Source organism: Gossypium raimondii, chromosome 3, assembly GCF_025698545.1.
Source record: "Gossypium raimondii isolate GPD5lz chromosome 3, ASM2569854v1, whole genome shotgun sequence".
In the NCBI taxonomy this organism is placed as follows: Eukaryota; Viridiplantae; Streptophyta; class Magnoliopsida; order Malvales; family Malvaceae; genus Gossypium; species Gossypium raimondii.
Window position 1 is genome coordinate 9878275 of NC_068567.1, and position 72089 is coordinate 9950363.

Consider the following 72089-nt stretch of genomic DNA (forward strand, 5'->3'; position numbering starts at 1 on the left):
CACTATTTTTAGGCAGAATAATAATATCTTAAAGTTGTGTGTAACTTATTGTCTTTTTTAGCCTTACCAGTGCTATCTATTTATATGGAGAGGAACTGAAACCCTAATTGAATTAGTAGAATGCATTTAATGCCTATTTGATAGAAAAACAATCCCTTAGTTGAACTAGGAGAGAGAGGGACTAATAGGGTGTGATTCCCCTCATATGTATTATGATGGGGATTTGGGCCTCTCTTGTTGATCGCCTCCCTCTCGAGCAACAAGAGAAAGATAAATCAACACTGGGACTAAAACGAATATAAATATCGCAGCTTACTACAAGTGTGAGAGGTTAGTTGTAATATTTTTAGTGTTACAATGGAACACAAGAGTATTTCAAGGATAAATTCAACTTTTTGTTAAGGGGAAATTTCAAGGATAAATTCAATGTTTAAAATTCTTCAAAGTTAGAAATTTCGAGGATGAAATTTTGTTAAGGGGAGAAGATTTGTAACACCCCAGATCTGGAAATATTACAATTGACTTGTCACACTACAAATTCTGGAATTTGATAAATCCAACCTTTTTAACACTTAGTGATCTTGTTTTCTAGCAATTTACTATTATTTTATTTAATTTTTAATTTTAGTAATTAATTAATAAAATGAGAAATTTTTAGTGTTTTATGATCTTTTAGGCCAATCCAGGCCTAAGGGAAGACTAACATGCTGATTAAGTGTGCAGGACACCAATTCAGGTCAAGGGGACAGTGGATTGCCCTCGATGTTGCAAAACCTAGCTTGGATGTCACAACACCACCTCCATACCACCTAAGGAGAATACTGCCCTCGATGTAGCCACACCAACCATGCTATGTCGCAACACCCAACCTAGACGTGTAAAGGAGCATACTACCTTCGATGTCGCGACATCGCTGCGACGAGGCCACATAAATTGTCAAGGGTGTTTTTGTTTGTATAAATTCAATCAGTTATGATTAGTCATTTGTATTAGGTCTAAATGACTCATCTAACATGAATATTATAAATACTATTGCGCTGGACCTTATTAAGGATGGTCTTAACAGCCCGATTTTCAGTGGTGTCGGAAACAGTGGTTCAAGACCACCAAATCCAGCGACTAAGCTCGTAAATTTTATTATTTAAAATTTACGAGTCAAATATGGTTTTAAAAAAAATTTTGCATCAGTAATTTATGTCTTATAATGAATTATTAGTTCGAGTGATAAAACCGTAGTTCAATTGGTTTTAGAAAATGAGGTATTGAGACCTCGTTTCTATAAACCGAGCCATAAATATTTTTATAAATATTTACGGAGTACCATTAAGGTAGTATTAAAGTTTCGTTGAAACATTTTAACGTTTTGATAGTTAATTAATTAAAAAGACTAAATTGAAAAAGATGCAAAACTTGATAATTATAATATTTAAGTGATTAAATGGTTTGATTAATAAATGAGGGAGGACTTAAGAAATAAATAAAACTAAATCTAAAGGATGAGACGGCATAAGAAAAAAAACCATTTAATGGCAATTTTGTAATTAAGTGGAAATTAATATAAATTAAAGCGAAATTAAAACATTTTTATTTCATTTCTTCTCCATCATTCCACGAACACCATAGCCATGGGGAAGGTTTTTATTTTGGCTTTATTCCTTTACATGTAAGTATAATCGATCCTATTTCTTGTAAATTTTATGTTTTTGAGATTGTTACAACTAGGTCTAACTAAACTTTACATTAGTTTTTGATTTTATTGAAAATTTTGAAAGTTGCTATTGATGAACCTTGTGATTTTTATATTAAATGATGAATTTGAGATATCAATTATTATTTAAAATTATTTTATTAAGTGATTTTGATAAATTTTCTGATCAAGGACAAAATTGTTGAAATAGTAAAAATACAAAACTTTGTTGTGAAATTATTGCAAAAATGGGCTGTACTGAATGCCATGAATATTCAGCTAGCATGGGTTTGCATTAAAAATGGTTAATTTACATGTTTTGGGTTCATGGACTAAATTGAATAAAAGTAAACCTTTAGGGGTAATTTTGTAAAATGTCAAAAATGACCAAATTGCATGAAATGAATTTTTTTTATTGTCTAAATTAATATATTGAATGAAATTATTAATTTAGATCAATGCCGAGTGGAAAATCGAGGAAAATGAAGAATTTCCAAAATGCCCCTGAATATTGGTATTTCTACAATTTAAGCAGGTAAGTTCGTATGAATTGTATTCTGTATAATTTTGATTAAAGCGAATATTAATTGGTGATTGGTAATATATATATATATATATATATATATATATATATCTATATATATATATGTTCTGTTGTTGGAATTGAATTATTGTTGGAAAAATTATTATTGAAATTAATGCTCAGTTTAGATGGAACGCAGCATATGAGTATATTCAGCAATCGATGAATTGATGGCATTGGAAGAAAGTGACAGCGAATTACCCAAGTAAACAAGGTTCAGCATTTTTTGCGAATTTTCGTGTTTACTTTTTGTTTAGCTCTCACGAGCATCTGTTTAACTCATATGAGTTTCCGTTCAGCTTTATTGAGCTTCTGCTTAACCCTTATGGGTTTCCGTTCAGCTCTTACGAGCTTCCGTTCAACCCGTATGAGTTTCTGTTTAGCTCTCATGAGTTTCTATTCAGCTTTTGAGCTTCTATTAACGATATACTCAAATCCGTAAGTCGTTCTTCGAAAGGTAAAATATTGGAAGTTGTCTTGAATAATATATGTATATGAAGAAATGGAAAGAGAATGATATGTATTATGATGTATATATATCAATATCTTGATATGTTGATACATGGAAATTATGTAAGTTGAGACAAGTAATAAACTCAAGTGAAACATGTTGAAATAGTAAGGTTATCGATGTTGAAATTATATGAAATATGTTCAAGTACGCTAACAAGTGTTGTTGTTTGATGCTCAGGCAAGTGCCAAGCTATTGGTTGAATGGTAATATGTTTAATTATAAGATGCATTGAAATGGTAAGTGCTCAAATTAAAATATGCTTGTGTTCATGAAAGAGTGGTAAGTTTAAAGTTATGTAATTTCTTATGAAATGACTTATTATATGATTAATTTGAAAAAGACTATTTAAATGCATTAGCTTGTGGCTATGGTTGAATGATATGTTTATGACTAGTGTGTTATACACATGGAATGAGTGTAGAAAGTAAAGAAATGCAAATGAAAATAAAAAAATCGGAAGAGTTAAAGGTTGTTTAAAATCCTACTATGCTAGGGATAATATGTACAAGTGATGTTGTGGATTTATTTACCTTGTGAGTTGATGAATATAGCCACATGAGTATTGTGGTATCAATATTGTATTATTCTTGATATTTATAAATTTCATTTTTGAAATGAATGGATATGATTAAATTTTATTTGAGCTTACTAAGCATTTATTGCTTACGCATTTTTTTCTTTACTTTTCAGATTATCAGAAGCTCGATTGGGTTGGAAGCTTCTCGGATTTATATCACGCTATCCATCGGTTCTATTGGTACTTTCAAATGTTTTGATTTTGGTTATAATGGCATGTATAGGTAACTTGTTCAATGTTGGCCTATATGTAAATTGTTGAGATTAGCCACTTATTTTGGCTTGTTTTGGATGCGTAATTATGGCTTGTTGATATGTATAAGGTCCATTGTAGGTTGACACAAAATTGGGTGAGAAATATGGCTTGTAAAATGGCCTATTTTCGTCCACATAGGCAGAGACACGAGCGTGTGTCTGAACCGTGTGTGACACATGGCCAGGTGACACGGTCGTGTGTCCCTTGTATCTTAAATTTGCATAAAACAGAATGCTCACACGGCTTAGTACACGGGCGTGTGGCTTGGCCGTGTGACTCAAGTTAGTATGCTCAAATTGTTCACACAGCTTGAGACACGGGTGTGTGTCCCCTACAACTTAGACATTTTTTTGATGTTTTCTGAAAAATTATTTGAGTTCCTGATTTAGTCCCGACTTATTTCCAATATGAATTTTGAGCCTCGATTGCTCACCTAAGGGACAATCTAATTGATTTGACTGGTTTTTTATATGAATGCTAGATTAAATGAATGTCTATTATTTAATTTGTAATCTCTGGTAATGCTCCGTAACCTTGTTTCGGCGATGGATACATGTTAAGGGTGTTACAGTCTTTTCTTATTTTAGTTTGATTTTCTCATATTAGGTTTTTTATTTAGGTTATTCCTTGTACGACTTTCTTAATTTCAATTCCAATTCTAGTTTTAATATTAGCACTTCAATTGTTCGTGTTTCTTGCATCCAATCCTCAATCACTCAACATCTGTTAAGGGATTTACGTTGCTATGTATAATCAACATCTTCGAATCCAAAATTCTCTCTTCCCTCTTTTTTTTTATATTTCTTTGAATGTTTAAAATAAATTTAGGGATGTTGGTATTTAGATCTATGGATAAATAAATCCTATAGAAGATTAACGAGTGGATGCAAGATTAATTAACGAATGTTATAAGGTTTCTTCGAGAATTAGTCGGATCAAGTTGAGTAAAATTAAACCTTAGGATTGATGACCATAGGATGTCATTTAGGTATATAACTTGGGAGAATAAGCCTATATTGCATCTCTCAACTTGTCCCAGTTTGAATTGTGAGGTTGGGAGATAAGTAGTTCCTATTGACTAGTTAATTTAGTTAGAGGTCAAGAGGTAAAAACTAGATTAATTAAGGGCTAATTAGTAAAACCCTAAATTGGTAGTTAATTATGAACACTAAAATGAGTGAGTCTTCTGTTTGTGTATTCGAGTGATTTTCGATCATTTATTTTGTTTTCGTATTTTGCATGTTATTTCCTAACTTATCTCTAGCTTTGTTTGTTCGTACTAGAATTTTATCTTAGTACTATTTAGACTTGTAGTGTAGGAATTAATTGTTGTTTAATCAGGCCTCCATTGGGTACAATCCTCAAAATACTCTGTGTTCCGTTGTAAAAACAATATTACAATTTGAATCATAGATTTGCGGACATCGCCTCATTCTAGATATTTTGTTACCCTATTTACATTCTCGACATTCGCACGTCGATAGGCGATCAAGTTGTTGGTGCTGTTGTTGGGGAGGCTTTGGCAGTAAATTAGTTTTTAATTTCTACAATTAGTAACCTAAATAGGAAAATTTTAAGTTATAGATACGAATTTTATTTTTTATTTATAATTTTTATTATTTACCAACTTCTTCAATTTTTTCTAATTTCAGTGCATGACCTGAAGTAGGGGCGGCCTATCGAGCCAATCACTGATCTAGAGAGAATAATTAAACGTAATCGAAGGTAGCAACAAAAACAGATGCAAAATAATCCGCCAGCTGTAGCAGGTCCACCACACGAGAATTCATTATTTGAAGAGCCACCACAACCAATAACATCGGTACAAATAGAGCCACCCATGGCACAACAGTAAACAACTTAACGCAATTATGCGCTACCCATTCTAGATACAGTGCAAGGCGTCATTGATATGCTGTAAATTAATTCCAATAATTTTGAAATCAAGACAACCATTATCCAAATGATACAAAAGAAACTGCAGTTTTGAGTTAACATCACTGAGGACCTGAATCAACAGTTGAAACATTTCTTTCAATTATGCGATACTTTTAAGTTTAATGGGGTTACTGATAACGCTATTCATCTGAGGTTGTTCCCCTTTTCATTATGTGATAAAGCATTTATTTGGCTAGATTCGCAGGTTCCGAGTTCAATTACTACATGGGAGGAGATTGTCAGATGGTTTCTGCACCAATTCTTTCTAATTAATGATACCATCCAGCCGAGATGCGATATTGCTAACTTTTGTCAATTAGAGGGTAAGAATTTATATGAGGCGTGGGAACATTTTAAACTATTGTTGAGGAAGTTTCCCTATCAAGGTATGCAGGAGTGGTTGCACATGCAAATATTTTATAATGGGTTGGATGGAAATTTGACGTATGGGCTAGATGAAGCATTAGGGGGGCTTTAATGAATAAAACATACGAAGATACTTATTAGTTGATCGAAAACATGGCCATGATTTCATGTATTTGACCAAACAAAAAGTTTACCTATATTTCGAGACCACCAATGGTTAAAGCTGTCCAAGAAGAGGACAAATACCAGCAAATTTTAGTCAAGGTAAACCATTTGGAAACCTATGCCACCAAACCTTTATTGCAAAAACTAGCTTGAACGAATGGGCAGTACTCAAAAAGCCAACCTAAAGAGGTGAATTATTTGGGAAATAAGGGTGGAAACCCCTATTCCAATACATACAATGTGGGTTAAAAGGATCAACCCAATTTAAAGTGGGGAGGTGATCAAGGAGGGGGAACTACATGCAAAACTGAAAGAATCCTCCTTATCAATCTCCATACATGCAGAGAGCTCAAGAGAGGCCCATGATAAATGATCATACTGCATGTGGCCATAGAATGGAAAAAATAGAATTGGAGATGTAATCATTGAGAACTGAAATCTGACATGTGCAGTATGATTGCACCCAAACCTACACTCAATTGGCTGACATCAGTGACCAACTTAACCAGATGATGACTATGATTAGTATTATGCAGAGACAAATTCCTTCTGGCATCCTTAGCAACATAGAGAACAACCCTAGAAGGGATGGGAAGGATTACGTGAAAGCAATTGCGCTCTCATCGAGTAATGTGCTTGAAAATCTTAGTGAAAACATCCAAAAGGAGATAAAAGAGGGATTCCTCAAATCATGATGATATTGAGAAAATTGAAAAGGTGGCTGAATTGGTAACTTAGCAGAAATCAAGCAAAATTATGAACCTTGCACGAAAAGCATACCATTCCCATCTAGACTAGAAGACGGATGAAGAAGGGACGAAGCGAAGATTGTAAGTTTTTTAAACATTTTTTAAGTCCGTTAATGTTAATTTAACCTTAATTGAACTAATAAAGAAAATTTCATGATATGCTAAGTACTTTAAACAAATAATGGCTAGGTATGGGAAAATTAAGAAAGGGAAAAGACTAACATAGATGATTCATGTAGTGTGATAATGTAACGCACCAAACCCGACCTGATTTATCGGGTTCGGATTTCGAGTGTTACTTCACAAAAGTGAAGCCAGTAACTAAAATAGTTTACAATTTTCCATTTTTTAAATGTTTTCTTTGACATATTATTTAAAAAATTATTGTTTGAAATCAAGAGAAGTAACTTAAAATAATATTATAACAACATACTCAATACAAATCCTTACAAAATGAAAGTTTATTTAATACAGACTCAAAAGGCGTATTCCTAGACTATACCACAACTTCACTTTATGCAAAATAGCCCACTCCGCCACCACCTTGGCCTACTCCAAGCGTCGTCCCTCCAAAAAAAGTCTCTTATTAGATACCTGAAAAGTAAACACAAATCTTGTAAGTATAGGAGTACTTAGTGTGTTTATTATAATAATACATTGATGGATACTTTGCAATCTTGTATGAACTACTATGTGCCAAATATTCTGCATCATTTATTTTTGTGGATACCACCATAGTTTACCATTCTTTTACACACCAGCTATCATATTCTTATCATACTCAATCCTCATTGTCTAACTAACTGAGGAATTCTTCCCAACATTTCATAATTCTCTTGTACCACAAAAAAATTCTTAACAGAACATACCTCCAGAAACCACTTCCAACAATCCATGGCTTAACCCATTCTCTTATTTCAAACAGTTGTTCACTAAGATTTATCACAAGTAGATACATATATTTTTGGCGAATACTTGTACAGAATTTACTACCATCAATTTATACTCAAACATACCCTGATTCAGTACCACACACATCCATACTGATAAATCATTTCTTAGACTATTTTGACGAATTCCATATCATTTTATACCAGAATCCCATAACACAAGATAACACTAATCCAGATTCAAAATAATTCTAGAAAAAGATACAATACCCCTCACTTCCCATAATTATAGATCATCATAATGAATATCCTTTTAACATACAAATACATATTTATTTCTTATGGAAACTATTAAGACTTATTCACCCTAACTCGAACATATCAATACCTCATTTTAACCATACTTATTATAGAACTAAAAGAACTTACTCATATCTTACCATAGAAACAAACATTCAGAGTCAAATCATACCAGACACTCCTAACAGTTCATGCCACGTAGACGAAACAAAGCACGTCATACAGGCAATTATACAGAATCTCTTATTTATTGTCCCAACAGGCTTCACAGAACACATCAGAGGAAAATAAATGATATACCGAATGCGCTATAAGTCCTTATTACAGAATACACTCTAAAGCAATCTAATCAAAGTATTTCATAAAGGTGATCCATACAGGAATGCCACAAAGCGATTCCCACAGCACGCCACAAAGGCGATTCATTTAGAAATACGCCTCAAAGGTGACTTGATATCACGCAGAGAACCCTATTAGATAAAATGTCATTCAACAGTTCTTTTTCAGAGTATGCCATGGTCAAGGACTTTTTTTACTTTAGAGTTCATATCAGAGTTCGTGTTTACAATCTCAACAGACTTCCTTATTTACCACCGCGGTGACTCGACTCAATTTACAAACTTTATGAACCAGACACATCCCAGATCCAAGCTTTCATAATTTCATAACACTTTTCATACATCGTATAGAAATTATTTTCAAGCAAGTTAACTTATCTCTTAATCTAATCATAACTTTATTCCTAATGTTGTATAAGTATCATATTTATTCTATACTATCCATGATTTCCAATTCATAGTTGGATCACTTTCGAGTAGATATACTTACGTATGAACAAGATACATGCAAGAGTCGAGTAGAAACTCACATGATCCTCACCTATTGTAGTTCAAAGCTCTAGATCCGGATATTCATCTCGAACTAGCAACAACCAACGCTTAGGAACATAATTTCACTACCACTACTCCTGTACATACAAATTATTCATCATCTAAATGACCGACAATCCCATGTAGAAACCTTATACTTACAGTCTCCTTTGTTCAATTATCACATCTGATTTACTCATTCGAACTTAACATGCAGAAATGAAACACTTACCTCGATGCGAACCACTAATCATCAAAGAACCATAGCTTTTAAATCATCGATTTAAGATACATTCAAACTTAACAAAAGTGTCAGTATATACCACTTAAGGAAGAGGAAGAAGAAAGAAAAACCCTTTCAGAACCCATCTCCCACATATAAATATGACTCAACTTACTTAGTGGAATTTAATAAGTGTCATATGTTTCAAAATTTGCCTCCTTAATGGCCTACAGTTTCTGTGATAAATATTATTAAATACCTTGCAATCACAATTATCTAGCTTGACTATTTACTTGATTTTTAACAAAGTTACTTAAAATTTAAATAGTATAGTATTCTAGACAAATCAGGTGTACTATAATTTTGGCGAATACTTTTCCTATACTTAACCTTAATATATTGACATGAACTTCTCCTTAATACGAACTTAATAATGGCTAGGTATGGGAAAATTAAGAAAGGGAAAAGACTAACATAGATGATTCATGTAGTGTGATAATGTAACGCACCAAACCCGACTTGATTTATCGGGTTCGATTTGAGTGTTACTTCACAAAAGTGAAGCCAAGAACTAAAATAGTTTACAATTTTCCATTTTTAAATGTTTTCTTTGACATATTATTTAAAAATTATTGTTTGAAATCAAGAGAAGTAACTTAAAATAATATTATAACAACATACTCAATACAAATCCTTACAAAATGAAAGTTTATTTAATACAGACTCAAAAGGCGATTCTAGACTATACCACAACTTCACTTTATGCAAAATAGCCCACTCATACCACCTTGGCCTACTCCAAGCGTCGTCCCTCCAAAAAAAGTCTCTTATTAGATACCTGAAAAGTAAACACAAATCTTGTAAGTATAGGAGTACTTAGTGTGTTTATTATAATAATACATTGATGGATACTTTGCAATCTTGTATGAACTACTATGTGCCAAATATTCTGCATCATTTATTTTTGTGGATACCACCATAGTTTACCATTCTTTTACACACCAGCTATCATATTCTTATCATACTCAATCCTCATTGTCTAACTAACTGAGGAATTCTTCCCAACATTTCATAATTCTCTTGTACCACAAAAAAATTCTTAACAGAACATACCTCCAGAAACCACTTCCAACAATCCATGGCTTAACCCATTCTCTTATTTCAAACAGTTGTTCACTAAGATTTATCACAAGTAGATACATATATTTTGGCGAATACTTGTATGTAATTTACTACCATCAATTTATACTCAAACATACCCCGATTCAAGATACACACACATCCATACTGATAAATCATTTCTTAGACTATTTTGACGAATTCCATATCATTTTATACCGAATCCCATAACACAAGATAACACTAATCCGATTCAAAATAATTCTAGAAAAGATACAATACCCTCACTTCCCATAATTATAGATCATCATAATGAATATCCTTTTAACATACAAATACATATTTATTTCTTATGGAAACTATTAAGACTTATTCACCCCTAACTCAGAACATATCAATACCTCATTTTAACCATACTTATTATAGAACTAAAAGAACTTACTCATATCTTACCATAGAAACAAACATTCAGAGTCAAATCATACCAGACACTCCTAACAGTTCATGCCACGTAGACGAAACAAAGCACGTCATACAGGCAATTATACAGAATCTCTTATTTATTGTCCCAACAGGCTTCACAGAACACATCAGAGGAAAATAAATGATATACCGAATGCGCTATAAGTCCTTATTACAGAATACACTCTAAAGCAATCTAATCAAAGTATTTCATAAAGGTGATCCATACAGGGAATGCCACAAAGGCGATTCCCACAGAGTACGCCACAAAGGCGATTCATTTAGAGTACGCCTCAAAGGCTGACTTGATATCACGCAGAGAACCCTATTAGATAAAATGTCATTCAACAGTTCTTTTTCAGAGTATGCCATGGTCAAGGACTTTTTTTACTTTAGAGTTCATATCAGAGTTCGTGTTTACAATCTCAACAGACTTCCTTATTTACCACCGCGGTGACTCGACTCAATTTACAAACTTTATGAACCAGACACATCCCAGATCCAAGCTTTCATAATTTCATAACACTTTTCATACATCGTATAGAAATTATTTTCAAGCAAGTTAACTTATCTCTTAATCTAATCATAACTTTATTCCTAATGTTGTATAAGTATCATATTTATTCTATACTATCCATGATTTCCAATTCATAGTTGGATCACTTTCGAGTAGATATACTTCTGTATGAACAGTATACATGCAAGAGTCAGAGTAGAAACTCACATGATCCTCACCTATTGTAGTTCAAAGCTCTAGATCCAGATATTCATCTCGAACTAGCAGCAACCACTGCTTAGGAACATAATTTCACTACCACTACTCCTGTACATACAAATTATTCATCATCTAAATGACTGACAATCCCATGTAGAAACCTTATACTTACAGTCTCACTGTTCAATTATCACATACAGATTTACTCATTCAGAACTTAACATGCAGAGCTGAAACACTTACCCTGATGCGAACCACTAATCATCAAAGAACCATAGCTTTTAAATCATCGATTTAAGATACATTCAAACTTAACAAAAGTGTCAGTATATACCACTTAAGGAAGAGGAAGAAGAAAGAAAAACCCTTTCAGAACCCATCTCCCACATATAAATATGACTCAACTTACTTAGTGGAATTTAATAAGTGTCATATGTTTCAAAATTTGCCTCCTTAATGGCCTACAGTTTCTGTGATAAATATTATTAAATACCTTGCAATCACAATTATCTAGCTTGACTATTTACTTGATTTTTAACAAAGTTACTTAAAATTTAAATAGTATAGTATTCTAGACAAATCAGGTGTACTATAATTTTGGCGAATACTTTTCCTATACTTAACCTTAATATATTGACATGAACTTCTCCTTAATACACGAACTTCAACTAGGGTCTTACACGGTGTAACCCCATGTTTTCTATCACGATGAACTATCAATGATGCTATAGCATTTTTCAATTATGGTCTTAGTCTTTTTTTACCATGATGCCATAGCGTCTTTCAGCCATGGTCTTACTCATTTTCGTCATGATGTTATAGCATCTTTCAACTATGATCTTACTTATTTTTACACCTATAGCCTCCGGTCGGACCCATGGCCTAGTCATGATCTTTACTCTTCTCGTTTGACTCATTCATTCCTCCATTTAATCATCCTATACATTAATGCTCGAACACCGCAGTGTCCCCTCCGCAAGGCTTGAAGCTTTGCTTATCATGAGTGCACACAGTAACACTGTATAGCGGTATTTAACAGAATCATCTCATTTTCCCTTTCTAACTTCGCCTAAACCCAGCAGTTTTTCCTTCCATGTATTTCATGGATGCAATACAATGGAATTATAGTTAATTTATGCTCACTAACTACCATGGCAGGTACTCATACACCCATGTAACCTTTCAACATACTTAGCAGTTCGGGGTTTGAGTATAGAAACTCACCTGATGCTCCTTTGTCTCACCTTCTTAGCTTTTCCAAATGTCAGAGCTTCCATTCCCCAAGCAGCTAAATAAGAAAACCAACTCATGAGTTAAACTTAGTTTTCTAGAAACATGTAGAATCCCTTAAAAATGGTTTCTAGAAACTCTTAACTTTCTTTTATAAGACTTACGTACACCGAAAGGCTCAGAACCTTACGAGCTCACTAGTTTCTCTACTTTTCCAACTTAAACATTCTGATTATTGCTCCATGTAGAGCTTTCTTGTAACCATCTCCTCTAAGAGCTACTAAGGAAGAAGTTAAAGAAGAAAAATGAAACAGACTAGAGAAAAAGTCTCTCAAGAAGTCATTTCTCAACTATTTATAGCCCTACCCACACGACCCTTAATCGTGAAACATCCACCCATTCACAATCATTTTCCCCCATTAAGGAACCGATTGGTTATCTCTTAATCGGACCAGAATTGGTTTTCAACCATATCCCATTTTGTTCCTAATTTTTCCTGGTTTTTCAATAGAAACCTCCATCTTACAATCTCTTTCAACCTAAACCCTAAATGATTCCTAAATTACTAGGTTTGAAAGAATCTGAGTGTGACAACATAAGCCTCTACTTATATCAAAACACGTGAGTTACATACGCATGATCAGTGTCTAACCCAGTATTTAGGTAAATCACACCATGAACGTCACAAGTGAACTATTTCTAAAATGGATTTAGAATTAATTCATCTTGGGTCTAGTCAAATGTATCATTCTTCCAAAGAAAACATCTACATCTCTACTCGTGAAGTCAACTGCTCTAATAGCCAAGACTAGTCATCTCCTCAATTGGAATTATAGATGACATAATAATCCTTCTAAGTATTTGAATCAAATACTCATTTTGATTCTTTTATGGGATTATGGACTCGTTTAGATTATCTACTGAAGTAAGCTATCTTTCTCGCAATATAAATGTTCTTACAGTACCACTTATCATCAATTTGAACTTAGATAATCAATGAGCTAATATTTGCTTGTCACAATTTTTCTATGCATGCAAAACATGAAAGACAAAAACGCAAAAGACATAATAGTGAAATGTGAAATTAACTTTATTTATTCATAATTCAAATACATGGAAAAGCAGTTACATGTTTACTACAATATGGACATATTTCCCAACAATAACTAGATTAATTAATGTTTAATTAGTAAAACCCTAAAATGAGTTAGCTAATTATGAACAATAAAATGAGTTAGTCTTCTGTTTCTGTATTTGAGTGATTTTTGATTATTTATTCTATTTTCATATTTTGCATGTTATTTCCCAGCTTATCTTTATCTTTCCTTGTTCTTACTATGATTTTATTTGAGTATTGTTTAGACTTGTAAAGTAGGAGTTAATTGTTGTTTAATCAGGCCTCTCTTGGGTACGATCCTTGGAATACTCTCTGTTTCATTGTAAAAACTATATTACAACCTGACTCGCATACTTGCAGACATCACCTCATTCTAGATATTTTGTTGCAGTATTTACACTCTCGACGTTCACACGTCGGGAAGCGGTCAACTCGTCGGTGAAAGAATCGAGTCTAAGGCCTCACATTTGCTTGGCTAAAATTCTAAGCACCTGACATATCTATCAAGTAATAAAGTGATAAGTAGGTATTGTTCCCATAAGGACCAACTTCTAAGTTGTTAAGTACCAAATATTCAATTGTATCTAATTTGGATCAATAAAATAAATTCTACTTACTATTAAAATTAAACTAAGCAAATTATGGAGATATTATTAAACTATAACAATGAAACTTTTGAAATTTCTTAATCAATTGTAAAGACTTGGAACTCTAACTTCAACTAATCTAGTTAATCAATTATCGCTCATTCAATTGTTCATTCTATGTAATTACTAGCTCAGGATTCAATGGCATTAATTAGATCCTACCAATATTTAGCTAAGTTAATCACCTTGCCCACTATTTATATTCTTATGCTAGGCAAGTCGAGTGAAGTTGCAAAGAAGAAACCTATTAGATTAATTAGGGCTTCAAATATTTTCCTATCCTAGCCATAAATTAATTCGTTCATCGACGCTATTAAAGTTAATCCTAATTTATTTAGTCTAGATCCAAATTTTAATATTCTCTTCCAAGACAAATCAAGATAATCAAATTAATACAACTTGGTGACAAGCAGATTAAATAAGTACAAAATTGAATAAGTAATTAACAACCATTAAAACAATTGAAGAGAAAATAAATTAATTAAGAATTAGGATTCATCATTGTTTCAAGAAAATAAAGTTTTGTTCATATTGAGTTGAAAAAACAACAAAAAAAAAGATATTCAAAACAAACTTGCATCAATGAAAATTAATATATGTAGAGAGAGAAAAAATAATTGAAGGATTAATGTCAAGCTATATGGATATCTTTTTCTTCTCTTCTTTGCAAGCTTGAAGTTTCTCTTGGTATGTGAGAGTTTTCTTTTGCCTCCAAGTTGATTTCCTCCTCTCTCTTTTTTTTCACTCAATTTTTGTCACCCTTATTTTTAGGGTTTCTATTTGTTCTGCTCCATCACACACAAGAGTTGTGGTGGAACAAACTGCTTATTGCCAAATTTTTTAAATTGAAGTGCATGCTCCGCCGAATGAATTAAATCCGGTGGAGTTGAAGGCTTCTCTTCACCACTTTTTACTCTATGTTTCAAGTCTTCCATTCTTCATCTAAGACTTACAATAGGAAAAGGAAAATAACAAATAAGTTCAAACTAACTTTAAAAATGATAAAAATTAAACAAGATTCAAATAATATATAGTTAATCGAAAAACTATAAATTGCAATAGAAACTAATCTAAATACTAAAATTACCTTTTAAAATATTATGAATATTATATTAAAATAACTCTAAATATGAGAGTTATCAAAATCTAATGAGCAATTTACAATCAAATGACTTCTTAGAGGAATCGTCTATAAATGTTTTTATTTATGATTGTAATAAGCCCCCTAACGCTTTAGTTTCTATTTTCTAGGTTGAGGCTAAGAGATCCCTATCTTAAGAACTTTGCGTAAACTTTATATTTAATCAAAGGTAGAATTTGGAATGATGGAAAGTGATAATTTTCTTGAAAATTTAATCAGTTGAAAAATTACTCCAACATTTGATATGTCAAAAAAAATTACTTTCTTTGAAATCTAACTTCCCTTTGGGAATTACTTTTCCATAAACATGGCAATGTGATTCCCATAATAAAAGGTGAGAATAGGTTAGAAAGTTAAAAGATGTCAAAGACAAAATTAACCCTATTTTACTTTGATTTAGGGTATTAATTTATTAAACGTAAAAAAGAAGAAGACTATTACCTCTTTTCCACTACCAACTCTCTTGTCATTTCAATTGATTCTTTAAAACTTCTTTTTTCCAATTTTATTTTCGACGTGTATATTTAATCATCTAAATATTATATTATTTACATATGATATTTATTTTATATTGTTTTTATCTCTTTCCCAAAACAAGTTTTATACATGCAGGATTTTATATATGCATTATTATATTTAGGAAACACATGCAAGATAAATTTGAAATAATTTTGATTTCAATTAAAATTATAAATTGCAATATTATTAAATATTTAGTCCAAAGATTTATTAATGATAAAGTTTATTGTAAAATGTTGGATACATAAATATTATTTTAATTTAATAGGAGTAAATTTGTAAAGTATCAATACATTTTAAGAAAGCATTTAGTGAATCAAATGTGATAATGTAATTTTCTAAAGAAAGCACGTAATGCTACCTAAGTTTTTTTTTTTGCAAGAAAGAACTTTGGACATGTGTCAAATAATGGTACCTCTTGGATCTTCCTTTTATAATATATAATATAAGTATATATTTGAATAACAAATGCAATTTAATTAAAACGAAAACAAATTTGAATATTTTTATCCAAATTTACTCCAAATTAACAAAAATAACAAATCGAAAAATATACAATTTTTTTATAAATTGTAATCTATTTTTTATTTTTTATTTTCTATGTACGCTTTTATTATTTATGTTTGAGGTTTGTGATTGTTCTCTCAATAATATTAATTTTAAGATTCAAACTTATATACTGTATTGAGAATATAATGTATCTTACCATTGTATGATATATATTAATTAAAATTTTCCAATAAATTTTTTTGACCCAAACAATTTTATAATATAAATTCAATTTAAAATTTAAAATATAATTTTAAAATGTTTTTCCTAAAAAATAAATAATATTTAAATTTATTACTATAATTGTATTTATTGTTTTTATAAATTTTCAAAATGATATTATACTTTTATCATATTAATTCAAAATCTTACTTTTTATAAATATATATATACATAAAACAAACAATCAAATTCTTTTACATACAATTTGACTCGCATGATTTAAGTTAAAGGAATAGAAAATATGATATTTAAATTATTAAAATATGAATCACACATCATGAAAGGGTAAAATTGTCATTTGCAAGAAATAGGAGCAGAGATATTGGATATGTGGGCTATATTTCATCATTAGAAATGATACAGTCGATAACATTGAAGGATCAGCTGTCGGTTTGTGATTATGGCATTTTCGTCATTTCACTCACAAAGGTCATTCATAAATCAATATTATTGAAATATTAGATTTTATCTCGTATAGCTAAAAGAAAATTTTAATGTTAAAAAATATTACTTAAGCTAAATAAGGGAAATATGTTGTTTTTGTTTTTAATTGGCCTTTTTGGTCGGTATTTTTATTTAAATTAGAAAAATAGAACGTTTTGAGGGAGTGCGTGTGAAAACTTGTTCAGCTGGATGCGCTTTCCTCTAACAATCATTTCTCCAATAGTTTTTTGAATGTTGACAACGATAAAATTTTTTAAGACCCCAACGGTAATTCTTTTTCTTATAAATACCAGATCATTTTTTATTTCATTCAAATCCAACTCTTTCAATTCTCTCTAACCTCTCAACCCTCTTAATTTTCTCAAGTTTTATTTTAAATTTTCCGATACGCTTGTTTAAAAATATTATAGTTTTATTTAAGTATTCCGTATATTATTCATTTCGATTAAATTTTCACGAATTGCAAGCTCTCTGATTCGTTTCGACGACAACCATATTTTCGCCGCTCAAGTGATAATGGTAAGACGGAATTTTAAAATTTGTTATTTTCAATTAAGTTAAATTTAAAGTTTTTATTTTTAAAATTAATTTATTTTGTCGATATAAATAGGCGGATGATCGTGTTTTGGAGAGGTTCATACATAACTTGTCAAAGAGCCCATATATTCAGATTTGTGGTTACTTGCAAGACGCGGGATTCTTACATGCGTCTCAAATGCTCGAGGACTACAAAATTGATCCTACACTCATCAGCGCATTGGTGGAAAGATGGAAGCTCGAGACATACACTTTCCATCTTCCATAAGGCGAGTGTACAATCACACTCGAGGACGTTTCTATGTGTGGTGGTGGTTACCGTTTCTACGTTCCCAAAGTGAACGACACTTATATGTTCCTATTGGTGACAAGGTAAAAATCATTTTATAATAATATGTAGTTAATTTAGTAAATGTTATTTTTTTTATTATATGCTTGAATTAACGTGTCGCTTAAATAGGTGGATCCATGGGCCAAGTTACGTGGGACTACCGGAGCAGCTCGAAGATATCTGGATGTTGTTAGATCAACACTCGAAGGCTGAGGTTAGTTACTGATTTTTTTCAAACCTATAATAATTATGCATTGCAGTTTGAATAGATGTCATACGCCATCCGAATATCATAAAATGCGTCCCGCCCAAATTTTTGGCTATTCAAAATATGTGGGACACGAAAGAGCCATTGATAGTGTACGCGATGGTGGAAATGCATGAATTGGACTGAGTGATGGGACAGTTTGGGTGGAGGCAACAAATTCACTGTACATACTAGATCTACATGAGAAGACCGACAAGAACTGGTGAGATTACCAGAAGGAGTATATCTATAATATAATATATATACTTAATAATTAAGTAAAACACATTTTATTATAATATATATTAAATTTATAAAGATCTTAACTTATGCCGCCTCATTAAAGAACAATGACATAATTGCTTCTTTAGTCCCTTTAATTTTTCTTTAATCTATAATTTAACTTTCACCCTATATGCAATTTAGTCCTTATACCTAATTACTTTTAGTTCAAGCAAATTTACTTAATCCGAACCTAATTAACTACACAAGTAGCCTTGTAAATATTTATAATAAATATTTACGAGTTTGATTTACAGGAATAGAGTCTCGGGAATGTACTTTTTTTAATTTGATCCTTTTTAATTAATTAACCATCGAAACGTTAAAATTTCTTAACGAAACTTTAATACCACCTTAATGACACTCCGTAAATATGTATAAAAATATTTTTGGCTCAGTTTATAAAAACAAGGTCCCGATACCTTATTTTCTAAAACCACTTGAACATAATAAATCACTTATATAACATAAATTATCAAATCAAAAACCTTTTTGAAAATCACATTTGACTCATAAATATTACATAATAATATTTACGAACTTACTCGTCGGATTCGGTGGCCCGAAACCACTGTTTCTGACAGCACTGAAAAAATGGGTTGTTACAACTCTTCCCCCTTTACAAAAATTTCGTCCTCGAAATTTCTTACCTGGTACAAGCTATTAAGTAAGTCTTCCTTCCACCTTTTCAATCGAAGTCCATACAAATCAATCATAACTTATATCATTTCCGAACTCATATCAAAACTCATTTTAGAACTTGATACTAGACCTGAACTTAACTAAGTAGCTCTGATGTTCTCCTGTCATTAATTTTTCATTAGTAGTATAACTATCGAGAAATTCCCAGTAATCGTCTGTCAAAACATAATCAAGAAACTTGGATTATCAAACTTTGACTAATGTTTCTGACGTGGTTGCATCTGTAACTTTCAACTGATATTTGTTCCCCTTTTTCCAGGAAAGCGTCAAGCAATATTATTTTACACAAGTGCAATAACTTTAACCCATAATAAAATTTCCCAATTAGAACTGACCTGATAGATATATTTCTGTATCAAGTCTTCTAGAATTTGAATTTCACATTCTGATTGTCCATCTATTTACCCATGAATGTACAAAATTTATTCTCGGACCTGAGGATAGACTCAAATGCGTATAACTCAATTAAATTTTCAATGAATAATCCACTTTGATTAAAAAAAACTGAGTCGATTTTATCTATTAGATAATAACATTTCAGAATAATCCTTTCTTCTTTTTGTCAAGACAACCCAGACATAAAATCTATCACAATTCCTTCAGAATACTAATCAATGATCCTTAAAAACTACATTAACTTAAACGAAACATAACATCCCATTTTAACTTGTTAACATTAATCAAGATTACCCGAGGAATGAAAACCAATAAACAAGTTTGAGCTCAATCTTCCGTCGTCTACTCTTTTGCCGATGTCAACGCTTTCACGAAAGCTAGAAAAATGATTATATATATAACAAAGCTATTTCAATTATTAACATCGAAGCTTTGAACTATACCGAAGCCACATCCATCAGATAGATTAAAAACCATAGTGCTATAATAGGACCGACGTTTCAACCGTATAGATAGAACAATACCTCAACATTAATAGTGCACTCCAAAATAGAAGAGGAAAATTGAAAGTAGTCTCAAAAATAACTAGTGCAGTAATACAACTTCTATAATCTGAGATCAATGTCACCGAGCTCCCATGATCGAATCAGGGTTTATAACAGTAATAAATATAATTACCTCCAGCCAATGAATAACTTTTACAGATGAACCATGTTTGATAAATTAAACAATAAGAATGATAACAAAACTGAGATAATAAAATCCAAGATGTAAAGCGATACTGAATTTTCGAGAATAAAAATCACATTGAATGATAAAGAGATCGATGATATCCCAGAGAAAGTCTAGAAGAAGAATATCGCTCATACGCACTAGAAACAGTTGTGATAGAGATAATTTAAATTGCTTATATGTAATTCAGAGCATCAACCAGTAGAAATAGAAAATAGCTTCATATGAGTCTTATCATCATGTCTTCTATTTAACATAATGGATTAGAAAACCAAAGAAAGATAGAGTAATGTCAATCATGAATCAACCAGACTAATAATAATTATGTCTAACATTATTATTAGCTAACGTTATCTTGCGATAAGAATCACCACTGAAAATGAACAGTTACATATATCTCTGAGAATAAAAGAACATATAAAATACCCAAAAGAGATCACTATAAGATACTCGACTATAACAACTGCATTCAAATATTTTTGCAATTTCAACACTATCCCACTGACTACTATAGTCATCAATGATCCCATATTATCCCAATCACTAAAGAAATCAATTCAGAAGAAATTTAAGTTAACCCGTTCTTTAAATACCATACCTAAATAAGTCGATTACTCGTGAATAACTTATTCCTTAATAGTGACATTGCGTATCTCAAATAATCCTCAGAAAAATCTGATATCTCTTTTAGAACTCTCTTTACTTGCTAACCCATCCTTAGCTCTGGCCGCATTATTATTCATTCAGCTATTAAACTCTCCAATTTCACACTTGTAAGCTTAATGAATATAAATCTTGTAAATTCCATTGTATCAGACTGTACAGGTTAGGGGGTGAAGGTTGTAAAGCCTCAAAATTTGACTCTCATATATACACACTTATATCATAACATTTATCATCAACATAATCATTATAATCATTCGACATTTTCAACTATAAAACAATAACAAATATATTAGCATCCAAATCCCAACTTAATTTGACTCAATTATGGCATGTACCTCTAAACTCAATTCCTGCAAAGCTCTGATACCACTAACTGTAACACCCCAACTAGTATCCCTCACTGGAACCGGGTTACGGAGCATTACCGGAGTTTACAGATCAAACAGACAGAAATTTCAAACATTTCATATCATCAAAACAAGTCATCAAAGCATCATTTTAATCCAAATTATAAACATATCAAATCTAAATCAATTTTGCCTAGTTCATGAGCACTTAAACATAGAATTAAATTCACATGTACCTATCTAAATTTAGTTCAATTTATCATGCCATAATATGGCTTCAAAAACAAAAACATATTTATATGTATAAAACCAACCAAAATTAAACTTATAACCTCATTTACAATCAAACCACAAAATAACTATTATTTAGACACCCTAGGTACATGTCGACACAAAGGATAAACATCACCACAATTGAGTTATGAGATTGTTGTTGGATGTTGAATCGACGATCAAAAGTTAAGTACCTAACCTGCACATGGGAAACAAAACCTTACGATAAGTATAAACTCAGTGGTATTTCTATAATCTGAATATTTAAAGATAAGAAATTACAAATATACAATTGAAATATAAACACATATTAATATTTAATTATTACAACAACCACATCATATTTCATTTGTTTCACAAATATCTCAATTCTCATACTTGCTATATAAATAGCTTTTCACAATTTATTTCACATTTCATTATACAATTGCAATATCCATTCCATAGTCATTTCATGAGCATATAACTCATATATTCCATATATTTCCAACATATTTCACATTTTATTTTCAATTCACTATTTCACTTCCATTTCTCATGCCATACCATTTCAATATCAGTTATAAAAATTTATTATTCATTTACCCCTATTAACACGACTCGAACTCGGACGGATACATGGTTCCAACCAAAACACACCAGTTTGGCACCCAGTACCTCATCGAATAATTCGAAGTAATAAATTGACACTAGTGTCTCATCGGTTAAACCGAAGTAAATTGACACCCAGTGCCTCATCGAATTAATCCAAAGTAGTAAATTAACACCTGGTGTCTCATCGACTCGAAGTCAAAGAAATCCCTGAACTCTTCTAATCTTATGGCATGCCATCTATATCCGACTCATCTCGATACAATTAATAGGGTTTCAATTCATCTTTCAAATACAACCAATATTCATTTCAATTCAAATAATCAATATATTAAATATATATACCAATTCAATCAATATAAATTTAATAAATTCATCACATACTAAATCAATCCATTTCAATTACAAAACACAATAATTCTCACCTCAACACTTACCATATACATTAAATTGAATTATAACAATTAACAAGTAAATTCGGATTATAGAAATACAAACCAGAAATTTCGATCTATTCCTCGTCCACTTTATCTTTCCCCTTTTTAGTCGAGGATTCCGGTACGACGTTAGCTACGGAATTAAAACAATTAAAATTCATCAAAACAATACAATTTAATTTCATATTCCATATTTCAATTTTTACTCAACATTTATCTAAATTCCAATTTAGTCCCTAAACCGAGACTAATTTTATCTCTTCACAATCAATTCTATATTTTCATTCAATTTCCACTTTAAACTAGATTTAACACTCTAATTTCAGTTAAATCCCTAAATTTCAAATTTTCACAATTTAATCCCTATTACTCAAAATTTGCAATTTATTCTACAATTCAATCTTTTTCACTTCTAACTTAAAAATCTATCAATTTAATCCCTAATACTAAAATTATTCAACATTAACAACATGTAAAAACTTACTAATTTCTAAAATTTTGACATGGGTCAGGTAGTATTTAATACTGGGATTTGAAAAACATAAAAATTAAAAGAAAAAGAAACTAAATTAACTAACCAATTGAAGTTTGAACAATTGAAGCCCCTAAGGCCGTGGCTTTCTCCTTCCTTCGTTCCCTTTTTTCTTTTCTTTCTTTCTTTCTTTTTCTTTTTGTTTCGTTTCTAGCTTTCTTTCTTTTTATTTATTCTTTATTTATTTTGTTTTATTATAATATAATATAATATATATACTTAATAATTAAGTAAAACATATTTTATTATAATATATTAAATTTATAAATATCTTAACTTATGCCGCCTCATTAAAGAATAATGTCATAATTGCTTCTTTAGTCCCTTTAATTTTTCTTTAATCTATAATTTAACTTTCACCCTATATGCAATTTAGTCCTTATACCTAATTACTTTTAATTCAAGCAAATTTACTTAATCGAAAACTAATTAACTATACAACTAGCCTTATACATATTTATTAAAAATATTTACGAGTCCGATTTATGGGAATAGAGTCCTATGAAATGCACTTTTTAAATTTGATCATTTTAATTAATTAACTATCGAAAACGTTAAAATTTCTTAACGAAACTTTAATACCACCTTTCATATGACACTCGTAAATATTTATAAAAATATTTACCACGAAGATTTTTCCTTTGTAATCTCTCCTTTCCTCTACGCCTTATAAAAATAGGATCCCGATACCTTATTTTCTAAAACCATTTGAACTTAATAAATCACTTATATAACATAAATTATCAAATCAAAACCTTTTAAAATTACATTTGAAAATTATGTTGATTACACCGGAAAGCCCTCCGTTTTCCCTATGGTTATGCCCTCAATCTTATGTATAATATATAAGGTATCATGTATCCAAAAATCTTGAACTCGTGACTGTATAACGACCGCCGATTGAGACCTCCACTTAGATTCGACCAATGATCTTATCAAGCACTACCACCCCGAAACCTGACTTCCATAGGATAAATTTATGAGGTAATGGTCCTATCCCAACATGCCATATGAAATGTATGTGTTCTGAGATGCGTTATCACATCCTCGACCCCTCAATTTAATATATAAACTTTCGTGGTTTTACCCCTAAAATTTTAAACCCTAAAACTCGTAACCCTAACCTTATCAAAATAAAAAAAAGACGAGGAGAGAGAGAGAGTGTGTGTGAAAACGACGTGCTTCCACACACTCTCTCCAAAAATGGCCTATTTCCCTAATTAAAAAAAATGACCTAAAAGGCCAATTAAAAAAAAAACGTCATATTTGCCTTATTTAGCCAATTACTTAACAATTAATTCTTACATTCATAAATAAGTTTTCTTTACGCTTGAATTCAATCTTTAAACACATCATTTTTAGTTGTTTTATTTTAAGCATTTCATATAAAATAATAAAAGAGTCGAAATAATCGTTATATTAATACTCAATACTTTATAAAATTATAATTTTAAGTAATTTTATGACCGAGTTGGTCTTTGAGTTAACTTGTGACATCAATTAAGTCAAATACATCATACAAGTATAAATGATAATATATATTGTTTTTATTTTTAAAGTACTATAATTATAATTATTTGATATATTACATAAAATTTGATAATTTATTTTATTCAAATTATGTTTGTCCTTTTTCATTATGATTTATTTATATTTATTATATAATTATTAATTAAGTTGGTGTCACAAATTTATTGTTGACCAACTTAATTAAGAAATTATATAAAAATCATTTTCAAAAATTAATAAATATTACTATAACAATATTTTTATTTTTTCATATTTTATATAAAATCTATAAAAAAAACCGAATATGAAGGATTTTTTAGATCAATAGATTTAAAAATATGACACCATATTTCTTAACACCTCAATTTTACCATTTCAATCAAAACATTTTTACTTTTCAAAAGAATTATAAACGTAAAATCTACATAATTTTTTACACCCATACCACAAAATTGTGTCATAATCTACTTTTAATAAATTTACTTATATTATGTTTAAAATAATTAAATATTCAAGCATTATTTTTAAAATAAATGGAAAATACTATTGGCATAAAGTTTTCTTTTCATATTTTACTTGAATTTAATTTTCTTCTCTTTGTATTGATTTGATGCATTTAAGATTGTCGACCCTGTTTTTAAATACAGAATCATGATTTACAAAAAAAACTAAAATTAGTGTTTTCATTATGAACCATATAACCATCTTAGTTGTCAACAATTTCTTAATTCAATGGGAAATTCGATTCCAAATAATTTCATTTTCTTCTCTCAAATTTTTTTATTATAAAAACCCATCTTTTAATTAATTAAAATTTAATGTCTACATGAATAAATAAAAATAAAGTATATAATAATACCACAAAAGTCAGTTTCAGTAATTAACTTTTACTTTTCAGAAAAAAACAAATTCAAAAAAAAAAAAAAAGACATACAAGAGTAAAATTAAATGCATTATACATAATATTTCTAAGAACAGGCTAAAATAGGGAGAAAATGATAGGTTAATAACTAAAATTATAGATCTTAACTAGGTTCAAATATTTTAAACACAATACGAAAATTTGATGTAAGCTAGTTTAATATATATAATGTATTTAAGTTTTAAAAATTCATAATAAATTTATTAAATCTATTTTTGTGCTAAAAATAAAAATATACATTAAAAACAATTAATTATAATATCTTTTTGTATATTATAAATGATGCTTGATAACCCTTTTAAAAAAAAAAGGAATGGCAAACACAAAGCATCAAATGACATTATGGCTTATGACAATACAGTATATACTACTCCAAAAAGCACTTTATAGTGAATAAATAAGGTTTTAAAAAGTAATGGCTGAATACCAGTATTTTGAGTTTCATTTTGTATAATATTTGTAAATTCTCATTATTTAAATTTAATTATATATTAATTTTATTTTAATTTAAGTTGGAATATATTTAAAATTTAATTGGATTACACTTTGGTTAATATATTGGGATATCAATCTTATTACATTTATAATAAATACCTTAAAAATATAGGGATGTATAGCAGGGAGGGTGGGCCTAGGACTCCTCAACGGCCTCGATTGAGACCACCAAACGAACAACATATTTTGTCTAAATTGTTCCTTTTTATTAGAGTAGTATGTGTATTGTTTTTGTTTTGACGTTATTTTGGGATTTCCGACCATTTTTTAATTTATCTATATTAAAATATTACGCTAGATTGACATTGGAGATTCGTAACAGGATAATGAGGACTGGCAAGTGGAGATTCGGTATGTATCACGAATAACGAATATGACTATTAATGCTAAAACAAGATAGTAAGGTGTCGCTAAACGTGGTTTTATTTTTTCTCATAATCACCTTTGATGGTGCAATATGTAATGTTGAGGTATAAATACTGAGTAATCAGTCTATTATTATCAGTTGAGCGTTATAATTCAACTTCCTTTTGTAACTAAAAAAAAAGAGAAGAGATTATATGAAATTGTGATTCCACGTCATCACTATCCCTTTCTAATAGGAGAATGACAAATTAGATTTTTCTTCCTGAAAAAATTTAAATTCAACTAAAAATGTTAAAATTAAGAGGAAAAATAGAATTCGTCATTTTCCTATTGGAAAGGGATAGAGATGACATGAAATCACAGATTCATACAATCATTTCTCCTAAAAAAATAGTTAAATATGATTTTGATTTAAAAGTAAAATTAAGATAGGTTGTCAAGAATGAATTCTTTTTAGATTTGTTACTTTCTAAAGAAATTGAGTTTTTAATTGTTTTTCAATTGAATTAATATACGGTTGACTTGTGATATAAACTTAGCCAAAAACTTAAATATAATATAGATGTTTATAATTTATTTTAAATTTTAGTAAAACATATAATATATAAATTATAAATTAAATTAATAACATAATTTTATTTTAAAAAATAAATATGAACTGCTACAAACATAGGCAGCTACTGATGAATACCAAGATGGAAGCGATACTCTAAATATAATCGAATTATTCAATTTCTAATTTTGAATAATTCATTAAAAAATAAATTTCAATTAATTTATCATAGTCTCTTTTGATTAAATTAAATTTAAATAAATTATATTAATTCTTATGGCAACAAAATTTTACTTTTAACCCCATACTAAGCTTATGGTAATTTAATTTTAAAATAATCAAATTTGAAAAGAAAATTGAAACAATCATGTGGCATAAGTGTAAGCATACACATGCAACGAAACAAGTGCGTCACTTTAATACATCCCATCATCCATAATTCATGATGGATGGATGGATGGATGTGATGCCATCCATCATCATCATCATCATCATCATCATTCCATGGAAACAAAAGAAGGGAGTGAAGGGGGGAAAATAAAAGAAAATTCAATCTAATGGAATGAAATTTTGACGTCCGCAAAGGACAATACAAACACTCTCTTTCTCTCTCTAGATACAGCGAAGAAGAACAGGGCACGTACTGAGACAAGAAAAAAGAAAAAGCAGAAGAATTGATTTAAGAGGAGAGCAAAAAGAAGGTTTTTTTTTTTTTGGTGAAGTGTAAACATATTAATTGCTTCAGTTTATTGAAGCAAAAAAGAAGAAAAAAAAGGAGTAGAAGAATTGAAGAGAAAGAGAGTTCAAAAGACATTTTGGTATTTTTTGTTTTGGGTATGTTTTGATTGAAATCAAAGCTTTGGAGATTTGGGAAACTTTCTTTACTTTTTTTATTTTCTTTCCCCTTCTTCTTTGTTTATCTTTTGACAGTAACTGTGAGAATTTTTCAACGCTGGTAAGTCTTCTCAAAGTCTCTTTAGCTTTGACCCTTTTGCTAGTTTTTTTTTGGGGTTTAAGTCTGGATCATTGATTTCTGCTGTCAGTGGCTGGATCGAGGTTAGTTGCTTTTTTAATGTATTTGGTTAAACGTTCGTTTTTCTTCTAATAAAGTTGCAATTTCTTGGGGGTTTGGAGGTTAAAAATTTCAGCTTGGTCAGTTGATTTTACTGTCTTTCTCTAATTTTAAGTAAAATTTTGTTTGAGTTTTAATGAAATTTCTACGGTTTTGAGATTTGGGTTTTTCTTTAAGATTCGATTGGAGTTTGATTTTACGGTTATCGGATTTCAGTTTTACATTTCTTTTTGTTGACAGTCTTAATTACTTTTTGTGCTGAATGTTAGTAAAATTATTTTTCGGATGATTTATGTTTCAGTGGATCTGAAAATTCTTATGTCTTCTTTTCTTTTATTAGGAATTCGAGGGAAAGCCATTCTAGTGTTGCTTGACTGTAAATGTTAGAATGCTCAGAATCAGAGCTTCTTCATGGGCTTCGGTTTTCTTTGGTAATGGCCGCTTGTATGGTGGAGCAGAAAGCTATATGCTCAGGCACAGAACTGATCCCTTGTTATTTGTCCACAATGAGGACTGGAAAGTTAAAAGCAGCCAAGTTGGGCTGATTTCTTGAACTCTGCGGTTGATTTTTTTGTGTTTTGTTATTAACTGTTGTTTATTTAGTTGAATTCATGTTGTTTTAGATAGTTGTTACATTTTTGTGAGTGAGTTTTAGGTAGTTAGTCTTGAAACATGGTGCCATTAGGGCCTTCTACTCCAATAGGTGGTGCGCAGTCTGTTCCGTCATCTCTTTTGCGAACAAATTCAGGGATGCTAGGATCACAAGGCGGTGGTCTTCCTTCTCAATCTGGGTTTCCTTCATTAGTGTCTCCTCGTACTCAGTTTAATAATATGAATATGCTCGGGAACGTGCCTAATGTTTCTTCCCTTCTTAATCAGTCATTTGGGAATGGGGGTCCGAACCCTCAGCTTTCTGGTCCTGGGAGTGGCCAGCGTGGAGGAATCGATTCAGGGGCTGAATCTGATCCACTTTCGAATGTGGGTACTGGGATGGGGTTTAATGCCCCATCGTCATTTGTGCCATCGAACATGGCAAACATTGGGTCGTCTGGTCAAGTTCAAAGTCAGCAGTATTCTAACCTTTCTGGTAACCATATTTTACCAGATCAACAACAGCCCCAACAACCGGAGTCACAGCAGTTCCAACATGGTCAACAAGGGATGCAACAGGTCTCTGCCCCTCACAACACCCAACAAGGACAGCAGCAGCAGCAGCAGCAGCAACAGTTTCAATCTATTAGAGGAGGGATGGCTGGTGTTGGGGCTGTCAAATTGGAGCCACAACTGACTAATGATCAGCACAGCCAGCCACAGCAGTTGCAATCGCTGAGAAATCTTGCTCCTGTGAAATTGGAACCACAACAAATCCCGCCTTCAAGAACTTTGGCACAGGTAAAAATGGAACCTCAACATTCAGATCAGTCATTTTTGCATCAGCAGCAACAACAGCAGCAGCAACAGCAGCAGCAGTTGCTCCAAATGTCACGGCAGCCCCCACAAACTGCTGCCGCCCAAATCAGTCTTTTGCATCAACAAAGACTCTTGCAGCTACAACAGCAACACCACCACCACCAACTCTTGAAAGCAATGCCTCAACAAAGGCCTCAATTACCGCAGCAGTTTCAACAGCAGAATTTGCCTTTGAGATCACCTGTGAAATCAGCATATGAGCCTGGGATGTGTGCTCGGCGACTGACACATTACATGTATCAGCAGCAGCATAGACCTGAAGTAAGATCTCCATGGTCTGAAGATCTATTTCCACATGTGTGCAGTGGCTTTCTGGATGTAACATTTCTGTTTTTTCATGTAGGACAACAATATTGAATTCTGGAGAAAGTTTGTTGCTGAGTACTTCGCTCCAAATGCCAAAAAGAAGTGGTGCGTTTCTATGTATGGAAATGGCCGCCAAACAACTGGTGTTTTCCCTCAGGTCTGCTGATAAAAACTTGCCTATACTTCTCACTCTGAACCATATTCAATTGGCATCTTATGTAATTGAATGGAGACAGTTATCTTTAGAACTTTACATCTTTGTTTGTTTGCTCACCTGATGATAAATACTTATACATTGAATTTCTCCTTGGGTTTTGGGTATATATTAATGGCAAAAGGATAATTGAACTGCTGTATAAATGTTACAGGATGTATGGCACTGTGAAATATGCAATAGGAAGCCAGGACGTGGTTTTGGTATGCCCTTTTCTTTTAAGTCTCTTTTTGTTCCTGTTCCTCTTTCTTTTTTTGGGATACAGTCAATGAACTAGTTTTCCATCTTATATTATTTGATTAACATGTATTAGTGCTTCTTATTGGTATGTCAATATCCTATTACTGCATAAAGTGGTATACATTAAGTTTGTTGTGGCTTTTATTTATCCATTTCTACCGTATATCTAATCTCTCCCAGTTGTGCTTTCAGAGGCGACTGTTGAGGTTCTCCCTAGGCTTTTCAAAATTAAATATGAAAGTGGTACTTTGGAAGAACTTCTTTATGTTGATATGCCCCGTGAGTATCAGAATTCATCAGGACAAATTGTCCTGGACTATGCAAAAGCAATACAAGAAAGTGTTTTTGAGCAGCTTCGTGTTGTTCGTGATGGTCAGCTTAGGATAGTTTTCTCACCAGATCTGAAGGTTACAAATTGAAGTAGTGGCTTTCTATTGACTCTCAAAGTTTTGGGATCTCATTAACTAAATTTCGGCTCTTTCATTCTTTTTAGATTTGTTCTTGGGAATTTTGTGCTCGGCGTCACGAGGAACTCATCCCTAGAAGATTATTGATACCTCAGGTTGTGATTCTCTATTGCTTGAGAATGTCCGATATATGCTTTTGATCTGTGTGCATAGTATGTTTGAACCGTATGAAACCTGTGTTGACTTGTAATATTTCTTTTTATGTTGCTTTTATGAGATTATCATATCAAGAAGTTGGGATGTCTTTTTATTTTATGATTGGTTGCTTGAAATCTTCCTTTTGCGCATTCTTGCAATCTAGAAAATGTCATATCAATGATGATGATGAATTCTCACCCTAAATCATGAGCAATTTGTTATATTTATTCTTTGGATTCTAAGAGTATGACTGCTGCTTCTCTGGTTTTTAGTTGTATTTGATGGTTGTAAGTTGGGTTGTACAGGTTAGTCAACTTGGGGCTGCAGCTCAAAAGTATCAAGCTGCAACACAAAACGCATCAACAAATTTATCTGCTCCTGATTTGCAGAATAACTGTAACTTGTATGTCTTTTTTTTAATATTGTACTTTTTTCTAATTGAATGAATGGACCAATAATTCATTTACTTAAAATCATGGTCTGTTTCATATTCTTGAGATTTTTACTTTTTCCTCTTTACGGTTATGATAGATGCTTCATTATGATAGATTTTGATTAGGATCTTGGTCACACACACACACACGCTCACTCGGGTTGGGTTGGGCACATCAAATTAACTTGCAGTATACCATTTACTTATTTTCGATTTATTAAATAATAATATTGCATTCATGGAATTCTAATTTGCTATGAATGAACTTTAGGTTTGTAGCATCGGCTCGGCAATTGGCTAAAGCCTTGGAAGTGCCATTGGTAAATGATTTGGGTTATACAAAGAGATATGTGAGGTGTCTTCAGGTAATTTCCTGCATCTGCTCTACCTATTTTCCAAAATTATCTTTTGTTTCTAGGGCAAATTTGTATCCTTTTAACACTTACTAGCTTGCAAGTTTCCACTGCAAATTACTCTGTTCTATGATCTTCTCAAGTTTGTTTGGATCCAATGTTGTATGTACTTGCATCATCGGAATGCTCTAGCAGTTGCTTCTTTTGAAGTCTAAGAGCAAATAAAAAATATTATTGAAATATAGTTAACATGTTTTATTATCATGTTATGACAACGGGAAAAGCTAAAATGTGAAGATGAGTTCTACAGTTGTACCTTCTTTTCGAAAATTTTTGCATTGACTTGTATTCAAACTACTCATGTTTCCTTATTTTATTGGGGTTTTAACAGATATCTGAAGTGGTTAATAGTATGAAAGACTTGATTGATTACAGTAGAGAAACAAGGACTGGACCCATGGGTAAGTTTTGACAAGATTTCCATCGCTAAATCTATTTTGATTTTGTCATTTCTTTTTTTTAAAAGATACTTTGTAATGCTTGAAAGTACCAGTCAAGGCTTCCTGTAGTAACTAGTCTCAATGGGAGTTCTATAAGCTGGTTGACAGTCTTGGATCTGGTAGCCCTTTTTGTAGCTTGTGACTGTATGAAAATGTTCTGATTTTTGAGTTTTGATGGTGAAGGGTTGTGTTTTTTAACTGGTTATTAACAGCCAAATGTATTCATTTAACTCTATCATTGAAAATAGCGTGTTCTATTTTACCAGTTGCATTTTGGAAATAGTGTGAGAAATAAGAACTTTACAAGTGTAGCTTCAGATTCATTTGTTATTTATCTCATTTATTTAGTTTTTCCTCAGAGAGTTTGGCCAAGTTCCCTCGAAGAACGAGCACTTCATCTGGTTTTCATGCACAATCTCAACAGCCTGAGGAACAGCATCAGCAACAGCAGCAGACACCACAACAGCAAATGATGACCCAGAGCTCTAATGGTGATCAAAGTTCTGCCCAGGCTTCTGGGATGCAGCTTGCTGCTAACAATGGTGTGGCTAATGTAAATAACTCGCTTAATGTAGCATCTGCATCAACATCTGGTGGCACCATTGCTGGGCCTCTACACCAGAATTCCATGAACTCCAGACAGCAGAATTCTATGAATAATGCAAGCAGTTCCTATGGTGGAAACTCTGTGCAGATCCCGTCCCCTGGTTCCTCTAGCACAATACCCCAAACACAAGCAAATCCTTCTCCATTTCAATCGCCAACACCTTCCTCATCTAATAATCCTCCTCAAGCTCCGCATGGTGCCTTAGCAGCTTCAAGTCACATGAGTTCTGCAAATTCTCCAGCAATGAACATGCCTATGCAGCAGCCAGCTCTTTCCAGTGAGGCGGATCCCAATGAATCCCAAAGCTCTGTTCAGAAAATCATTCATGAAATGTTGTCTAGCCAACTTAATAACACTGGCGGCATGGTTGGTGCTGGCACTCTAGGCAATGATGTGAAGAGCGTAAATGGAATGCTGCCACCGAGTAACAACATGGTTCTCAGCGGTGGCAACACTTTGGTCGGTAATGGAACCATCAGCAATAATTCAGTTATTGGTGGTGTGGGGTTTGGTTCAATGAGTGGTGGACTAGGGCAGTCTGCTATGGTGAATGGAATCAGAGCCACAATGGGAAATAACCCTGTCATGAATGGAAGGATGGGAATGGCACAGATGGCTCGGGATCAGCTAATGAATCAGCAACAACAGGATATGGGGAACCAGCTACTGAATGGACTTGGAGCAGTTAATGGTTTTAATAATTATCAATTTGATTGGAAACCTTCCCCATGAAAGAAAGTGCAAAAAGCTGATGGTTCTTTGATTACAGCTGTGCTGTTGTGTGCAGCATGGGAATCGGCTGACTTGCCTGTGGCCCTGCCAGATTCGTGGTACAAACACTATAATGATAGATCAAGGTCTTCCCCTCCCACTGTGTACTAATTTCAGGAAAAAAGTGAAAAACAACATATAGCATAGTGTTTTTATCAATGAAATGTTAAAAGCAACTTTGAAGTTGCTCCAATTTCCTATTGTTTTCTGTTCCCTAATTAATGATCACTTAAATCAAATCCTGCAGCTTTGAATTTAAAAGAGCATTGGGGATGACAAAGTGAAAGGATTATTTTTGTTGCAGAACACTAATTAAATAATATTTACAAAATATTTAAAAGAGGAAAATTCATAGATATGTCATTGTGAATGAATGGTACATAAAGAACTGGCATAGTATGGCATGAACATGAAACTTTGATATCGTTTCATGTTCAGCCATCAACATATTTGTCAATAGTGGCAGCCAAGGTAGATTTGGGCACTGCACCAATGATACTCTCTTTCTTCTCTCCATTTTTGAAGAACAGCACGGTTGGGATGCTCCTGATACCGAATTTTGTGGCAATATTTGGGCTGTCATCAGTGTTGAGCTTGTAACAAACAATCTTCCCAGCATATTCTTTGGCTAATTCAGCTATAACTGGTTCAATCACCCGACAGGGTCCGCACCATGGTGCCCAAAAATCCACTAAAACTGGTGTCTTACTGCCAACCACAAGCTCTTCCCAGTCTGCTTCTGTCACCACTTCAACTGCAGATTGCAGATTATGAATCTGTTTCTAACAATCACTAGTTTCTTCAAATTTTAAACAGGGTTTTCTTTTCTGGGACATTATCAACAATCCACCATTGAAACTCCGGAGCTTTCTCAACATAAACTTAAGGAAAATGCATATAGCATTAAGGGTAATAATAAGACTCAAAAAGATTAAGTAAAAAAGAAACAGATGCATACCTTGAGCAACAGCCTCACTGGCTTTACATATAAGCCTGGATTTTGGGCATCTATCAGCAGTGAAGGATAAATTGGGTTTATTCAATTTCAACCCTTTAAATGTCTGGAAATGGATCTTGTCAACAGAAGAAACATGATGATGATGGTAGCTTTGAAGCACACTAGCTCTGGTGTTGCAAACTGAGGTCAACTGGAAACAATTTTTTAGAGCCATCCTTGATAGTCTGGTTGGAAGGGATGATAAGTGGCAATAAAATAATGGCCTTTCAAGACTGGATTTTTTGTTTTTATTCTTCTTCGTTCTTGGATCTTATTCTGTCCTTTAGCTTTCCGTAAACTAAAAATATGAGGTGCTGGAAAGAGTATTACAAATTTCATTTGGATAACATTTGATAATTTTAGTGTGTATTTTTATTTTGAGCAGAGGAGAATCATAGATTTTGCCATTTCTTTTTGTGTCTTGTATACTTCCCTACACAAATTATTAATCAAATCCTTATGCTTTTAATGCTTTTTTTAGATATACCTACTAACACCTTTAAAAATTTTACTGAAAATAAAATTTTAAAAACTAAAATCTCACTTAATAATCAAGTGACCTAAATTTAATAGTATTAACAATTCTTAAAAATTTATTTAATATTTTAATTAAAATAACATAGGTACATTAATTAACCGCGTTATAAAAGTTGAGGTACCAAATTCTGTAAAAAAATGAAGTATAGAAATTAAATTTTAAATTTGATAATAGTATAAGGATAAAATTAAAATTTTACCATTATTATATAATCTTAAAAAAAAAGTGTTTATTTGGACATGTATGAATAAGGAAGCCTTAGAGCATTCTTGTCCCTTTAAAAAAAGCAGTCTTAACTTGACTCGTGAATAAATGTATGGATCAACTCTTTGAAAATATAATATAAAATTTTAAAATTCAAGTGAATTAAGTATCAACTTGCAAATCAACCCATTTAAATGCAAAATTTAAATAATACATTATTAAAAATATTTTCTCAAGAAAATATATTATTTAGAAATGAAAAACAAAATATTAACAAATCATTTTTGCTTTTAATTTTCTTTCTTAAGCATTTCGAAAACAAATAATGAATTGATTTGTAAGTAGGCATATTCAATACCTTTAAATGCATATTTTAAGAATAAAATAATTAACAAAAAAATTTTAGCTGGATTAAATATAAATGTTAAATGTTGAGGCGAAATTTTCTTTCTTAAAAGTATACATTTTAATTTATTATGTAGAGATAAATTTGTGTGCGTTAAAAAGGTGTTTTAGGAAAAAATTATGTCAATGTTTTAATCGAATTAATTGAGGATAATAATTATTTGGACTAATTAATGTCATTGTAAAAATAGAAGATCAAATCATGTTAAATTAAAATATAAATATTAAATATCAAATATAATCATAGTGAAACTAATAGAAGGACCAAAACTGAAAATTTACCATTATCTTTTAATCACCTCCAAAAGGAGGAGGATATAGTAAATGTGTCATGTAGAAAGGCTATACATCTGTCATGTGGGAAGGCTCTTATGACCTTACTTTTATTAGGTTCTTCTATTTTTAGGTTGGGTTGATTTTTTTATTAAATAATAGAGTAAAAATTTTGAAGGTTATAATATGCTTAAAATTTTTGTATTTTTTATATATTTGAAATTTAATATTTTATTTTTATTTTCAAAATTTAATCTCTATATTTCTGAATTTTAAAATTTAAATTTATTTGTTAACCTCGTTAAAATATTTATTTACCGTTAAAATTTAAGTTTATTTGTTAACCCGTTAAAATTTTCAATTTTCATATTTAAGATGGACTTAAATTTACAAATAATTATTTACCCTAATAATAATGAAAAACTATATATTTTGATATTGGACAACCAACCATCGTTTTTGCTCTATCGAATAAAGTTATTGTAACTTCTTGTTATTTTGATAGATATCTAAAATGAAAAAAATAGATGTTGCATAATGTTATTAAATGATTGGTTTAAACAAAATTTAAGAAATAGAAAAATCAAATAAAAATATCTTCGGCTATTATCTAAACCAAAATGTTAAAATCATACCACTTGTCGAGTGCATCAAACAAACAATGAAGTTATCGTATTTAGGTATACAAAAACACGAAATTTAGAACACATAAAAAATTATCAAAATTTTCTAAACACTCGAAAACCTTAGTGGATGAAATTGTTTTTATGTTGGGTGGTTTCCATAAAGAAAAACACCGATTCATGCGCCACTATCACACAAACAACAATGAAAGTGGTGGGCAAAAATGTGGGAACAACCCCAGGAACCAGTAACTGCTGTTAGCAGTTCCAACAGTCACTGATGCAGTCAACTGGAAAACCTCTATAATGATAATTTTGTTGACATTTGGGTATGTAAGATTTAGTCCTTGGACTTTAGGATTTGGGTATGTAAGTCTTGTTCTTCAAGAAAGTATGTTTGAGCTTCAATATTGCTTCAGTAAACAATACATGGTGATATTTGAGTTGTCTCATAATAAAAAGTAGCAATAATATCTTATATCTTCTTCCATCAGTACCATCCTCTGTAATCTTCCTGATTTTGATGCGCCAACAGATGTATTTGCAACTCTTTTAGCCATAGGAGCTTCATCCCATATAATATAACATGTGTTTTTTTAACAATTCTACAAACACCATCTTGTTTTGAAAAAACACATAAAGCTGTATCTTTGGGATTTAACGGTAAAACAAATCTTGAATATGTCGTCCGATCACCTGACATTATTGCAGCAGCTACACCAGATGTTGCTATTGCAATCATTCCTCTTGATCTAAAATTAGTAAGTAAGGCTCGATATAAATTTGTTTTTCCCTGTTCCCCCAAGTTCAACATTTAACTTTGTTTGCATTTCATAATCTTCAAGAGGAATTTCCACTAATGTTTCATAAAATATTTCTTTGTAAGTCTGTAATTCATCTTCAGTAGCATTTATTTATTATTTATTTATTTTATCAATAATATCTATTTTTAAAGAAGGCAAATCATAAGTTTTGATAATTTTGCCCATAACTGCTATAAGAGTTAGAAAAATAAAATTTATTTAAGATTATATTTTCCGAATTTTTTCTCAAAACTTTAAATTTTATTTTTAACAATAAAAATTTATTTAATAAAATACTATTAAAATAAATAAGGGTATTATTGTCATTATTTATCTTCTAAGAAATAGTTGATACTTTTTAAAGTGTTTGATATACTTGCAGCCTCGCCATTTGCATGCATCCCATAGTCTTCTTACATTTCCTTGTTCGCAATGTTTCAATATCACTGCAAATCATGTTCCAAGTGTTTGTGACATCTGATATGTACTTGCTTCATTTCAACAATATGATGTGCTCTCGTTTGATTTCAAATTTCCTCTGTTTTCTACAACTTCTTTAAATGTTAAATATGAAGTACCATTTACGGTTAAAAGATCTTGAAATAAAGTTGGACCCGTACCATAATTCAACAATAATCTAAGGTACAATTTTTCACCTTTTGGATTAGCACTATGTATATGATCAATGAACTCTCTACTTCGTTATTCTCTATTCTTGTGTTTTCTTACGGGTAAATTGTGAAAATAGTAACTTTTGTTTGCCTTAAGTTACGATTTAGCTACCTATGTTTGAAATATTGTGTTTTAGTCATTTATGTTATCGTTTTGTTATGAAATAGTCACTCTATTTTTAAGATCTGTTACCTCTCAAATGACAGTCCGACGTGGTGGCGAAAATGTATTTTAAATGCCAACATGGATGTTCAGTTAGGATGAGAAAAGTTAAACTTTTTTTTTTATAAAAATAGAATACAAAATTTTGGGATATCTGAGTGAATGATTTGGGTTTTAGGGCAAATTTTGTATTGTATTTTCATAAAAAAAATTAACTTTTCTTATCTCAGGTGGACATCCATGTTGGCATCTTAAACTCATTTTAGCTGCCACATCAGACTGTCGTTTAGGAGGTAACAGATATTAATGGCAGAGTCACCATTCCATAATAAAACGATAACGTAAGTGACTAAAACGTAACATTTCAAACATAAGTGACTAAAATGTAATCTGAGACAGACAAAAGTGACTATTTTAATAGTTTACCGTTTTCTTATTCCATACATAATGCTTTGGAAACTCTTTATACAAATATTGTCTTGCTTTGTTATGTTTTGCATATGTTGCAAAGTACTCTATGAGCATTGTTCTTAATATATGATCCTATCTCCAAACATGCTCTAGATTTTGATTTTTGGAATAGCGCAGAATTTATTTGTTTGGAAGGTGTAAGTGTAAACTAATGACTACAGGAGATATTTCATTTATTTCTTACTCAAAAATTCTTTATAAAGCTTCTTTAGGAGAAACCCACAATGCATCTTGAAACTGTTTTATTTCATCAACAATATCTTCTTCATTGTCTTGTGTGATTTAAACAACTTTATAATTAATCATTTTCAATTCGATTCATTCCTCACACGTAAAGTCGTGACTTGTAATTGCCAAAATTTATATTTTGGCCGCGTAACAAGATGTATTCGCGATCCAACAGATTTGCCAGCAAGAACTAGCTTCCCCTTGCAACCCCAAGATCTTATCGAATTCCAGCTTATGTTACCAAAATGAGTAACTTGTCAGGGTGGGACGATTGATCTTTTATTTTACCAAAAATTAAATAGTATAAAATCGAGATCAATGGAGGTAAGGTTCTATGGTGTAGTGGTTAGCACTCTGGACTTTGAATCCAGCGACCTGGGTTCGACTCCCGGTAGGACCTTCGTTTTGACCTTTTTCTTGGAATGTGTGTAATTCCAAGTTATGTTGATTAGATATAAGTAGGATCCAACCAACATCTCCAATAATTTCGAGTGAAATTTGAGTTTTAATTCAGAAAATTTTATTTACATTCGATAAATTATTGAGTGTAATGGTTAGACACATTATATTTTTAAGAGAGAACATAGTTTGAATCTTGAAGACAACAAAAATATTTATAGGACTTAATACATAATTGGGCTTATACATAATTAAAATTAAGTATTAAAATTTAACTTAATATGACTTAAAAGTTAATCCAAAGTGTAGTCATTCTCGAATTTGGGTAATACAGACAAATTTATTTGTGTTATCTTTACTAAACAACCCTAATTTGATCTATCAAATGTGAAATAAAGTGATTCAAAGTGCATTTAAAAGTTAATAGACAACCCTATATTGTATATGAAAACAACTCTTCAATATGTATAAAATCATCTCAACCCAGCAATGCCTGAATCTCATAAAAAAATACGACACAAGTCAACTCTTCCCGACTTAAAAATTGACAGTTTTGACAACTTTAATTGAATGAATTTGAACCCAGCATGCAACAAACTAGTTAGCTGTTTCTAGCACTATCTCTTCGATCTCGTCCAGGCAAGAGGTTGGTGATAATATCGACGACTTAATGTATGAATGTATATCCGACATTCAATTTGAAAGGGTATCAAACACTGTTAGAGAAGCAGCTCCTTGTACTATGTTCGATGAATTCAGGCACTAAATAATGAGTGATCGTCCTATTCTTTTTATTGATAAAGAAATTTTAGGAAGGGTTGCCAGGGAAACTGAAACAAGTTGCTTAACTATGAGTAGACAAGACAGAAGGACATTGAATTTGAGATTTTCATAATCATTTGCTCCATGAAAGGCAAAGCAAGCAGCTACATTGTCCACAAAGGGCTTTTCTCTCCATGTTTCTCAGACTCGGATGGGAGACGGGATTTATCGAACACGCACATGTTCCCTTTTCTCCAGGTTTTTTTTTTTTTTTACTTATTTCCTTATACTCACGTTTGAATACGGGTAAATAACTTATAACTTGTTTTGTTGTTACAAATTTTTTAAATAATTTATAACGACAAATCGTTGTAATCAGTATATGACAACATTTTATGATTATAATTAACATTGTAACATTTAACATTTAACAATAACTTATTTTGTTGTTATAAATTGTATTAATAATTCATAATGACAATTTGTGTCGTTGCAATAAATAAGTATAAAATTAAATTACGTAAGGTTGTTACTAATATGTTAATGTTTAACAACTTTTTAGTCGTTACAAACTTCATTAACAATTCGCTTTGTTGTAATAACATTTCAAGGTTCTTGCTACTATTTTAAGGTTTAGCAACAGATATACATTTTACTAATAATTTATCACGGCAAATCGTGTTGTTACTATTAATAGACAGAAAATTAAATTACACAACATATGTTAAAGTCATTGCTAACTTTATAATAATTAGCAATAATTTAATTTAGTTACTGTAATTAGTATCTTAAAAAATTAAATTATACGAGAATAACCAATCATCTGCGGAGTTTAATGTCTTTGAAACAACGGCCAAAACTGTGAATTCTAATGTCAAAAGTTTCCATATGTTTTCATGCATAATTAAAGGGTCCACCCTAAATAAGTAAACTAACATACATCATCATATAGGTTGTGGACATTTAACAGAAAAGGAAAGGCAGCTGTTTTCCACCATAAGAGGGGGGGTTGCTGGTTTTGCAAATTGTTTAGCTGACAAAGACAATTCATCAATGCAGTAAGGACACTTTGGTTTTATTATAATGGGACACAAAACCAAATAATATCTAAAATGTAGCGGATAGCGTTTTGATGAATTTTATTTCATCAATAATATATCCACTGCCATGTCCACCAGGGCGCATGCATGCAGTTGAAACCAAGTTGATGAGTACTGAATGTTGTCTTCGTGGCTTGCACTTGTTTGAACTTTCCAAATCTGTGTTTTTCTCATGGAAGCAATTTTCTGTATTGGAGAAGTTGCAGATAAGTCAAATGTGCAGAAGAAGACAAAGCATTAAAACCAAAAAGCTTATGTCTGTTTTTCAAAAGGTGACATTTAATAAGTTAGGGTTGGAATTGTTGGGTTTTCTAACACTTTCTTCAATTAGCAAGTTTCCCTCCATTAACAAGTTACAATCCTTTCCTATATAAAAAGAAAAGGTTGTCTGATACAACAAGATGCAAGATCTTTGTTAGTGGATGACTGTTAAGGAAAAAAGTGGTTAATGGTATATTTAATAAGGACAAGGCTGCGCAACTGAAAAGATGCTCATAATTGAATGTATTTGATCTGCTCTGATATATTGTTTTAAAATGGAGAATTTAAGAAGTGACAATATGTTTTTCTGTTTTGCTTTGGAATCATAAATTCGTCATCATTATGTAATAATCTGACCAATCTTTTGCTCTTATAATGAACATCTAAAGGAGGCCGTAAGACAGTTTACAAGCTAATTGCAGATAATCAAAGAGTCAAGTACATGTCCTTAGATATATGCTTATTTTCGAAGTTTCTTCCAAGTAATATTGATTTCCTATCCAAAAACAAACCAAAAATGGAGAAGACCTGACTCCATCCAGATAATTCGAAAATCAAAAGATACCTGGAGTTAATTTTATATAAAAAATGGATTGTCATAAAATTTTACCGTAGGATTGGACGTACATTAAATCATTTCAAACCACCAAGTAGCCAGTGGAAGGCCCCGGTAGATAAACACACCCGTGTATATACGGGCAAGCACGCGGTATCACATTAATGTTAAGTGTTAACCACTATATAAACCAGTGTGTTCACAAAGAACAACTTCAGCCTAAAACTTACTTAGTTCTTTCTCACACAGTGCTTTATTATATGGAAGAAAAGAGCATGAAGAAAACTTATACAACAAGGAACAACGATAAACATAGCATGGAGAAGCCAAAAGGCTTGCATGAAGCAGCTGCAGTGAGTAAAAAATCTCCGAGAAACAGTTATGATATTGAAGTTCATCCAATCTCCTTTCATGGGTGTTCAGCGTTGTGGGATTCTGATTCAGATTTAGGAAGTAAAAGTAGGGAGAAGAAAGCTTATCCATTGCCACAGCCTTCAGCTTCTTCATGTAGGGCATCAATGGAGTCCCATCAAAGGGGTTCAAGTTTTGGTTCAGAAAGGGTGTCAGTTTCAAGTTTTACCTCAAATGAATCTTCTTCTGATGATGATGATGATATTCATGGGGATTTCAGTTCCTTCAGGTTTGTGGCTTATATTCTCAAGTTCCTTAAAAAACTTGTTTCATCTTCTGTTTTGCTCATGAAGATCAAATAATAACTATCTGATACAGATTTTAGTGAAAATTCCATAAATTTCCACTCAATACTGGTTTGATTTTCAGAAAACTTCACCCTCTTTGTTTTATATTTCTTTATCAAATTATATACAACATTTAAAAATAATGAAGATATTGAATTATTATAAAATAAATTAATTAAAAATTAAAGAAAAAATGATAAAATGAATTGCTTCAATGTTACAGTAAGTAATTGAGTATATTTAGCATAAAAATTATTAAGAAAAACAAAAAGTAAAATAGAAGATATAATTATCATTTATGACAAATTATTTAACATATAATTTATAATTTAAGTGCCACATATAACATTAGAAAAGCTATGTGTAGAAATGTGTCGGTTATCATCTACCAAACTTGTAATACTAATTAATGTATTTTCTTTTGCCTTAATGAAGAAAAAGCAAATATAATAGCTGGATATTTTATACAGGTCATCTGGTGGTTCCCCTGTTGTTAACATCATTAAAGCTACGGTGCTCACATGATTCTTTTAGAAAATATTAATATAAAAACTCTGATATATAAGCGACATAGTTTATGATTTGGTTGCAGAGTATATGAAGAAAATAACAGCAACTTATGGTCAAAAGGCTCAAATTCAGGATCAAAAGCTTCGTATATGCATCAATCACCTCGATATCTGTCACCATGGGATGCCACTTTAGAGTCCCCAACTGAGAAACATCCATGTCATCGTCTTCCCCTTCCTCCTCCTACTTCACCTAATAAACCTCCAAAGAAATCTCCATCTAAATGGAAGAAAGGGAAGCTTCTAGGAAGAGGGACATTTGGACATGTTTTTGCTGGTTTTAATAGGTAAAATATTTGATATAATTTCATTGCCCTTTCATATGAATGAATCCAAAAGAAAAAGCTTTATATGTTACTTTTTCCAACAGTGAAAATGGAACAATGTGTGCAGTGAAGGAAGTTAAGGTCATTACAGATGATCAAACATCAAAAGAATGTCTCAAACAACTGAACCAGGTTGGTCTGGTTTTTACAAAATCTCAGTGTCATAAAACATCTGTTTCTTTCACGGCAATGTTTGGGGGTTATTGATTTAGACTCTCTTTCTTCTAATGCAAAACAGGAGATATCCTTGCTTAGTGAGTTGTCTCATCCAAACATTGTCCAATATTATGGGAGTGAACTGGTTAGGCTTGGCAACCTTTACATGTCTATTAATCCAATTTGTTTACAAGTTTGGTCAATAAGTTGAAACAATCCAAGTTTAATTTATGCAGGGATCAGACAAGCTTTCGGTTTACTTGGAATACGCTTCAGGGGGTTCAGTCCACAAATTACTAGGTGAATATGGACCTTTCAAGGAACCTGTTATCCGAAGTTACACAAGGCAAATACTCAGTGGCTTGGCTTACTTACATGCAAGGAATACAGTACATAGGGATATCAAAGGAGCCAACATACTTGTAGATCCTAATGGTGAAATCAAGCTTGCTGATTTTGGAATGGCTAAACATGTACGGACTTATCCATTAACATTGTGTTTTTAGTAAGGGAAGATGTTTCTGATGAATTTGTGTTTTAAAATCCAGATGACATCTTGTTCTTCAATGCTTTCTTTTAAAGGAAGCCCTTATTGGATGGCACCAGAGGTACCTATTTTTCCATATCTATTTTATACTATTTTTTCTCCCATGTTTTAGAAGTTGTTTGATCTTAACATCCACTGATCTTTCCAGGTTATCATGAATGCTCATGGATATAGCTTAGCTGTTGACATTTGGAGCCTAGGGTGTACAGTTCTTGAGATGGCAACATCAAAACCTCCCTGGAGCCAGTACGAAGGGGTACGAGCGCCGTTATCACCGATATTTATTGTAATTGATCATGATGACATCCATTGCAATTATAACCAAGACCCCTAAATTTTGTTTATGTTGTTTTTAAACCAGGTTGCAGCCATATTTAAGATAGCAAACAGTAAGGGTTTTCCAGAAATCCCTAATAACCTTTCAAAGGATGCTCAGAATTTCATAAAACTTTGCTTGCAAAGGGAACCAACTGCACGCCCTACAGCACTGAAACTGCTTCAGCATCCCTTTGTCCAAGACCAATCTATGGTGGAACCAACAAAATTCAATTTGGTTGATGATAGAAGAAGACCTTCAAAGGGTTCATGGTAACTGCTAAACATCTCATGATCTTGTCCTTGTCCCTACTTATAGTTGTCTCACAAAAAGCGTCTTACAAGCAGGAGAGTAAATTCATAGCTAATTTTGTCATTGATTGCAGGGACGAAATATCACTTGCTTCTTCTTTACCCGAGTCACCTTGCTCGAACTCGACTCAACAATGTAAATCAGCTTGCGGAAGCTCTCATCGTTCATCTTATCAAACATCTTATTAGTCGGTTTCATTCACCATCAATATTGTAGAAATCTCCTGGGATCCCACACGTTATGTAAGTAAAGTAGAGGCATTATGTTCGAAATTTTCCAGAGAGGTGAGAAGCAAGAAATGAGGGGATAGATTGTCTTGTGAATGTCAACTTTGAAGATGTAAAGTGGATTGCTTGTACATATTAGGAGGTTTTGTATTTGTTAATATAATTATTTGTTTTCGGAAATGAATTATGTGCATCAAAAAAAGTAAATTTATGAATCAAAGTTTGTCTTACTCAAGTTTATGCTATTGGAATTAGCTAGGAGTCAAATTGTAGCATTTATTTTGGGACAACTTTGGAATGAAACAAACCTACCTAGCAATTGCTACCCAGCTGAAATCATAGTCCAACCCCCTCTGATTTCATCCAACGACTATTTTGATTAATTACATTATTTTAATAAACTTAATTATAATATATTAATTTATAAGAAGACTTCATTTGCAGATAACTAAATCCATTTTGGTATTTACATTTCTTTTTTATACTCGAACTTGACAACTATATTCATTTTTATCCCTGAACTTAAAAACTATAAAAACTTGATGGCATGACACTTGATGATGATCTGGAATAATTTTAAAGTGTCACATACAGTGTTCTAATAACTAAACCTAGAAGTGTTCATAATTTCGTTAAAACCGAATTAATCGACCGATGAACAAATTTAATTTGATCGGAGATCGGTTAATTATTTTTTTAGAATTTCAGTTATTGGTTAATTCGATACGGTAATTAATCGAAGTAACCAATTAACAGAAATAAATAATCTATTTGGAACATTACATAAATCTTGAAAGTTAACAATTGTCAGCTTTCAGGTTTTTCAAATGTTCCAAATGTCTTATTTGTTATTTTCACTCCATTTAAAATTTTTGGAACTATTAAAAAATTGAATATTAACAATGTATTTTTAATATTTTATACTTATTTTAATCAAAAGACAAAAATATATAAATTTCAATTAATTCGGTTAATTAACCAAATTAACCAAAATATTTCAGTTCAGTTTAATGTATTTTAAAAAAAACCTTTGTTCCGATTAATGGTTAAAGAAATTTCCATTTCAGGTAATTCGGTCATGGTTATTTGGTTCAAATATTAACTAAACCGACCGTTTGAACATCCCTAACCAAACTAATTATTAAACCAATCAAACTACTAATTTTTCATATACATATATTTGATCGATTCAACTGCTAAACCAACAATAATTAATAATTAATAAAAATTTTTAAAAAATTTATTAAATCAGTTCAACCTGTTCAACTATTAATTTTTGTTCTAATTTTTTCTTTTATTGATTTCGAGCAATTTCTGATTCAATCGATTTAAACAACCCCTTTATTTGAACAGTGTACCAATCAATTCTCAATCCACTCGATCCGAATTCTCAATCCACTCGATCCGATCAACTGACCAATCTAGTTATATTCCAAGAACACTGGCTACAACATCAAAGCTTAACGAAAACAAATCCCAAAGTGATCTAAAAAAAATTCAGATACCAAAGTGGACCTAATTGGTAAATTCAAAGTCCAAAAATTATTTCAGACTAAATATTTATTAAAAATATCAATAAATCCATATTATTATAAATATACCCTAATCCTAAGACATATCAGTACTAATACTAAGAGAAAAAAAATCTGTTCACTAATATGATATTACCTTGGCTGAAACGCAATTAAAAATATGCATGTACACCACCAGTTTTATAAGCTAGATTCTTCAGATTAATATACTTAATCCATGTCCATTACATAGCCAATCACAGACATACCTTAATAGAGATGTGCTCCTTCAAAAATCCTCTAAATAAAAATCTTAAACAAAATTTGACATATTCGTATCTGAAACTCACACCCGAATACCCGCATCTAATGGCCATACCCAAGTAATACAAAGCCAAATTTACAACTGAGTTCATGTCCAGCTGATCAAAACAACGAAAGATAGTAAAAGAAAAGAAATGGTATATGCACTCACATTAGTTTTTAGCCCCAAATCAAAATGAATAATCCTGCAAATCCGATTTTGAGTCACTCAATTCCACATCAGCTAAGCACTCTTCTGCAGTAAGAGGAGGAAGTTGCCTGGTTTTCCGTTTTAAATTATGCTTGTGCCACTCACTCTTAAAGTGATCCCTGTACTGTTTGGAATCCCCCACAAATGCATTGCATGTGCTGCACTTATGTTGCTTTGCCTCCCCTTCAGCATTCCCATTTCCTGAAGAGATGGTATGCTTTTGTATTTTCTCACTTAGTTGGACAACTGAATCAGAAGATTCTGGGGGTAAACGTGATGATGCTGACTCGGCCGAATCCTTGGGCAGCTGTGATGATATATCCTCATCATCGTAATTATCCACTTGCGTATCCCCCTCGGCATGTACAGACACTGAAAGTATTTCCAATCTACCCTGTAAATTCCTCACAAGGGAGTCACATTCTCGGAAAAGCCCTGGTTCTATTTCACAAATCTGAAAAACCAGCAAACAAGAGCTTAAGCACTTGAAAAAGAAAACCGTAAGATAAAAGGTAAAGCACACAGTTAAATAGCTATCAACAGCAGCTCAGTCACTTGGATAAGCTAACTTAATCCCAAAAGTATTAAGTAATGATAAACACAGAAGTGACAGACAGGTAAACATAATGTGCTAATTAGAAAGTTCCAGATATGCTTCTCAAGTGTACTGATGCACATATAACTTTAGTGTCTATGACCACTCGAGTGAAGGTCAATCGGAAACTTTGGGTGCAAGAAGCATGGAACTAAAATAAGAGTAAAATTCCCAATCGGGTACAAGCTTCTACCTGCTTGACAAAGTTTATGCTCATGCATGGTTAAATACGCCTTCATATTACTTGGCTTCAATCATGTAGTTATTAAAATCAACAAAAATCAAAATTAACAAAAAAAATGCATCAACACTATTCAAGCATCCTTGCTTGACAAATTATCCTAACTTCCAATTTTGATGGATTAAATTCATGACATTCACATAACTAGAGAAAAAAATGACGCTTGAATAACTACCCAGATGGAGCATCCAGGCAAATACCTTCAAATATATCAGTAAATAATGCTAAAAATGTAATGAACTTATAACCATTGTTAAGAGAAAATTGATAAAATGACTAAACCAAGAGTCAAAAGCTTCTCCTAGAGGGAACAGAAGATGCAGCTCACTTACAACTGACAGCTGAGTTCCGGATTCATCTTTTGAAACAATGGTAGCACCCCATTCATTCAGCTTCTCACAAAGAGAATAAAAGTTCTGTCCAGGAACTATGAGTCGTAATCTCATGGGCGACCGTTTTATGGGGAAGTTATTCTGAAGCTGACGAATAACCTCTAGAGCCTGAGAAATATAAACCATCAGGCAAAGAAGAAAACACAAAAAGCCATCATATTATACATGAAATTCAACTAAAAGAATACTACTCCAATGAACAACTTTATGTCAGGCATAACTACGCACATCTAAATATGAATTAAAGCAGAAATAATATATCTGATGCTAAATCAATTGGAGAAGCATGACTCAACATGGCATGAAAAATTCCATTGAACAAAGAAGATTCATCAGTTTCTTTTGCTAATCCATAACTAAATACTTTAACAACAACAAAAAAACGACCTGCTTCTTGGAACTACTATTGGGATCAACAGCGAAATGAATTTCATGCATTAGTCTCTCAATCATACTAATGGTGTAAGGGCGCTGAGTTTCAGGATTGATGGTTTTTTGCATGACAATCGTCGCTATATCCCGAAACTGACTCGAAAATTGCGATTCCCTTTCCTTCCCAGCAACTTGTAGCTCCCCTTTCTCCAAAATCTACCACCCAAACAAAAACCCACAATCAGCAAACAGAGAATTAACCAAAAATAATTTTATCTTAGTAAAATAATTGAAATTTTAGAATTACCTCCAAACAAATTTTAGTCTGATCATCAGTCCCAAAAGCAGCAACCAAATCTTTGGTCTTAGCAAGAACCCCTTTCGAAACATTGGAGTACACCGTATGGGACTGTAGAACCTCGTCCAAATCTTTCTCGCTGTTGCAATAAAATTCTTTCCCTTTTTAAAAAAAATTGAATCAAAATTCAATAACAACGATTAGTAAGTGAAATTTGTAAACAAAAACTTACACCCGGGAACGCCATGAGAGGACTTTGTTTTTGTAGCAAGCGATTTCAAATCGCATGCCGTGTTTCTTCAAACGCACGACGGCCACATTCGTCAGCCGCTTTTGCCCTATCGGTTGCACCAGCGTTTTCGACATTCTTCTTTTTATCTCTCTTGCCCCCTCGCTTCTTTCCCTCTTATTATATACCAGACTTTCCAGGTTATGTTTAGGAAAAATTCTGCTACCAGTCCCTATACCATGCGTAAAGTTTAAATTTAATCTTTATATTTCAATTTGATATTTTTAATCTGAGTATATATTAAATTCTTTCATCTAAATTCTCTTATTTTTAAATTATTATAGGTAAAAAATATTACCAGCTTCTTATTTTGACATAATTTTTATAAAATAATAACTATTTTAATTAATGGATTTAATGATTACCTTTTGAGTTAATATTAAAATTAAAAATATTAAATTAGAGAAAATATTTAAATTCACAAATTATGCTTAGTATGAGATTAACATAAAAATTTAACTTATTCAATTAATTAATTAAGTTCTATCATTTAGGTTAAGAAATAAATTTCAAAATTAAAAAAGTATTAAATTGTAATTTATACATAGTGCAAGGACTAATAGAAAATTTTGACTTTATATTTAAAAGCCGCAGAAGATTAAAAACGCACCGTTTGGACCTTAAAGAAACCCGGTTCAACCCAAGGCCCCATCTCAGTTAGCAATTAGCACAAGGGTTCAGACCATTTTCCATTACTGTACTTTTCCAATTCCCTTCTCTGCCGAATTGCCCATATTTGTTAAAAGAAAAAATAGAAAAAGAAAAAAATTGTTTGGGTTCCCAGAAAAATATTTAGAGAGAAACTAAGAAGATTTGTTTTTTTAAAGAAGAAAATGGCGTCTCTAAAGGAAAAGAGTGAAGAGGCAATTCCAGAGGAGGAAAAGAAGGAGAGCTCTAATTATTTTGATATTTATGGACCTCAAGTACTCTTCCTTTTTCGCTTGCTTTCAAGTTTTATGTACAGAATATATTGGTTTTCTTTAGTATAATGGGAGAATGGAATGAAACTTGAAGCCTTCCCTTTTGCAGGCAAAAGCAGAACTTGTTTTCAAGACGCCAGAAGCTGACAGTACTTTGAATTTGCAAGTAAGTTTCTTAAAACTGACGTTGTGAGGGGGAAAACCATTAATTTATACTCTGAGAAACATAGTTGAACTTTGGGGATTTTTGTTTTGGTACCAGGATGTTCAAGGACTTGTTACCTGGGTTCTTGCCGATGGATTCATGCCTTCCTGGGTCTTTATTAAGGTAAAGAATATAATGTTATGTATTAAACTTTATTATTGGTTTCCTCATTAATGGGTGGAACAAAGTCTTTCATTATTGGGTTTTATAAAAACATGTTCTTGTTTTACATTGTTTGCAGAATAAGCCGCTGATACCGAAAGTTGTTATGCTTTATGTCCCTGGCTTGGATGCAGCTTTGTACATAGCTCAATCCATGAAACTTTCTGGTTTTAAACAAAGTTGTGGCAATCCTCGGGCACTTTTAGCACTTAGGTTCGTAATGATTTTGTTTCTGCATTTCTTGTCTATGATGCAATGTGCTGTGTTTATGAGTTCTGTTGTTTTTATAGTTGTGTATCAGATGGGATGCAGACAATAGACGCACTCCTAACGTGCAAAGTGAAGAGAAAGAGAAATGTAATTGATTCAGCAAGGGATGTAAGCCAATCAGCTGAGCAAGGTGCAAAATCCGTCTTTGCATGGTCTACTTCTTTGTTTGCATAAATTTCTTACTTGTATGCTGGAATTAGGTGCTTGACAGGGTTAGTTGATTTTCGTTAGAGGATTGCTAGTCCAACTTGTGTGACTAGAAAAGAAAAGCTTTGGGGACCTTAAACATGTGCCATGTACTCTTCTGGTGGTCTTAACTAATTTTCATTGAGACAGAATGAAGGTATTTCAGCTGTTCCACACTTGTTGATAAATGGTGTTCCCAGTTCTTTACTATTCACTCAGAGTTGGGCTGCAATCCTTAAATCATGTTGGTTATTTATCATATCAAATAAGGTTATTGGGAGTGTAAATTCTCTGTGAGAAAGAAAATATTTAAATAAGTAGAAAGGCAAATTCGTAAACAATTATGTTCTGTTCCAGTTTACTTTTCATATTTGTAAAATCAAAATCATAGTAATCACTCACTATCTTGATTAAGATTTTTTCTTTATAATGTCTACAATTATCAAAAAGTTATATTTAGGAGATGAGATGGTTCCTATTATGTTGCAAAGGTTATGTTGCCGCTTGGCAATCCTTTTGTTGCTTTCAGCATCACAACATTACAAGGTTTTGCTTAATAACATCTTAACTTATTTGAGTATTTCTACCAACGCAATAACCTGTTGATTATAAAATGACATCTTTATGCAGAAACATCCATCTCTTCAATGGACTCTGCAGAAATCTTGAAAGACATTCCTTTCCCCATTTCATATTATACGCTTACAGCAAAGGAACTAGAAGACAATGGATTTTGTTATGATCAACCAGGTGTGCTAAATGTTTTCTCTGACTGTTACATATACTTTTCTTAGCATCTTAATCTTGCTTCTTCATTGTTCAAATGTCCTTGGTTCATTCTTGGATTTGTTACATGTAGGTTTTATTCCTACTCGTCCTGCTCCTGATGGATCTTCTCCTTATGAAATGTTGGCACTTGACTGTGAAATGGTAAATCCTGTGTGTCAGCTTATGACTAGATCATGATGACTTTTTGCTTCTGTATTGTGAAATAAGATAAAATCATGTAAACTATTAGTTGGAGAATGTACAGTGACAAGATATTGTTGCTTTCTTCTGAAGAAGTTAGATAAAATCCTACATAAAGCTTGAGAGCTTTGCCTAGAATTTCCTTGGTACACTAATTTTGTCTCCAGACCCACCTGTGGCTTAAAACGTTCATCTCTGATCTGAATTCATGTGATTGTTTGCTCAAGTAGAAAATAAATTATTATATACTCTGGACAATTGTGCTTCTTACCTTCTGCTCTGGCTATTAAGTTTTCTTGTGTTTATGTAGTTAATTCTGTGTGCTCATCATGATGGACTTTGTTTTCTTTCTCTTATTTTTTTGTCTGCTTACGTTCATGCAGTGTATAACAAGTGAGGGTTTTGAGCTTACAAGAGTGACCCTGGTTGATATTAAAGGACAGGCATGTTGAATTGAATCTCTTCTCTCTTTTCTTTTCTTTTCTAATATTTCTTATCAGTTTCCTAGCCAACTATTTATCAGTTTCTTTTAGATAATTTTGATAGTGGCCTATAATTGACATTTAAGGCATACAAATAATACTCCTATATCTTTTTAATGAACTTTTACTCCCATAAGAAAGAGGAAAAAAAAGAAAGAAAAGAGTAAACCATCTTTTTATTGCTGCATCATGTAAATGATACAACACATTTACTAGATAAATTGGCTAAAAGTGCAATGATTTTTGTTGACAGGTTGTACTGGATAAATTGGTTAACCCATCAAACCCTATCACCGATTACAACACAAGGTAAATGCAATTTGGAACTGTTGAAGTTAGGTCCAAGTAGAGTTTCATGAAAACTATATTTCTTTTGTCTACTATCTCTTAGTGTCATTCAAACAAAAGGAAAAGATCTATTAGTTGGTCAAGTTTATGCTGTTTTTTTTTTAATATGTGTGTGAAAAAATTTCCCATGCTTTGAATTGTTCGACTCAATTTGTATTGACAGATTTGAAATCTTCAGTCATCCAACTCTGAGATCACTCTCCCTGTCTCTAGGCATACACTTTATTATTTCTTATCATTAGGTCAATTTCATAATTTTGTTTATTGCTTAAGCAGGTTTAGTGGAATCACATACGAGATGTTGAGTGGAGTGACTACAACTCTTCAAAATGTTCAGGTTTATCTCCCTTTGTTGACTATCACTAATCATTGTCGTTATATTTTTACTGCACTATTGTTGAATTAATGTTCCATTAAAAAAAGCTCATGTACAAATTATTTATATTTTCTTCCTGTTTTCAGGAAGATTTTCTGATGCTGGTTCACAAAGATACCATCTTAGTCGGGCACTCCTTGGAGAATGACTTATTAGCTTTGAAGATTTCTCATGATCTGATAATTGATACATCTGTATTATACAAACACCCTCGCGGTGGATCTTATAAAAGTGCTCTTCGAGTTCTTGCGAAGAGATTTCTTTCTCGGGAAATACAGCAGTCGGGGAGTGGACATGATAGCATTGAAGATGCAAGAGCTGCTATGGATTTGGCTCTGTTAAAGATTAGAAATGGCAAGTACTTATTTTCTTTGCATTCACATTGATTAGGTTCTTTTACGTGAAGAAGTCAGATATACCTTGCATCAGAAGGTTTATCATTTGATTATCTTTTTTATAATGTAGAAACGCATATGTAAATTCTTATAATGTCTTTGCTTCTTGTGTTAGGACCTGATTTTGGTTCGCCACCATCCTTTATGCGTAGGAAGCTCCTTACACTTCTGGGTGAGTGTGGCAAGACCTCCTCTTTCATTGATGATATTTCCATAGTGAAGCGATATGCTTCTGAGTCATCCCATGCAATCCCAGTTTGCTCTGATGATGAAGCACTTTTAAAGGCTAGAAAAGAGGTAAGGCTTCGTTATATTGCTTTTCTGGTATACCTTCTTCTATCCAAGCTTGCGTATCAACTTCGTACATTTATCTGTTGTGGCAGGTCAAGAATGACCGTGTTCACTTTGTCTGGACACAGTTTTCAGAATTGAATTCCTATTTCAGAAAACAAGCTGAGGATGACGTAAAGTTGAATGGAAAGCTTGCGGAAATGATATCATTGCTTACATGTGATAAGAAACCTGCCAAACGCAAAGGAGTAAAATACAATATTTCAACTGAGCTAAAGGAAATTTTAACACGCATCGACGCTAGGGTTCGTAGTCTCCACACTGCATTACCCACTAACTCGATGTTTATAATATGCACCGGACATGGAGACATAGCCATTGTTCATAGGTAAGTCTTACTTAACCTGTGTCACTCATACACTATGCAATGTACCTTTCTCTCTCTTAAATCTTTTGAATAATGTTACCCTGATCCATTTGTAAGTATTCAATTACTGTTGCATAAATATGGTTTGACATCAATGAGATTTTAGTTACCTGGACTTGGAGGTGAGTGTTGCACCTAAATATGTGTCCAGAAACGGTCTGCTCAATTTTTCTAAGTTTTTTCATTTATTTAGAGGATTATATCCTTATGTTCATGTCCAAATATTAAGTGTCAAACATGAGTACTTTAAGAAAAATGAAGTCCTAATAACATGTCAATAATTAGCTTTCCTTTTCCCATTGAATTTTCAATCATAATATTAATTTTGGCTTGCCCTTTTTCATGTGCATGGATGAAGATTAAGGAAAATGCTGACAGAGCAAAGTGAAACAATGATTCCACGTGAGAAACTTATTAAGGTTTTGGAAGAGCTGCAGGCCCAAGCTGAGGTAGCTTTATGTTTTGTTGGTATGAAGCATTAGATATAGACACACACACTAGTTTGTCTTGCAACTTCCGAGAGCAATGAGGAATGCTCATGTAAGTTCACAGGCTGTTACAATTTTAACAAATTACAATCATTCTTTTGATGCTGTACTGGGAAAATTTTGTAAACAATGATCAAATTTCTATACTGCTAATGGTTATTAAAAGTTTTGTTCAGTTCTCTTTCTTGTTTCTCCGTTCTTTTTCAATTTACTTGGACGTAACTCGAAAAACTCAAGCAGCTCAAGTTATTGAGGCGAACAGAGTTCAAATGTTTCAAAAAACATATATTATTCAAGAAAAATGTTAGATAATTAGCAATACCTACTCTTCTCTGGAATTTTACATAAGCACAAAGGATTAAAGTCATTTTTCTGGAACAACTCTATAGTTTACAATGAACATTCAGAGCTGAACTTCCTAACTCCATGCTGAAGCAACAATCAAGCTTTTGTCTTCCCACCCAAAATGAAGTGCACCCACATCCTCCTTCAGCTTGTACCTGTCACAGTATTCCTTGATAAGCTTCTGGATTGTATCAATTACATTTGAACTCATTGGACATGACTTGAAGCCAGCCATTATCATCCTTGCCCTCCATTTCCCTGCGACTTCGTATCGTTCTATCCTTTCCTCTCCTTCACATGCAATGATGTTAACTATGTCCCGTGCCAGGCACTGTCTTTCGACGTTCATCCGATCCTGGCTCTCCCTAGGAAGGGTGGCGTCCAGGGAGTCAAAAACAGCAGAGTAGTAACTATAGGCTTCGATAAACCTTGGGAAGAATGGTGATGTGTTTGTGTTTACATCTTGCTCGACGACAGTAACAAGTTTTGGATTCATGCTCTTAACCATCCGAAGAAGCTGATCCCGCTGATTGATCGTTGAAACACTCTCATCAGGCATGTGGTGGAGTAGAAATGCAAAGTTCACTATAAGTGCTTCGCCCGGCTTGCAATCCAGCATAGATGGAGCAACAAGTGAAGTCCTTGAGGGAACTGCTCGAAACTCGAAAGGTACACCGAGTATTTCTGCTAGCTTCTCAAGTCTTAGTCCGACAATTTCGAGGCCTCCATTAAGACGTTGGACTGACTCAGGGTCATCAACTCCGGTTAACCTCAAATGAGGTGGCTTACCCGGCAGCTTAGCTATTGTTTGAATCAGTGTAATATATTGACTACCTTGACTTATATCAAAATCTATTATATGTACTCTTTTCTCACCTTTAAATGCCTCAATAATTGCACCATTTGCTGCCATAAATCCAAACTTGAAACAAGGGCACACTTCAAAGAGGATTTGCATTGCTGCAAGCCTATCAGAAGAAGGGGGCTCTTTGCATCTTAAAGCTTTGTAAAGACATTTTCCGGATGCTGCCATGCGAGCTGCAAGGCCTTCGACCATGTAGGCTGCAATTCTCTGGGGCGGATCTCCTTGAATCGAGACCTTCTGGCGAAGCTCGTTTATTATGGCTGAAGCTTTTTCAATGTGACCTTCTGAGAGTATAGCAGCACATTCAATCAGCATTTGCTTAGGAGTCTGAGATGAAACATGTGAAACCTCTTTGTTACCACTAACGCTATCGAGATAAGTACCGGAGGATGATGACTCCTTTGGCGAGTCGTGATGAGAACCCATCCTGATAGGATCAGACCACTCACCATCTACTTCCATGCTTAGACCAGTGCCAAACATGTCATCATCCCCATCAACATCATTATCAGCAAGCAGAGCTCTCTCCAGTTCTTTAAGCTTCAGTTTCATCTTATCCGAATCAGAGTCTAGTGTATCTGGGCTTTGGATTTCCAAGTAATCTTTTAAAAGAAAATGGATTGGACAATATAAGAACATTGAATTAACGAAATAGAAGACTTCAATGGTTTTAGATCAGTCAGGGAGAAAAATGAATTACCTCTTATCTGGCAAGAAGAGACATCTTGTAGGCGAACCGAACTTCCAGAAATTCCAGAACTAGATGAATGTATAAGCTCATCTGTAGGAGAATCAAGGAAGTACTTCTCGTAGCTCTCGCTGCTGTAAGAATCCATAACATAAACAGGCTTATGCTTATCAGAACCAAACATTCGAATGGCCATGCCAGTACTATCACTGCTATCCTGTATTGAATAGAGATTCGTATTTCTACATGACGCAGTAGCTGGTTCGGCAGACCTTACTAAAGACATGGTTCCAACTCTCTGGACAGTCGAATTATAAAATGGTTGCTGCAGAAAAAATCACAAATCAAACACCGATGCAAGACATGAACTCAAATAGCTTATGAGTAACATGAAATAATCTCCATCATGTGACAAATCATTGGCAGCAAGACGTGTTAGCACAAAACAAGTGGCCCTATGTAAGAAATGGACCATGTCACCGCCGTATTTAGATTATGGAAAACCGGAATTTGGGATCCCTTCATTGTTCAGATCAGGCTGGACAATCACTTGTGAGTATGGTGAAAGAGCCAAAAATATAACTTATTTGGGTTTCAGCATTCCCAGACCAGACCGGAATTTGGGATCCCTTCATTGTTCAGATCAGGCTGGACAATCACTTGTGAGTATGGTGAAAGAGCCAAAAATATAACTTATTTGGGTTTCAGCATTCCCAGACCAGAAAGATCTTAGAAAGGTTGCCATAGACATGTTTTGCTATCATCCTTAACATACAAATAACAGAGAAAGCATTGATCCGGATGAAGATCCGTCAGCAAAAAAACTCGATTTCAAGGACAAACATAGCCGAAAACCGAAACTCCTAAACAAGCTCGAACAATGATCAAATTCAAGGTTTTGTGAACTGATTTTGATGGAAAAAGAACAACAGGCAACATACAGGACACAGCAAAACATTGAACAATTCTAAAACAAGTTCTTGACGTTCCATTTCAGGGCTTAAAAAACTCATCAAAAAGTTAAAAAAAAAAAAAGGTTTTCCCTTTACCTGATGCATGAGAAAGGTCTTCAAGAAGAAGAGGCAAAGATCATTATTTGTACAGAAAAATCCTACAATTTCAACAGATAAAATTCTAGATAAAGCTGAGCCTTATAGCACTTTGCTTCAATGGAGATGAAAACGATGGGATTGACCTTGTATTCAACTAATTAAATACCAATCCTAAAGCAAATATACCTATTCTAAACACTTTAGATTATGCGGTTAGGTATGATTAAATAATCAACGAAGCACAAGGAAAAACACCCAACAAAGAAGTAAAAACAAAACCAAAATTGTAAGAAAAAAAGAATAAACAAACAAACAAAGAATACCCAGATAAGGATATATACAATATAATAAATGGGTAACTTCAAAGGACTACAAGAATCTGAACAGATCAATATTCCATTATGACCCAAGTTGTAATAATAAGAGAAGAAAGAAAAAGACCAGACATGAAAAAGCAAATTCAATTTTCTAGTGAGAAACTCACCCTCAAACTGAAACCAAAAGGGTGTTTTCCTTTCCTTTTCTTTTTTCTTAAATTGTTTATTGTGACTGTGTGTGTTTCTTCTATCTCATAAAATGAAAAGCAGGTTTTATTTATTTTATTTTGTTTGTTTTGTCAGAGTCTGCATGTTTATACCAACTTGTCTGACTCTGAGACGCTGTTTAGAGAGCGCAATGGGATGATGCTTTGTGGCTCTCTCTTTTTATGTGGCGCCATCATTGGCTCTTCTTTTTCTAATCATTCAATCCTCACCGTCTAATATATTTCAAACCCCCTGCACTAATATTAATATATATTAAATTATTTGGGTAAATTCCAATAATAATCACCCAACTATTGGTAAATTTTTTGTCACCCAATTATAAAAAATTCTAAAATAGTTACCTACTTTTTTCATTTAATATAATAGCAACTTTTACCCTTCATATTTATACGCTATTAAAATTTGTCTTGATTCTAAAAATCTAATCTTCAACATTTGCACATGATTTAAATTGGTCATTTTACAATTTTATTTTTTGTGATCCTTTCACTTAAAAATTTAAAAAACCACTTTTATTAACACCAAAAATCTAAGATAATAATTTTATCTTTTCTCATTTTTTAAAAAAGTAATCCTTAATGCCACCAAAAAACTTTAAAAAAGATCAAATTATACAATGTGTAAATGTTAAGAGTTGAAAATTTTAGAATCAAGACTAAATTGGCATAATTTCTATATGTTGGTGGCTAAATTGGCCAGTTGGTGACAAAAAAGATAAAACTGAATAATTGAATGACTATTTTGTAACTTTTCATAATCCCTTAACCTATAAATTTTTTACTAATAATTAGATGAGTAGTATTATAGTTTATCCCAATTGTTTTTATTAAAAGTATTAAATTATGTGATACTATGATTTAAATGAATGAAAAAATTATAAAAAATGAATTTTAATAGTGGTCGGAGGCTTCTTTTTTTTTTGTCAGCATAAGGTTTAATGTTTAAACTTTAGTATTGTTTTTTTAATTAGTTTTTTATAAATACAAAATTATTAAAATATATAAATATTTTTAACCATGTTTGTTGTTTTATTTAAAAATAATTTTTAGACTTTCTAGTTAATGTATATTTTACCCTTTATTTTAGACACTTATTTAGTTTGTGTTTACTTTATTTTATTAAATTGGTACAAAATTTAGATTTCCTCAGGTTACTCCAAATATTTAACAATATTAAATTTTTATGATATAATTGCTATAACCAATTAGAAATTAGATTTTATTTTACCTTCCAAATAAATCTAAATAGAAGAATATTCATTTTGGAGGTGTATTTTCAATAATTTATAATTTTTTTGTAGTTTCAAACAATAATAACATAAAAAATGATAACTTCAGAAAATTTCCAAGTATTTTAGGATATTTTAGATTTTTAATTTTTTCTATAATTTGGAATTTTTTAGAATGTTTATAGTTTTATAATTTCTTATAATTTTATATAACATTCAAATTTGTATAACTGTTTATAAATTTATATATTTTTAAAATGTTAAATCTTTTTATTTTCAAATGATTATTAAGTATATTACTTTAAAGTCACCACGTATCATTATATTATTAACGATAGTGTCACATCGTCAAAAATAAAAAGAAATAACTAAAATATTTTTAAAGTTTTAAATTTAAATACTAATTAAATAAAATAGATATCAATTAGTAATAAATTCAAGACAAAATATACCATGGCTTAAATAAATTTTTTATGTAAAAATTATTTACTTTTGAGAGATGTGTAGAACTTTTCGTTGCATCTCAAAGAAAAACAATGGGTCATATTCCATCTTGTTTCAATTCTAAGAAAATAAAATAAAATAGTAAAATTTTCTTCATACGTTTTCTCAAATTCGTTTAAAATTGCATCATTTCTACATTTTCAATCATGTTAGGTTGAAACACAATTAGATAAAAAAGTAAATTTTATGAGTACGAAAGGTGATACTTAATTAGAGAAAAATAATATATTTTATAATTAATTTATGATATATTTTTACACAGTGTTTAAAATTATTTATAATATTTTTTAATTATTAAATAAGAGAGTAATATATTTTAGCGTATTTAAATTCACACATTCTTATATTGATAATAATATTTATATCAATTGAGCTAAAATCGAATAAAAAAAACAAAGAAAAATAATAATTTCATTTAAAATAATAATTATTTTACTTTTAGCGTGTAAGGTAGTGGAAACGCGTGCAAGGATAAAAAGCCAGTCGTGAAAGTTCTCTACGACTACAATATTCAATCTTCGTGGCTAAAACACGTAGTACAGAAGGAGATGTCAGAAATAGTCAACCTCTTAACAACTTCGATGGCTTTTCCTTTTTCTCCTTTATATTAGTTTATATTCTTTTTTAAATTACTTTTTTGACATTTAAGCAACATATTATCTTTTAATTTGATCACTATCCTTGTGCAATTTTCTATATTTTTTTAACAATCTAATTATACATTTTAATTATATTTGACTTTTTTGACAGAATGTCTAGAATATTCATAACCACTCTTTAACAGAGACGAAGTCAGAATAATTTTTTAAGGGGGCCGAATGAAATTTTAATTTTTATAGTCTATATCTTTATAATTTTTAAAGAATTAAATCAAATTTTTATAATTTTAGGAGGAGCCAAAGTATAATTTTATCTTTACAAATTTAAAATTTTAAATAATTTTAGAGGGCCTAAATGATAAATTTTCATTTTTAGGGGGTTGGGCTCATGCCAACCACCTCCTCAATTTATAAATAAGATGACAATAATACTCATGTCAATCGAGTTAAGACTTAATCGATAATTTTTTATATTTTAATTCAAGAAAAGATAAAAAAAATTCAATTTTTTAAAACTCCTTGTATTGAATTGAAAATATACCTACTTCCAAAAAGAGGAGTGTATTTTAAGTTTGGGTTGACTTCAATTGCTTCATTTATGTTTTTACCATTGAAGTGTGAAGAATATGCAATGTGAAATGAATCAAAACCGAGTAGTGAGCAATCATACGATAAGAAATAGGGAGACTTTGGCTTTGAAATATATGCCAAAGTTTAATTTGTCAAATCAAATGATAGTTGTCCTAATTCTGTAGTTAAATTTACCAAGGATTATCTTGATTTTAAAATACTGAATTTACTACCTTTTTAATTTGATTTTTAGAAAACTTTGGTATTTGTCAATTTTCCAATTTATTTTCATTTTGATTTTTAAATTTAAATTTCGAACAAAAATAATAATATGATATTATATGGTTGCGAGATGTTATCATTTAAAAATTATATAAAATCTAAAATATACAAAAGTATTAAAAGTATAAAGAAATTCAATATATAAATATTAAAATTCAAATTATAATTTGACATAAATTCAGAATGTCACTTCATCATACTTTAACAAAATTCAAGTTTAAGGGTCAAATTGAAAAGAAACTATTAAATTCTAAGAATAATGTAACACCACAAACATGGCCTAGATGTTATGGTCGAATCCGGGAGTGTCACAAGGAAGGGTTTTGAAAACAATGTTATTTTGTTAAAGCTTTGTAAAATTGTTCGATAAATCATCCAAGTTTTATAACTCATATTCGTTTGTAACTATTACTGAAAGTGTTATTTAATTAATTCATTTGTCAAAACATAATTTACAGCGAAAGTCTTAAAAACCGTTATATTTTGGAAATTCAGTTCATATTTTCAAAAAAGAAACCTTTGTTTTCGTAAAAACCATGTTTCTAATCATCTGTCACAAATAAAGAGTTAAAACAAAAATCCAAATCCAAAATAACAACCAAACAGTCCGAAGAGTCCAATAATTACAAAACTCCCAGAAATAATCCTTAATTAAATAAAAACCATATTTAAAGTCAATTCACGAACTTGTGGTCACCGTAAGACCCCGTCGCACCGATCTGCCTAAGTCTGTGGATTACCTGAACAGAACAGACAAATAGATGTGAGTTTTCGTAAACTTAGTGTGTAACCCAACAAAAATAGACAAGCAACATACACAGATTTTCATAATCAGTCAAATACAGAATCGGACCTAAGTCCATAACAGATGCAGTTTTCAGAATCAAATAAATAGAACAGATATAGTGAGTCTTACCCCCATCTTCTACACACCATCTCTGACCATCTCATTACACCATGTGGGGTTAAAAACATCCACCCATCCCTACGCATCAAATAGTGTCGATGCGACACATTACAGATAATATGTAGTCAACCTGCTAGAATATAAGCGAAGTGTCGCCATACAAATCACTTCCTCTACATAAACAAAACTCACTCCAAACACGAATATGGAATACATATACAAAATTAATAGATTTAACATGCTTAACATGTTTGTATACAGATATCATGCATACTTAAATAGTATAGTCAGACATGTATATTGTATCCTACTCAGATCAGTCTATCAGAATATCATAACACACAAAATAGGGTTTGGTTAGACCTTATCGACCCTACAAGAGGGCCGACAATGATCGAATACGACAGTATGAATCGGCTCATCAATGGTTTAAGCACCACCAGTGAATAAAAAATTTTTTTTTTTTTTTTAGTGTCGAATAAGATATAAAATACGAAAAAATAAAAAAAATTTGGGTCTTGGCACATCAATGGTCAATCACCAAGACATAGTAAAATTTTTTTTAGCGTTAGAATCGGATATAAAATACGAAAAAATAAAAAATTTCTATTTCCTCCTATTTACTATTACAAAATTAAAATCCCCAAGTCCTATATATTTTTCTAAATTTAGAATTTAGTTTGTATATTAAAATCCCCAAGTCCTATAATTTTTTATTCTTTTTCGTATTTTTATATCCGATTCGACACGAAAAAAAATTTATTATGTATTGGTGCCGCCATTGATGAAGCCAAACACCCAAAAATTTTTTACATTTTTTGTATTTTATATCGATTCGACACTAAAAAAAAGAAAAATTTTTTATCGTTCATCTGGTGCCGCCATTGACAAAGCCAAGACCCAAAATTTTTTATTTTTTCGTATTTTTATATCCGATTCGACACGAAAAAAAAAAAAAATTTTATCGTTCATCTGGTGCCGCCATTGATTGTGAAAGACACCAAAAAAATTTTTAATTTTTTTCGTATTTTATATCTAACTCGACAAGAAAAAAAAAAAAAAATTCTTTGTTCTTGGTGCCGCCATTGACAGACAAGACCCAAAATTTTTTTTTTTTTTTTTCTTTTCAGATATCAAGATATACAATTTTTTTTAAAAAAAATGCATGGGTTCCGGCCATTGACAGGATAAAATCTAAAAAAATAATTTTTTTAAGTCTGATACAATGATTAGGCAATCATTGGTGCAAAAAAAGAGTGGGTACTGTTCATTTTAGGTTATTTTGGTAATTGTTTTTAAACTTGGGTTATTTTTGTAAATATAATATTTTTTTGGGCTATTTGGGTAAAAGAGCCTAGTTTTGATATAAATTCCATGATGATTGTTAAAACCCAGAACACTGTCTGCTTCTGATTGTTTGGTAATACATTTAGAATGTTAGTTTCGGATTTCAACATAGCCATGGGTTTTACTGACCTTGACGATGTTCAATCCGATTCATACCACATTGTTTTACTTGACATGCCTAGCGATTTCAATGCTGGTGCTGCTTATTCGGCTCTTACTAACTTTATATTTCGCACTTACAATTTTAAAACTTCTAAAGCCTTACCAATGCATAAACTGGCCCTAAGATACATTCACAGGTTTCTTGCTTTTAGTTTTTCGGGTCGTAATGAAACTTTATCTACCCTAACAAAGATGGAATTATTCTTCTTATGTTGTATGCACTTCGATTATAAGGTCAATTTAGGATATTGGTTTGCACGTGGATTCCATGTTGTTTTACGAGCTCATCGGCCACTCATTCTCGACCCATATATCACGCATTTAACCATACAAATTTTTCCATCAGAAATTGATTTCTCATCTCTTGCATGTGCATATGTTATGGATTGTTTAGATTCAATGGGTTACTTGCCAGCACCCTTACTATGTTTTATTTTGTTCCCCCAAGTACTCAAATTGCTCGCAACAATAGAGTTTTTCGTCAACAACACAATCTAGCTCCTAGGGAGCAAGAGAAGCAGCCCCCTTATGCTGTGGAAAAACGACTAAGCCGTATTGAGGCTTGCCTAGACACAATGGGGGCTAAAATCTCAATTATCCTCGCTATATTACAAAACGGCCACCCACCACCCTACGTCAAATTAAGACGGGGAGTACACTTAATCCTTCTCTTTATTATTCTTTTAAAATTGCATATTGAGGGCAATGTGGGCTAAGTAGGGGGATTCGTAGGATATGCCATACTATTACTTGTTCTTCTTTTCATGTGTTAATTCTTATGCTGAGATTATTCCTTAATTTGTTTCGAAATTGAATCTTCAATTCTTATGCTTAGTTAATTCAAATAATTGGGTAATTCATAAATAATTGCTTATTGCTTAATTTGATCGACAAGTGTTTTGTAGAATTGAAAATATTATGGCCAAGTCAACATTTCATGGAAATTGTTAGCTTTTTAAACTTGTTTAATAAAAGTACTCGAGTCTCATTTAAGTAATTTTATCTTCTGAAAAAAAATTGAAATAATAAAATATATACATACTCCACTAATGGCTTAGTTATGAGTGAAGATTTCAGAAATGGATCAAATTGAGAAACCGGGATGAGGTGTTTGGGTTGTCATCTCATTTCGTGTCAAAAGATTTGAGTGACGAATCAAAACTTGCAACACTCCGCTAACCGAGCTACCATGAGTAATGAAAAATAAACTATTTGGAAATGTGTCAAATTGAGTAACCGGAGTGAGGTGCTTGGGTTGTCATCTCATTTCACGTAAAAAGATTCGACTATGTCCCAAACTTGTGAAAAAAATTGATTGAGTACGATCGCCTCACAAGTTTGATTAAACTTTAATTTAGTGAATTAGTTGGTTTTTGCATAATGTTAGAATTTTATAAAACGTTTGTTGGTTAAACCTAGCAACTGCTTATTCATGCTTCATTTAAATTGTTTGCATTAAGCTTGATTGTGGAAGGATACTTGATTTTGGAAAAATTATCGAATATTTTCTAGTATGGAAATACACAACATGCTTGAGGACAAGCATCGACTAAGTAGGGGAATTTGATTGCAAACTAATTTTGTGTATTTAATATACTTTTTTTTAAAATTTTTGTTGAATAGAATGCTACTAAGCTTGTGATTTCTTGTTTAAATTTTTTGAGGACACAATTGGAATGCCAAAGTTCAAAAGAACAAGCAAATTTAACTAAATTAGAATGAAAAGCAATAAAATGGGCCAAACTGAAAAGTTGTAGAATTGGGGGCTGATAAAAAATCATATTTTAATTTAGTCAAACTCTATAATTAGAAAAATATCTGATTTTTGTTGGTTGTTAGGCATAATTTTAGAGGGAATCATGCTAGCATACGAGAAGTGTATAAAAGCCTGGAAAAAGTAGCATAGAATGACACACTTGAAAATGAATTAAAAATATTTTTTCTTTCCCTTTTCACGCGTTTGTAACTTATCAAGCTTACTACCATTTTTTTTGTTCCCTTATTTTGGTGCAATTGTTCTTTAAGTTCCCTCTCCTTTTCACCTATCACCATTATATTTAAATTTATTCTCATAATCCAATGAAGCAGGATTAATCTCATGCTCAACTAATCCCCATTTAGCTTTAGTCCGATCATTGTTCTGATCAAGAATTGTGAGAAATGAATTTGCACTAAAATCTTACAACACGATATTCATTATCTCTCTGGAATATAGGATAATCACATTCCTCCATCAAAAGTTAATCCAATTTCAGCTCAAAGTGCACATTGAGAGGAAATTGTTTTGGTGTACAGTTGGAAAAGCGAGTCAGTCGTTTGCCGTATTTGAGTTGCCGCGAACAAATGGCGTGCCTAGTTGGAAAATTCTAGTTAGATTTCGTCAAGGGAGATAATGATCGAATTTAAACAACTCACACAGTTGAAGTTGTTAATTTAAGTTAGGCTCTTCTAGATCGCAAGGCTGCCGAGATCTTAAATTACGGACGCGTGTTACGTGATCAGATAATCGGTAAAATTTGGTTTGTTGGTTGTACCGAAACCAACTACACAAGGAAGAGTTGACGGTTGAGGCGTCCTTGATCGCTATAACTAGTTTATCATTTGGAAAAAAAATCCACTTTCAAGGATCGATTCGACTTCGGAGTGTACTGAGGCTAAGGCTAAATATTCACATATTTGATTTACCAATTTAATTTAAATTACTTAATTTAATTTTGCAACTATCATTTTGTTATTGTTTCATTTTATTTTATACTTGTTTTTCCTTTATCAACTAAAATTCTCGTTTATTTACTTTTTAGTTCTACATGTACAAGTCGTGGGCACGACAACTGCCTAGACTTAGGAATCTGGTAATGTAAATAGGAAAATTAGGAGTCTCAGTCCCTGTGGAATCGACCCTACTTCTCTATGCTACAGTTTAATTTAGTTAAAGCGTAGAAAATTATATTTGGTGGTTTCAACACCCATCAACTATTAGAAAATATATATTTTAGTCATTCAACTTTAAAAAATTACAAAATAATCATTGAATTATTTGAAAGTTATAAGTTGGTGATTGGCCCGTTAAGTTCCTAATAAACATTAGATGTGGGGTCGAGCAAGTTTACAATTTGGTCACTCAATTATTAGTAAATTTATAATTTAGTCACTCAACTATTAGTAAATTTACAATTTAGTCACTCTTTGCATAATTTAATATTTTTTCATTGATACAAGTAAATAAAATGTGCTATAAAATTATTTTATATTTTCTCAACCAAATTAATATCCTAGAGATTTTTTTCTTTTAATTTTCTCCTCGTTAAGTGCCAATTAATCAAATATTTTTTTCGGTACATTAGAATCTCAAACTCAAACGCTCATTTAAATTACCATATAGGCACAATCTATAGATCATTTCTTGATTTTGAAGATATGATAAACACTCTTAATCCATAAGCCAAATGCTAGGATTCAAGATAACTAATAGCATGTCTCTTTAGTTATTAATTGGATAAAACTAAAAGTGATCTGTAGATAAATAAGAAGGAAAGCAATACTGATGAAGAAGCTTTTTTTTCATATATTTAATAGTTAGAACCAAATCAAAGATAAAACCTATATTGTTAGACAAATTTGTTAATTTCCTTCAAATATTTTTATATTTTATTTAGGGCTATTTTATTAGTTAACACGCTATTGGGAATGATGATTTTTTTATAGTTGATAAAATTTAAAGATTCGTTTATTTGGTTGAGAGTATAAAAAAAATACTTAATTCCATCTTTTATTTAATCGTATCAATTAAAAATATTAAATTATATTTAAAGTGATGAAATTGTAAATTTATACATTCCACATTTAATGTCTTTTAACAAATTAACGGATAAGTGATCTTTTGTAACTTTCAATAATTTATATACCCTTATTAAAAGTTTAAATGGAACAAGAAATAGAAAAGAGAAAATCAGTCATTAATGAAGTAATAATAATAAATAAATGGCATAATTGCTTATTTGTCTTTTAAGTTTACAAAATAAAGTTATTTTAGCTCTTCATTTAAATTTTATTTTTTAGTTATTAAATTTATATTTTTTGTCAAACCTCTCCAAAATAAATAAAAATATTAATGTATTTCAACTTTGCTAACATTGCATACATGTGAAAACAATAAAGCAAATAGAAAGGTATTAGAGAGTTCCCCATTCCCGGTTTTTGGCTGGATTTTTATTGGTTTTTTAGGGAACGTTTTATTTCCCCAAGCATTTTTTTTACTTTCTTGGTTTTACTATCATTTATTATATTTACGGCCTAAATTGTTTATTTATTTAATGAATGAAATCTATTTATTTTCCATAAAAAATATCTTTTGTATTTGATGTGTTGTTAACTCATTAATTAACCCATTATTTTCTAAAAGAAAAAATTAGGTTCATAAATGCTAATTAATCTAACTATTTAACCGTTTTCTTTATTATTTCAAAATTTTTTTTTCCATCTCCCCATAATTTTTTACTTTTCTCAAAAGTTTTCCGGTTTTCTTTCTTACCATTGAATTTTCAATTTTAGCCAGGTACAAATCAATTTTTTCATTCTTTGTCCTAATGTTTCTTCGCCCGATGATGAAGGTACCAGTTTGTTTTTTTTGCCGCACCAAACCCAGGTCTTCGTTTTAGAGAATGGATGACAATTTTTTTTAAAATTTCTCCGATGCTGTCATAGAGGCCAACAACACCCATTAAAATTTTTTTTTTAAAAAAAACATACTAGTGCCGACAATATCAAGGCCGATAACAAAACATTAGTGCCACCAATGGCAACGGCAGCACCAAAAATATGCCTGACATGCTTTTTTAAATAAAAATGTAGATGCCGCCAATGACAACGACAATACTTATTAAAATATATATTTTCTATTTTTCCTAAAAATAATGTCATGTACGCGTATTTTTGTTGGTGTCGCCAAAGGCAACAACAACACTAAGGTTTATTGTAGCAAACGAGTTATTTTTGTACAAAAATTTTCAAGTGGGTCATTTTTGTAATTAATAACAAATTTTAGATCTATTTAAAGAAAAAGTGACATACCCCTTCATTAACATTCTCGTTACCTTTCTCATTGGGGCTTCACCCACTCTGCCGTAGGCAAATTTTATATTTTCATAGATTCATTTATATTTGCTTTTTCAAGATCTATTATTTGATTTATTTTCTTTAAAAAAATGGGGTTTTTTCTAAAGATTATTTTCTAGATTTTTTTGCCCATGCTACAAGATTATAATCATACTAAGAAACCTTATCAATGAAGGGGTTGACCTTAAATTGCTTCCCTTTTCCTTAAAACTATAGGACTTGTCACTCTTGCAAGTACACTTTGTATATCTTCTCTACAATTCCTATTTTTAGACTCAATTTTTAATTTAAGATATCCATAAGTAATATGCTTGATCACATGCTGACTCAAGTTCTTTGAGTTGATGTTTGGCATTGGTTAAAGGAGTTTCTCTTGTAAGTTTTATGGTTTGCTTAAAATGTTTTTTAAGATTTCATTGCGGAGTTTGATAATCTTTAAGTATTGCTACTAAAATATTTTGAATGCTAAATTCATGGAGAGCAGTTTAAAATAAATGACACTTCCAAAGTCCCATTATCTGAATTAGTAAATTCAATGGTCGAATTAATTAGTGCTCAATTAAACATAGATGTTGGGAAGGTGGCAACAACTTCAGTTGGGAATTCGTCGGTTAAAACTGGGAATTCTCAACAGTAAAGGTTGGTTCATGTTTTTATCTTTTATAATCATGAATTTATCAATCTTTTCTTGGGGCTATCAGGGCTTGCTAATGTCAAGTTTCCAAGGATTTTTCATGAAAATAATTTAGAATATAATCTAGACATCATCAATTTACTAGAGACAAAGGTCAGTGATGGCAAGGCAGATAGAGTCATTGCAAAAATGGGGTTCTAATTTTCTCATCCTGTGGAGGCGATTGGATTTTCTGGTAATATTTGGGTTGGTTGGAAAAAATCGGTTCATGTAGAGATTATTTCTAATCATCCTCAATTTATTTTAATTCGTGCTATTGGTGCTAATGTTAATCAGTTGATTCTTATATCTTTGGTCCATGGCAGCCCAAATAGACTTAAAAGGAAGAATCTATGGGAAGGTTTGAGAAATGTCATTCCATCTAGTAATATTCTCTAGCTAGCAATCGGGGATTTCAATGCAATTCTATCTCCTAATATAAGAAGGGGTCGTATGGAAGGAAACGAGCTTGGACTTGAGATTTTTTTAAATCAAAAGGATTCGACTCGATCCATTAGGATTATTTTTTTAAATTAGTTTAGGGACAAGTACGATTAGACCTGTTCAAGGGTTGGAGAAGCCTGCCTGGTCAGATAGACTCGACTCGACTTGGGCCAGGTTTGGACAAAGATTTTTGGACTTCAAACCGGCTTGACTTGAATTCAATTTAAATGATAGAAAAATACTTTTAAAATTTAAATTTAATTATAAAATATATAAAACATCAATATAAATATTTTTTTAATTTTTAAACAGTGAAACAAGCTTTTCGAATAGGGTAGACCAACTTGAAAACGAGCTTGGACTTGAAATTTTTTTGGAATTGAACCTCAACTTGGCCGTGGAACCTTTAAGTTGGATGAACTTTGAAAAATAGTCGAATCAGTTCGAGGTCGAATTTGAGATAAATTGACTCACTTGTTTCAAGATATTTACAAAAATATCATAATATATATTTAGTTTTTACTTTCAATAAATAAATATTTTAAGGTTTAAGTTTAAACTCAAAATAAAAATTATACTTGGCTCAAAATAAAAATAAATAAATTTTATTTGAGTCAAATTAAAAAATAAAATAATTAATTAAATTCGTGTGGAGTGGAATCTCTGTGGCATTTGAGACAATTTTTTTGTTTTTAAGAGTCGAGGTGGGATGGGACTTCATTCCAACTCGAAATTTCCTACGAAATTGTCTTTAGGTATCAACACTATCGCTATCACTATCACAGAGCTTTAAATTTCCTATGAAATTTTCTTTAGATACAGGACTTGATCAGAAACAAGTTACCTGTATAATGTTACACCACTCACTTCCCCCTATCAATCAAAACTTTGAAAATAACAATTCGACAGGGTTTTCTCTGCAACTTCAATTACTGCTCCTATAACAACTATTGGATCTCTTAACGGATCAAATCCAATAAATTACTTTGTTTTAATGCAAAAAACTCATCATCATCATCATCATGACCACCTTTATTTTCCTACTGTTTATTTCTTCCAAACTACTTGTTATAAATGCTTCTTGTCATGAACAAGAAAGAGAAGCATTGATGAGCTTCAAATCAAACATGGCAGACCCTTCAAATCGTTTATCTTCATGGAAAGGCCAAAACTGCTGCAGCTGGTATGGAATCAACTGTTCGGACTCGTTTCATGTGACAGCCATTGACCTTCGAAATCCCAAACCAGACAACCTTATTCTGGACATGAATTCCCAACTTGTTTCAACGTCTGATGTCCCATCTACTGCTCTTACTGGATCCATCCCCCCTTCTTTGTTCTCCCTTACTCATCTCAGATACCTTGACCTCAGTTTCAACAACTTCAGTTTCTCAAAGGTTCCTTTAGGATTCTCAAATCTCACCGGACTCACGTATCTCAATCTATCGAATGTTATGTTCAATGGTTCCATTACAACCCAGTTTTCCAACCTTACTTTCCTGATGGAACTTGATCTTTCGTGTTCTTCAAGCATTGACGACTACTCATCAATTTACACTACCTTGTCATCTACCCCGACAATTCATGAAGGTTTCATACACATACATGAAAAGAGGCAACTTGCATGCACCGAATTTGAGTTGGTTGCAAAGGTTGA

At 31.8% G+C, this 72089-nt stretch overlaps 7 protein-coding genes and 1 non-coding gene across 14 annotated transcripts in view; 5 read left to right on the forward strand and 3 right to left on the reverse strand.

The window, feature by feature from the left end:
• Window positions 1-27763: 27763 nt before the first annotated feature.
• On the forward strand, window positions 27764-33970 carry LOC105797096 (transcriptional corepressor SEUSS). Of its 5 annotated transcripts, none has more exons than XM_052628099.1 (10): window positions 27764-28255; window positions 28612-30002; window positions 30085-30204; window positions 30416-30464; window positions 30694-30908; window positions 30995-31063; window positions 31412-31509; window positions 31811-31904; window positions 32284-32353; window positions 32752-33970. In XM_052628099.1, exons 2-10 carry the CDS (start codon window positions 28944-28946, stop codon window positions 33729-33731), a joined length of 2754 nt encoding a protein of 917 aa, XP_052484059.1. In that variant the 5' UTR covers window positions 27764-28255; window positions 28612-28943; the 3' UTR covers window positions 33732-33970. The 5 variants fall into 5 exon arrangements, with proteins under 5 accessions (XP_052484059.1, XP_012482476.1, XP_012482477.1 ...); XM_012627022.2 differs by having other exon boundaries at window positions 27764-28154; XM_012627023.2 differs by having other exon boundaries at window positions 27764-28033.
• A 131-nt stretch (window positions 33971-34101) lies between these two features.
• LOC105797097 (thioredoxin M-type, chloroplastic) lies at window positions 34102-35047 on the reverse strand. Its single transcript, XM_012627026.2, has 2 exons — window positions 34729-35047; window positions 34102-34524 (listed from the first exon to the last, which is right to left on the reverse strand). The coding sequence occupies exons 1-2, from the start codon at window positions 34940-34942 to the stop codon at window positions 34205-34207; spliced, it is 534 nt and encodes a 177-aa protein (XP_012482480.1). The 5' UTR covers window positions 34943-35047; the 3' UTR covers window positions 34102-34204.
• A 4427-nt stretch (window positions 35048-39474) lies between these two features.
• On the forward strand, window positions 39475-39546 carry TRNAQ-UUG (transfer RNA glutamine (anticodon UUG)). Its single transcript has one exon. It is a non-coding gene; the product is annotated as a tRNA-Gln (tRNA).
• Window positions 39547-42430: 2884 nt separating this feature from the next.
• LOC105797098 (mitogen-activated protein kinase kinase kinase 3) lies at window positions 42431-45610 on the forward strand. Of its 2 annotated transcripts, XM_012627027.2 has the most exons (9): window positions 42431-42864; window positions 43515-43778; window positions 43862-43949; window positions 44056-44118; window positions 44210-44446; window positions 44522-44581; window positions 44669-44776; window positions 44882-45108; window positions 45222-45610. In XM_012627027.2, exons 1-9 carry the CDS (start codon window positions 42485-42487, stop codon window positions 45334-45336), a joined length of 1542 nt encoding a protein of 513 aa, XP_012482481.1. In that variant the 5' UTR covers window positions 42431-42484; the 3' UTR covers window positions 45337-45610. The 2 variants fall into 2 exon arrangements, with proteins under 2 accessions (XP_012482481.1, XP_012482483.1); XM_012627029.2 differs by lacking the exon at window positions 44056-44118.
• A 1475-nt stretch (window positions 45611-47085) lies between these two features.
• Window positions 47086-49683, reverse strand: LOC105797100 (uncharacterized). Its single transcript, XM_012627030.2, has 5 exons — window positions 49531-49683; window positions 49308-49437; window positions 49016-49216; window positions 48569-48736; window positions 47086-47854 (listed from the first exon to the last, which is right to left on the reverse strand). The coding sequence occupies exons 1-5, from the start codon at window positions 49662-49664 to the stop codon at window positions 47381-47383; spliced, it is 1107 nt and encodes a 368-aa protein (XP_012482484.1). The 5' UTR covers window positions 49665-49683; the 3' UTR covers window positions 47086-47380.
• Window positions 49684-50254: 571 nt separating this feature from the next.
• On the forward strand, window positions 50255-55285 carry LOC105797102 (small RNA degrading nuclease 5). Its single transcript, XM_012627035.2, has 14 exons — window positions 50255-50510; window positions 50617-50673; window positions 50770-50835; window positions 50954-51087; window positions 51165-51274; window positions 51961-52080; window positions 52190-52260; window positions 52683-52742; window positions 53035-53090; window positions 53406-53466; window positions 53592-53859; window positions 54016-54197; window positions 54284-54579; window positions 54977-55285. The coding sequence occupies exons 1-14, from the start codon at window positions 50421-50423 to the stop codon at window positions 55098-55100; spliced, it is 1695 nt and encodes a 564-aa protein (XP_012482489.1). The 5' UTR covers window positions 50255-50420; the 3' UTR covers window positions 55101-55285.
• Window positions 55286-55376: 91 nt separating this feature from the next.
• LOC105797101 (scarecrow-like protein 1) lies at window positions 55377-58707 on the reverse strand. Of its 2 annotated transcripts, none has more exons than XM_012627034.2 (3): window positions 58541-58707; window positions 57017-57329; window positions 55377-56918 (listed from the first exon to the last, which is right to left on the reverse strand). In XM_012627034.2, the coding sequence occupies exons 2-3, from the start codon at window positions 57288-57290 to the stop codon at window positions 55525-55527; spliced, it is 1668 nt and encodes a 555-aa protein (XP_012482488.1). In that variant the 5' UTR covers window positions 57291-57329; window positions 58541-58707; the 3' UTR covers window positions 55377-55524. The 2 variants fall into 2 exon arrangements, with proteins under 2 accessions (XP_012482488.1, XP_052484060.1); XM_052628100.1 differs by lacking the exon at window positions 58541-58707 and adding an exon at window positions 58054-58501.
• A 12852-nt stretch (window positions 58708-71559) lies between these two features.
• The window catches only part of LOC105797103 (probable LRR receptor-like serine/threonine-protein kinase At4g36180), a 2860-nt gene continuing 2330 nt past the window's right edge, over window positions 71560-72089 (forward strand). Inside the window, exon 1 of the mRNA XM_052628827.1 lies at window positions 71560-72022. Within this exon, the coding sequence (XP_052484787.1) occupies window positions 71560-72022 (463 nt within the window). The remainder of the gene's footprint in view (window positions 72023-72089) is intronic.

Bases quoted from the DNA above. Each gene is read 5' to 3' on its own strand.
- LOC105797096 (XM_012627025.2), top strand. From the start codon at position 28,944: ATGGTGCCATTAGGGCCTTCTACTCCAATAGGTGGTGCGCAGTCTGTT. The intron at 30,205-30,415 runs GTCTGCTGATAA...TAAATGTTACAG, and splicing joins CAACTGGTGTTTTCCCTCAG to GATGTATGGCACTGTGAAAT. The intron at 30,465-30,693 runs GTATGCCCTTTT...TTGTGCTTTCAG, and splicing joins GAAGCCAGGACGTGGTTTTG to AGGCGACTGTTGAGGTTCTC.
- LOC105797097 (XM_012627026.2), bottom strand. From the start codon at position 34,942: ATGGCTCTAAAAAATTGTTTCCAGTTGACCTCAGTTTGCAACACCAGA. The intron at 34,525-34,728 runs GTATGCATCTGT...TGCAATCTGCAG, and splicing joins CAGTGAGGCTGTTGCTCAAG to TTGAAGTGGTGACAGAAGCA.
- LOC105797098 (XM_012627027.2), top strand. From the start codon at position 42,485: ATGGAAGAAAAGAGCATGAAGAAAACTTATACAACAAGGAACAACGAT. The intron at 43,950-44,055 runs GTTGGTCTGGTT...AATGCAAAACAG, and splicing joins GTCTCAAACAACTGAACCAG to GAGATATCCTTGCTTAGTGA. The intron at 44,777-44,881 runs GTACGAGCGCCG...TTTTTAAACCAG, and splicing joins CCTGGAGCCAGTACGAAGGG to GTTGCAGCCATATTTAAGAT.
- LOC105797100 (XM_012627030.2), bottom strand. From the start codon at position 49,664: ATGTCGAAAACGCTGGTGCAACCGATAGGGCAAAAGCGGCTGACGAAT. The intron at 49,217-49,307 runs GTAATTCTAAAA...TTTGGGTGGTAG, and splicing joins AGACTAAAATTTGTTTGGAG to ATTTTGGAGAAAGGGGAGCT. The intron at 48,737-49,015 runs GTCGTTTTTTTG...TATATTTCTCAG, and splicing joins ATAGTAGTTCCAAGAAGCAG to GCTCTAGAGGTTATTCGTCA.
- LOC105797102 (XM_012627035.2), top strand. From the start codon at position 50,421: ATGGCGTCTCTAAAGGAAAAGAGTGAAGAGGCAATTCCAGAGGAGGAA. The intron at 52,261-52,682 runs GTAAATCCTGTG...ACGTTCATGCAG, and splicing joins TGGCACTTGACTGTGAAATG to TGTATAACAAGTGAGGGTTT. The intron at 53,467-53,591 runs GTTTATCTCCCT...TCCTGTTTTCAG, and splicing joins CAACTCTTCAAAATGTTCAG to GAAGATTTTCTGATGCTGGT.
- LOC105797101 (XM_052628100.1), bottom strand. The intron at 56,919-57,016 runs GTAATTCATTTT...TTCTTTTAAAAG, and splicing joins CTCTTCTTGCCAGATAAGAG to ATTACTTGGAAATCCAAAGC.